This window comes from Zea mays, chromosome 8 (genome assembly GCF_902167145.1).
Source record: "Zea mays cultivar B73 chromosome 8, Zm-B73-REFERENCE-NAM-5.0, whole genome shotgun sequence".
Classification (NCBI taxonomy): domain Eukaryota; kingdom Viridiplantae; phylum Streptophyta; class Magnoliopsida; order Poales; family Poaceae; genus Zea; species Zea mays.
In genome coordinates, this window is record NC_050103.1 from 159301495 (window position 1) to 159373583 (window position 72089).

The following is a 72089-nucleotide window of genomic DNA, read 5'->3' on the forward strand; positions in this document are numbered from 1 at the left end:
CTTGCAACTGTCAAAAGAACAAATATGGTCAACGATTGAACATCAAACAACACAATACACGAGAAAAGGAAGACATGGAAAATATGTAGTTCTACACGCCTATTGTTGATGCACCATCAGTATTGCATGAATCAACTTGTGCTGATGCTAGTATGTCACCCAAAGTTGCAATCTGCTTGTTCTTCATCTGCTCTACATTGTCCTATACCCCATGTACCCCTTGCTGCCACATCCTAATTTGCACCTCGATCACCCTCTGCTCCTCATATCTAAAACTCCCAACTCCAACCAAAATAGGTGAGCTTGGTATCTAGGTGCATCAACAGAAAAAATGGAGTCCGTATCTAGATGGCAAGAGATAAAATGGGCTCCTTAATTTCAAACATAAGGGTAGAAAAATTTATATATACTGACCAGGGACAGGAGGAAGATGCGACCAATTTGCAAACTGGTTGTCATTTAAGCAAAAGGTAAAATGGATTTAGGCTGTGGTGGGTAACCAATCCTGTTTAATTTGGTCCAGTACAAAAAAAGCAACAGATTACCGTCACATCATAATCCACAATCTGGTCATCAAAATCAGTGACGCTAAAAGGTTTTCATACAGGCTGTGGATGGGTGACCAATCCTCGTCGACCAGGACTCCATTCCTTCCTTGCACATTATGGATTGCAGAAATCCGCTGCTCATCAGATGGTGATAACCCAACCATTTCAGAAATCAAGGAAGCAAGTTTGGAGTTGATGAGAAGCAAAGAAAATAAACCACCATCTGTAGCCTATGAAGAAACTAATGCCAGATGTGAACCATAAATACAGGCGCAACAAACACAATGTAAAAGAGGTAGCAGTTATGCTGCTTATAGGACACACATAGCACAACTAAAGTAAACAAGTGGGCGACAAATGATTTATGTCAATGATCTGCATCTTCTCTTCAAACAAAAAGAATACACTATGATTTGAGGTTATTTAAGTATTATTATTTTCTTTTTTGTTTGCTTAACTACAAATATTGTACTTTTTGAAAAAAAATATGGTACAACAAATTGCATGGTTCTGTTTGTATAGAAAATGAAATAAACATGTGTACCTATGAAGAAACTAATGCCAGATGTGACCAAATCATAGTGTATTCTTTTTGTTTGAAGAAACTAATGCTCCAGATAGTAAGAAGAAAAACAGTGGACAGATGAAAATGGAATCTTACATTGATAAAATGGAGTAACCAAATGCATATAAGAAGCACGGGCAGATCTACACACATACTGAATTTTTTTAACACTACATGGCGTACTGATAGTAAGAAGAAAACAAGAGATAGATGAACATGGAATCTTACATTGCCCTAAGCTCGATGCAGTTCTTGATCTTTACAGGGATTGGGTCATGCAAGCTGTTCTACAGAGCTCTGAAAAGGGAGGAATGCACATCCATGAGTAGGCAGCAGCATAAATACAAGATTCATCTCATACAGCCCATTCCGACTCCCGATCCGCGTGAGCGTGACTTAGGCAGAGAGAGAGAGAGAGAGGTCAGCCGCGACTGGAGGCGATAGAAAATATGTACTATTGATTTATACATGAAATCAGTGGATATCCAGAATTTTATTATGGGGTATACCAACTAAAATTTACAATTTACATGTACAACAGTCTAGCATTAGTAGCATCGTGACTCACTGGGTCGCATCGGTCGACAAATCTAAGCGACTGAATGTTGGATTGTTGATTTTATAATTGCATTGTCTGTTTAGCAGGCCATTTCAAGACTTCGATAGGTCCTGAGGCTATAGACTTAAACGCAAAAAAAATTAAGTTACAAGATAATTAGCACAATACTTTTTTCATGTTGAACAGTTTTAGATATTATTTTTGTTCTTTCTATGAATATATTTGTATATATATACCGTATACGCTGGATACGTGGGTATGCCAGGGCATTCCTGACATACCCCCTAGCTAAGCCACTGCATGAAACACTACTATTCTCTTTTCAATGTTGGAGAGTGACACTGGCACATCCAGCTCAAACACAGGTTGAGAGTGTTCTAGTACAGTGTGGAAGGTTTGAGCGAAAAAAATGCAAGCAAATAAGAAAGATGTCTAGACCCCTCTCTCTGTCTCTGTCATTGTTAGCGTTCTTGACGCTAGATACAAGAAGTTATGGGTGAGGCAAAAGTTCTAGACGATTTTGTCAAGGTCCTCTCTCTCTCTCTCCCATGGTTTGGACAAGTAAAGTAGAAACTTAAGTGAAATTACAGGTGAATGGAATCTGAGCGAGGCCTTTGTGGTCTAAAATCAAACGAGAAAATGGGGGGGATATGAAGAACCCTCTAGTCCTGCAAATACTGTATTTCCTATGTAAATAGGAAACTGTGCAGTATAATGGATGATCTACCCGTTTTCCTTCAACAGGAGGGGCAGAGGGCCTCTGTGAGCAAGTTAAGATCATCTTGGTGCATTGAGAATCTCAAATCACACCATGGATTGTGGGACTGACCAGAATCAAAATTCATAAGTAATTTAACAATCTGTTGACGTTATCAGTCGTAATTCGTAACTAACAATCTGATGGTAAAACAAGATGTTGTGATTGAGCCAGACACCTCAGATGCGTTCTAAAGCACAAGTGAAATCAATCAATGCAAACGAAATATGGTTTACCTTGTGTGTTGCACGGGTGTAGCTGATGTGAAGGAGCCGGAGATGCAGATCAGGAAGCCGACCGACATGAAGCACGTGGCGCACATCGGCTGGGACAACGCCTCCATCACCGCGCCCAGCTGGGTAGCCGCTTCCGTTCCAGTTCCACCACCGACCACGCCATTCCCGTGCTCTGCGTCGCGTCCGAATGTCCGAACTCCAACTAACAGCTGTGGTTGGGCGTGTGCTGCAGATGGACGAATTCAAGTCTTCACCAACTACAGGACCGCCTGCAGGACCCGAAGCCGCCGCGCCGCCGCCAGCATCAAGCATGGTGAGGATGAAGCAGGCACGGTGGTTGACGTCGGTGACCTGAGCGACGACGAGGTTTCGGAGGCCGAGGCGTGCCACGCGCGTGGAGTTGAGCGGGTGGTGGGCCTCCATCGCGTGCTGCAGAACGGTGACTCCGACGGCGTTGTCCACAGGCGGGGAGCGGAGGCGGCCGCAGAGGCAGAGGCGGAGGGGCTTCGTGCATACGGCGCACATGGGACGACGTTGCCCCGGCTGCTGGTGAGGAACATCGCTCTGGCTCGCCGCGGTGGAGTTGTGCGGCGGGGGAGACGCGACCGCGGCCGTGGGCGTCCCGGGCGTGGATGGGGACGGGGACGCAGACGGGGACGGGGACGCCGTGGGGGTCTCGCTCCCAGACCTCACTGCCGTCGTGGGGGTCTCGCTCCCGGACCTCACTGCCGCCGGCCTAGGCCCCGCAACCGACGCCGGAGACGGGGACGAGGGCGCGGTGGAGTTGTGCGGCGGGGGTAGGCGGCAGGGCGGATCCAGGGAGTCCATGGCGGGGAACCGCGGCGCCAGGGCGGGGTACGGTGGATCCGCGGCGCTGCGAATGGAGGAATGGTGGGGGAGGCACGAGCGGTGAGGGGCCGGCGGCGGCTCGTGCGGATGGGGGATGGGGGACGGGAGGCAGGGCGACGGTTGCGGAGGGACTGGGGCGCACCACGCGGGTGTGGGCAGCGGGAGACGACGGACGATCCAGATCAAAGCAGAACAACGGTCGAGATTGACGGCAGAACGGATGGGGGCAGGCTACCCTTACGTTCTTAATAAGTAGTCTATATATATATATATATATATATATATATATATATATATATATATATATATATATATATATATATATATATATATATATATATATATATATATATATATATATACGGCGCTGCTAAAATGCACCTGGGTGCATTCTCTATATTGAATGCACCCAGGCGTAAGTCCTGTTTCGCGCGCCTCCCCGCCGCCGTCGCGCGCATCCCTATCCCCGCGCCGCCGCCGTCTCCTCCTTCCTCCGATCCTCTAAACCTAGATCCCACCGCCGCCGAGCGCCTCCCTGTCCCCGCGCCGCCGCGCGCCTCTCTGTCTGCGTGCCTCCCTGTCCCCCGCATTAGGTGGGATTGCAAGCCCGCATTATGTGTGATTGCAACTGTTGTATAATTTTACTCAAATATCTGTTAAAAAATATAAACAAAATGATTGCAACCGATGGTGTGTTGTAATTGCAACTGCTGGTGTAGTGTGGATGCAACTGCTGAGTTGCTCTTATGTGATTGCAAGTACTGAATAACTCTGAGAAATTTTGTTAAAAAATATGATTGCAACTGCTGGTCTGCTGTAATTGCAACTTCTGGTCTGGTGTGATTGTAACTTCTATATAACTATGTCCAAAAATCTGTTAAACAAACGAGATTGCAACTACTGGTCTGGTGTAATTACAACTGTGGGTCTGTTGTGATTGCAACTTCTATATAACTATGTCCAAAAATATGTTAAACAAACAATAATTGCAACTGCTGTCTGGTGTAATTGCAACTTCTGATCTGGTGTGATTGCAACTTCTATATAACTATGTCCAAAAATCTGTTAAACAAACAATGATTGCAACTGCTGTCTGGTGTAATTGCAACTGCTGGTCTGGTTGTGATTGCAACTCCTATATAACTATGTCCAAAAATCTGTTAAACAAAACAATGATTGCAACTGTGTCTGGTGTAATTGCAACTGCTGGTCTGGTGTGATTGCAACTTCTATATAACTATGTCCAAAAATCTGTTAAAACAAAACAATGATTGCAACTGTTGTCTGGTATAATTGCAACTGCAAGTCTGGTGTGATTGCAACTTATGTGAGGAGGTTGAGCCGTTCGCGGAGAAAGAGGGGCGGGGGCGGGAAAATGAAAAGGTTCTGTCCGGAGCGTGCGGGAGGGACGAAACCGGCCTGGGTGGGACGGTTGGCTCGGACCTGGCACATAGGTTCGGCCTGGGTGCATTCTCTATATTGAATACACCCAGGTGTAATATATATATATATATATATATATATATATATATATATATATATATATATATATATATATATATATATATATATATATATATATATATATATATATATATATATATATATATATATCGTAACCATTGAGCTATGATATAACCGGTTCAACTGGAGCTACTCTCCCCTATACTAAAATGTGAGTACGAAATTATAAGGTATTGTAATATTGTAATAAAAAGCGCTACAAAAGATGCCATTCACAACCACCAACCTAAATATGGTAATTACGAAGGGTTATATATAAACATCCATTTGATTTATATACTAAATAACATATTCTATAATTACTTAGATAGTATATCTTAGGATGATAGGGGGAGTGGATAACAAGACAAGTTTGGCTAGTCACGATTGGAGCGATTATATTCCAAGCTAAATGTCTGGTTTTTCTTAGGAAAGAAAAGGAAAACGAAGAATCAAATCAAAGATGAAAGATATATCAGCCTATTATCAGGTACTCCCGGGAAGTGAATATTAGGAATCCTGGAGTGAATCGAACTGAAGTCCGATGCAAGTGCCGCGCGTAATATTGCCTGATCCTGCAACGAAACGGAAAGGAATGTGACTCGTAAATGTATGCGCCATTAGCGTACGCGTACGGCGTACCTAATGCAAATGTTCCGGTGTCTTCTCGGGGGGGCGGAGGAGCTAGCTTCGATCTCGATCTTCATCTGCAGTGACTGTCTAAAGCAACCACAGATGCATTAGAAGGCGCTGGTCAAGCCTAGGACGAGACAAGTTATCTGGATAAACCGCTACTAGCTAGCGCTAGGGCTAATCCAATCATTGTCACAAACAAATATTATCGCCGCGCGTCTTAAAATAGCTGAATTATTTGGAGGGTCGGAGTCGGACAGGCAGATCGAAATGCGGCACCGTTGCATTGGTTTCATCTTCATGCAGCGTCCATCGCGCCCGATAGAACTAGATAGATAGATAGATAGCTACTGGTACTATATAAACACCCCACCGTTCAGGTCACGGCGAGGGCAGCTAGCTTTTGCTTCCAACCAGCGGCAGCTAGGCCGCAGGCGCGGCATGGCAAGGATGCCAGGGGCAGATCAGGCGGAGAGCTGGGCACTGCCGAGCATCGGCCGCCGCGGCGGCGGCGTTTCGGGCGACCTCCTCCCGGCGTTCGGCGAGCTCTCCCCTACCGGCGGGTATTAGAATAGGAACCATACCCTAACCAGGGTTGGGAGTGATATTAATAGAGTGAGTAACTGGGCCAGACCCATTACACAGGGGTATAACGGTCATTACAAGGGGAATAACACAAACCCTAGACGGGTAGTCTAACACCCCCCGCAGTCACAACTCTATCATGTACAGATGTTGAGACTGATTCGAAAGTCTAAAAAGACACTCGACGGTAACCTCTTGGTGAAGATGTCGGCAAACTGAAGCGTGGTGGGGACGCTGAGAACGCGGACGTCACCGGCAGCGACACGCTCGCGGACGAAGTGCAGGTCGATCTCCACATGCTTCGTGCGCTGATGCTGCACGGGGTTGGTGGAGAGGTAGATCGCGCTGACGTTGTCGCAGTAGACGAGGGTGGCGCGCAGGAGGGGACTGTGAAGCTCGTGGAGGAGCTGGCGCAGCCAGGAGGCCTCGGCCACGCCGTTGGCCACGGCACGGTACTTGGCCTCAGCGCTGGAGCGAGAGACGACGGGCTGCCTCTTGGCGGCCCAAGAGACGAGGTTGGCGCCCAGGAAGACGGCGTAGCCGGAGGTGGACCGGCGCGTGTCGGGACAGCCAGCCCAGTCAGCGTCGGTGTAGACCACGAGCTCCGACGTCGGGGATGGGCGGAGTAGGAGGCCGTAGTCGAGGGAGCCGCGGAGGTAGCGTAGAATCCGCTTGAGCGCAGTGAGATGGGGCTCCCGCGGAGTGTGCATATGCAGGCACACCTGCTGGACGGCGTAGGCGATGTCGGGCCTGGAGAACGTGAGGTACTGGAGCGCGCCGGTGAGGCTCCGGTATGCCGTCGCGTCGGCGACCGGAGGCCCGTCGTCCTCAGAGAGCTTCGCCTGAGTGTCGACAGGCGTGGAGCAGGGCTTGCAGTCAGACTTGCCAGCCCGCTCCAGGATGTCGATGGCGTACTGCGCTGATGGAGGAAGAGACCCTGAGGCCGACGTTCGGCGGTGATGCCGAGGAAGTGGTGGAGGGGCCCCAGGTCCTTCATCGCGAACTCCCGCTGAAGGGCGACGATCGTGCGGTGTAGGAGGTCGGCGGTGGATGCCGTGAGCACAATGTCGTCGACGTAGAGCAGGAGGTAGACGGTGTCGTCGCCGCGCCGGTAGATGAACAGGGACGTGTCCGACTTGGCCTCGACGAAGCCGACGGAGGCCAGGTAGGAGGCGAAGCGACTGTACCAAGCCCGTGGCGCCTGCTTGAGGCCGTACAGGGACCGGTTCAGCCGGCAAACCAGGTCCGGACGGTCAGCGTCGACGAAGCCGGTGGGCTGGCTGCAGTAGACAGTCTCCGTCAGAGTGCCATGGAGGAAGGCATTCTTGACATCGAGCTGATGGATCGCCCAGTCGCGGGAGAGGGCGAGGGAGAGGACGACGCGAACAGTGGCGAACTTGACGACAGGGCTGAAGGTCTCGTCGTAGTCCACTCCGGGGCGCTGGGTGAAGCCCCGAAGGACCCAACGGGCCTTGTAGCGGTCGAGGGAGCCGTCCGAGGTCAGCTTGTGGCGAAATAGCCACTTGCCGGTGACCACGTTGGTGCCTGGTGGACGCGGCACCAGGTCCCAGGTGTGGTTGGCCAAGAGGGCCGCGTACTCCTCCTCCATAGCGCGACGCCAATGTGGGTCGGCGAGGGCAGTGCGAACGGAGGAGGGTACCGGGGAAGCGTCGGGTGGAGTGCTAGTCGTAGCGGCTGCCAGGATGAGCCGGTCGACGGGGCGGAGAACGCCAGCAGCGCGCCGAGTCACCATCGGGTGGACGTGCCCGGGGTCGCGATGGATGGCGACCGGGTGGTATACGGACGACTCGGAGTGAGCCGCCGGAACGTTGGGAGCAGCTGGTGGGGCCGGCTCACGGCGGTGATAGACGACGGCGGGATCGACGAATCGGGCCGCGCTCGTCGACGGGCCCGAGTCGGGGGGCGCCGAGGTAGTGGCGTGGCCGCGGCGATGGTAGACGAGGGCGGGGTTGGCGAATCGAACCGGAGTCGACGGGGCCGCGCGTGGCGCAGGGGGGTCGACGGGGCCGCGCGAGGCGCAGGCAGGATCGACGGGGCCGCGCGTGGCGCAGGCGGGGTCGACGGGGCCGCGCGTGGCTGAAAGTGCATTCATCCCTTTTGTGAGTTTTGGTGATTTGGATAACAACACATTTAAAGGTCTAACGAGTTTGCTAAGTGTTGAACAGGAAATTCAGTATGATGAACATACTTGAATAGTGTATAATGATCAGTGAACAAAGGTTCAACACGAGGTTAAATAACCAATGAGACAATGCAAATGGATATAATATGATCTCTATATTGGTTTGAATATATGGACAAGACCTGAGAAATCACTACATACATATGACCAGAATAGAGGACAAAGTGATTTAGAGGATTGGTCAAGCCAAAGAGAATAAGATATGAGGAATCGTGAATTGGCTTGACCATATTACTGTCAGTCCATATATGCTTCTATGAGAATCAAACTAGAGCTTGATTGATCTTGACAATTATATCTAGAAGACATTCAAGCAAGGTTCACAATATTGAAGAAATGATTCTCTCAATGGATGCTCAATTTGATGTGACTCAAGAATGGCTTGATAGGGTGAAGATAGCAAGGAAAGGGCTTCGAGGAACTAAGCGAAGGTGAAGGTCAAGCGACGGCTTGTAGACCGAGGTACCATGGCTAAGGTGAAGAAGAGAGTACTTGCACTAAGTCGATGAACTAATCAACTATGAAGAGTTATAACATGTTGATGCATCAGTAAGGTGACTTGAAGCCATGATTTGAACTCATATAAGGTGATATGGTACAAGTCACTGGGTTTGATTTGAGTTTGCTTCAAAAGGTGAGACAAAGATGTTTGTGATCCTTATGAAGCAATGCCATGGAGAAATCACACATGAGACACCAATGACTCAAGGAGTTTACTTCATTATATTTTATTTAACTTGAGTATAGGAATCGTCGTACTATAAAGGGGGATCCAAAAAGAAGGTTGGTGTTTGCCAAAGCTCAAACCTCTCTATTCAAAAGCTATTTTTGAAAAGCAAAAATCTCTTTAACGTTCTATGGTTGACCGTGGTTAGGGTTGAGAAACCTAGAGTGTTCTTGCTGAAAAGCAGCTGAACTTCTTCAACTGCAGCTGAGCTTTCTAGCTGAACTTGACTTTAGCTGAGTTGAGCTTCTTCAGCTGCAGCTGAGCTTTTCAGCTGAGCTGAACTTCAGCTGAGTTGAGCTTTCTCAACTTCAGCTGAACTCAACTTCAGCTGTGAACCTCTTTGACCATACACCAGCTGAACTTGCCTCCGGGCAGTTGAGCTGGGGTTTTCTCTCCTAAACTCACTGGTCAAGACCGGTTGAACTGGTCCTGAGGGGCAGTTCAGCTGGTCTCTGACCCCTCTGACCTCTGATCTGCAGTCTGCCAGTCAGACTGGCAAACAGGTCGCCAGGAGCTGTCAGGGGCGGTTCAACCGCCCCCCTGGGCGGTTCAACCGGTTTTGGTCAACTTTGACCAGTCTGCGGTCAGTCTGCGCGTCAGTCTGCCAGTCAGACTGGTAGACAGGCTGCCAGGCCTGCCAGGGGCGGTTCAACCGCCCTAGGGGGCGGTTCAACCGGTCTCAGGCAGAAAAATCTGCCCAACGGCTAGTTTTTGAGCTCCACCTATATATACTACCTCCTACCTCTCTCCCCAAAGCAGTGAGCACGATTTGAACTCCATTTCTAACCCAAGAAACACCTCCCTCTCTCTCTCACACATCTCTTGCCTCTCCCATTTCAAATCTTTGGAGAGAAATCTTTGAGTGAGCTTGAGAGCTGCGGTTTTGTGCTTCATCTCTAAATCTCTCTTGCTCTTCTTCTTCATTCGAGCTTTGGTACTACATCGAGTTCTTTGTGGATTCATTACTCTTAGAGCTTCTAGCTCCTAGACGACTAGGTGTCTCTTGTGAGTCTCCAAATCTTGTGGAAGACCACAAGAAAGTTTGTATTACCCGCTCGTTTGAGCAAAGATTATTGTGTGGGCTTGACCTTTGTGGTCGGCAAAGGGAGGATTAGGGTTGAAAGAGACCCGGCTCTTTGTGGGCGCCTCAACGAGGAAGTAGGGCACCTTTTGTGGTGTGACCGAACCTCGAGATAAATCTTGTGTCTCTTGTGTTCTTGCTCATTGTGTTTGTTCATGTTCTTCGTTCTCTCACCATTCCGTGGAAGATTGTTTATAATTTTTGGTGTGTGGATTTTGAGAAGTGCCCTTCTCTGATCTACTACTTTGAACCCTGTGGATCATTTAGAACATCTCATTTCCAAAGTTAACTGGGTGAATTTCGAGATCAATTCAGTTTTACCCAGTTTGCTTCTAGTTTTTGTTGAAAAAGTTTTAACTTGCCTATTCACCCCCCCTCTAGGCAACTTTCAATTGGTATCGGAGCCTAATCCTCGTTCTAACGCTTAACCGCGTGAGGAAAGATCATGTCGGGGGGACTAAGAAACGAAAGTGCTTCTAAGCTTGAAAAAGTTGAGGTTGCCTCGACTTTATCTTTTGGTGGAGATGTTGATCCTAGGGCAATAGATCTTGCCATGAAAATCGCCGAAAGGATGTTCCTCAAAATGAAGGAAGATGAGGCGAAGAACAAGATTGAAGAAGAAGAAAATGATCGATGGAGACCAAACGACGAATCCACCTCTTCACAAGGTTCGTCTTTCAAATCCACTTCTCATATGTGCTTTATTGCTAATGGGAGTGACAGTGAAAGCGAAAGTGAGGATGAGGAGGAGCAAGAAAGTGATAGTGAATATGAGGATGATCTTCAACAATTCTTCGCTCAGCTAAGCAAGAAACATCGGATGAGCTTGCTTAAACTCATGAAAAGAGCGGAAGAACAAAAAGAAATGCTTCATAAGCAAGAAGACTTCCTCATCAGAAAAATTGAAGACTTAGAGAAGTTGACCAAAGAGCATGAGAAGCTAAAGTGCTCTCATGATGATTTGGTCCAAAGGTATGAAGACATTTCAATTGAGCAAATTAAAGCTGTTAATCATTCATCATATATTGCTCAATTAGAAAATAAAAATGCTATGTTCAAGAACACGATAGAAAGGCTAAATATTGAAAATCTAGCTTTGCAAGAAAAACATGATATGCTTGTGTGCTCTCATAATAAATTTATGGATTCACATATCATGTTAGAAATGGCTCATGAGGTTGTGTTAACTAATTTGAAATCATACCAACCTCACATGTGCACATGTGTTGAAATTGAAACTATATTACCATGTGCTAACAAATGTTGCTCTCAAGAAAGCCAATCTTCCATTGAGCTAGACATTTCAGGAATTAGTGATATTTCTATCACACAAGAAAATAAAGAGCTCAAGGAAGAAGTTGGAATGCTAAGAAGGAGCTTAACTCGTTTGAAGGGAAAGTGTCATGCTCAACCTTCTCAAGATAACCATGATAATGTGGTGAAAAAGCTTGAGAAGGGGACAACCGTAGCATGCACAAAACCCCTTCAAAAGAATACCAAGCTTTCCAAGAAGGACATGAGCAAAATCCATGGTGAGAAAATTAATGCTCATATGATTTGCTCTAACAATGTACCTATGTGCTTCAACAAAGAAAGATCAAAGAGAAGCGATAGGAGATGCTATGGATGCAAGGAGAAGGGCCATGAAATTGATTCATGCCCCCACATGAAGAATCAAGACCTTGCACGATCAAGAAAGATGACCATCAAAAAGGATGAAAGCAAAAGGCAAAAGCATTGCAAGGACAAGCATCGCATTTGCTACAATTGCCGTGAAAAAGGTCATCTATTCAAGGTTTGTCCAAAGGGTAAAACTCCTAAGCCTAACTTGTCAATACATTCAAATATGCTTAGGAGACCCAAATTTGACTCTTGTGCTAGAAAGGTGATGAGTTCACCACATTCTAGGACCAAGGCTATTTGGGTGCCTAAGTCCTTATTGGCTAACCTTGATGGACCTATCATGAGATGGGTACCAAAATGTACTTAATAAGTTTTGTAGGTACCCAGAGATGATATGAAGCTTTGGGGTGCTTGAGCGGTTTAACTCAATTCTTACCTCAAGCTATCAATCTTACATTGTCTATCCTTTAAGATTGACCCAAAGATGAATTGTGTTGTTATATCACTAACTTCATATTCATCTCTAGCAAGAACTTGTGTTGTAGGGAATAAGGATTAATCTTTGTGGGAATCAAGCAAAAGGCCTACAACCAAGTGATATCCAAAGGATGGTAACAATTAATTCTTAAGTGCACATTGCTTTTAATTGGTATATTCCTTTGTGTCTTTTGTATCCACATAGGAAAAATGAAGCACTTGAGAATGAACTTAAAAGATTTTACCTTGCTTTGGAAAGGATCTAATTATATGGTAGATTGCAAGTTCATATTTTTATATTGTGACAATCTACATGCTTTAAATTGATTGTATGTATCTTGTGGCATATTTCAAGTTAATCATCATATTATTGCCATGACCTAGACATAAAGAGTATTATCCCATGTTCTTAAATGAATAGAGTGCTAAGTAAGAAATTCAAATTCTTAAAGCACTTATCAAAAGGGGAATTCTCTATATGACTAAAGTTGTGAGACTAATGTTCTTATCTGAGTGATTTATGTAGTTTCACAACATGAGAATGTGTTTCTAAAATAGAGTGTGTCATTCAATCTATGCGTACATTTTAAAATTTGAAATGAGGTTTATTGTGGAAAATTATTTTAAAATTTTCATTCCAAGTTCAACTGGTCTGACCAGCTGAACTTTCTAGCTCAGCTGGGGAGACCAGCTGAACTTCTGAGTTGAACTTCAGTTCGGCTGGTATTCACCAGGAAACCCCCTGGCTGAAACCGGTTGAACTGGTGTCCAGGACCGGTTGAACCGGTCTGGCACAGTTTGACCGGCCAGTCTGACCATTTTTCAGACTGCGTCAGCCCTTTTTCAGACGCCTTTTTCAGTCTGCAACAGCACCTTTTCAGCAACTTTTGCAGCACCTTTTCAGCAACTTTTGCAGCACCTTTTTAGTAACTTTTGCAGCACTTTTTCAGTCATTTTTTTTGTCGCGTCAGGTCACCTTTTCAGAACGCGTCAATTGCTTTTTCACTTTTTCTGCAGTACCTTTTCAGCTTTATTTTTGCAGACTTTTACTGTTTCATTTGGTATATGACCAATTATAGTTCCTTTCAAGTGGCATTCTTTCAATTGGTAATAATCTATTTTATGAAGAAAAAAATGTCAATATGAAAGTTAAATTCTTTTTGGCTTAAATTTGTAAATTGGTGCATATTATTAATTCACTCATCCATGTGCATTAATTTAAAAGGAATTTAATTTATACCTTTACGCCTGATAAATGATGATTTGTTTGCCATTCATATATAGATATCATCATTCATTAAATACTTCCTTGTACTACTAATACCTCTTTTCAAAGTGTTTTATCGACTAGTTTTAAAAGGAAAAGAGAAAACAAAGAAGGAAGTCTCCACAAATGATGAAAAGAAGAATACTAAGGTGACACCACCACAGATAGTAAGATCTGTCAAATTGGTATAACAAAAGGTACATTCTATGTGGTGGTAAGTATTCTTAGGCATAAGTTAATTCATTGCAAATTTGTCATGCTTTGACCATGATATGTAATTTACTCCTCATAAGACTCTTAACTGAATTAAAAGTGCATGTGGCAAGTCATTCAAATACTTGATGCACATATATAGTGAGAGAACATTATATATCTTGTGTCATAGAGAATAAGTTTCACTTGAGTAAGCTATACTAAGACAATCCAAAATGGTAAATATGTATCTCATTCATATGGATTGTAATCTTTGTTTTCTAAATAGCTACTCTTGATGCAGTTTAAAATTCCCTTATCGTTAATTCTAAAAGTGCATAAGAATCTTTTTGTTGATATTCATCACACACATATGCACTAACATGGATATGTTCTTAAACTGTAAAAGGTACAATTAGTGATCCATACTCTCTAAATTTTGGAAACCCATATTTTGATATCTTAGAAATCTACTTCAATCGGTATCCATATGCTTCACATTGAATTGGATCACTAAGTTGTAAATTATATGCATAACTTGTCTTTATGATATGAATGCTTGTGCGACTAACCTTGATAAGCTAGGTGCACCCAATGTCAAGGTAGGTTCATCATCAAGAAGGCAACACAACGATGTATTAATAAAAGGAGAAAAGGCTCCTATTCTTAACTCTAGTTTTTATCTATGTGATTAAATATTGACTTGAAACCATGTAAGATGGTTGTCAAGTATATGTGGGGGCCTACACAAAGAGAAAGGCCACAATAAGGATTGTGTGGGTACTCAAGGCTCTTACTACTAATCTCAAAGGACCCAATTCAAATTGGGTACCAAGATATGAGGCTTAAACTTGTTTTGCAGGATCACTCCTTCAATGGATCAAGTTGGGTGCTCGATAATGAATGTATAAATCATCTTTGGAGATAGTAGCAAGGGTGGTAACAACTGAATCTTAAGTGCAAATTATTTTCAAATCTTATCTCTTTTGTGACTTGTGTAGCCACTAAGGGAAAAGAAGCACTTGAGGATATACATCAGTTGTTGATTATGAAATAAAGGTCTAATTGGAAGTTGAATGAATATTATCATATGGTGAACAATCCAAAAATATGTGACGTATTCTCTATCTAGTTAATTTGGATTTGATTCTTCTTTATTAGACACTCACCATAACATGGATTAAGTCAACCCTTTAGACTTCATTGAATAACCATGCATATTATCCATGTCATTCAAAATATATTGTGCATGAGGGTTCAAGGAAATTTAGTCCATATTATGAGGTTTCTCTATTTTAGCAACTCGCTTGCCTCCCACATATAAAAGGGTTGCTAAATAAGAAACTAGTGCTTGTGCTACTAATGCCATCTCTTATGTTGAGTTTATCCATAGAAAATCTATGTTAAGAGATGGTGCTTGTTTTACATTGGATAAATCACAAGCTTAAAGGATACTATTCAACTAAAGTAAGATGAAGTTGATAAGAGGCCAAGGTATGAAAACTTCCTCTCCTTCAGTTGTTTTAGTTTTCTATCCTTAGTGGGATGTACCATAGTATAGGTTAATTTCCTTGCAATATAAAATGTTACATAGTGCATATAACTTTGACATCAACTATATGTGTGCACTAATTTAAAGGAATTTAATCTATCTTTTTGGGTTTCAAGAATGATGATTCATTTTCCATCCACATATAAGGATTATCATTTGTGAAACCCTCCCTTGTGTTTCTAATGCTCTCTTTTCTAAGTGTTTAAATAAGGTCCTTCCAAGAGCTTTCAAGATGGATTCAAAATCTACAAAAATTGAATGAAGTTCAAGACCACTTGGTTGAATGAAATCACAAAGAGAAAAGAGATCACAGTGAATCAAGAAGGGAGTTATATTTTTTTGTCAACCAAATAATGAAGATGTAGTGACATATTTATATGATATCCTTCATTATGAGGTTGAGGTTCATATTAGCATGCTTTACCCTCCAAGATTTCAATTGATATACTTTTAGTTCTTAAACTTTTAATTGGTTTAATTTTCATCATCTATGTAAAGCATGTTATGTTGAACCAAGATATAGTGCAAACATCTCCTTTAACCTCGCATTGTTAATGTGCATAAGTGTACTTTGTGTACTCTTGCATGCACAAATTGAGGGGGAGTTTAGCCTATATCTTGTGAGGCTAATGATTTCTTCAAGTTCATGTTTTGTAGTCTCACACCTTGGAGAACATCAAATGAGGATGAGTGGTTCCAAGGAAATGATCAAATATTTACCACATGTCACCCCATGGATTAGTTCTATTGGGGAATGATATGTGTTCTCTAGCATAAATTCAATTGTTTCATATATATTATGCCTTGACCAAGATATATGATGAACTCCTCTAAGAATCTTAATTGAATCAAGTGCATGTTACAAGTAATTCGAGTACTTGATGCATACATTTAGGGGGAGCTCATTCTATATCTTGTGTCCTTAAAGACTAACATTTTCTTTTAGTGAATTTGTGTAGTTCTTTGAAGAGAATGAGTTTCTCTTGATCGTTTAAAGAGGATAAGTTTCTCTTTGAAATGTCAAGCCTATCAAAAGCTAAGATAGAAATTCATGATTATAATGAAGACCATATGGCATGGAACAAAGTCTCAAATTAGAAAGGAATCTTCAAGCAAAGACAATCGCTTCCACTGCAAAATTTGATGGGTATCAAAGATTCTTTGCTCCAATAAATGTATCTTCTATACATTTCATAAGAGAATGAGTTTCTCTTGTATATGCTACTCCAATGTCATCTAAAATTGGTAAACATGTATCATATTCTTTTGGATTGCAAATGTCTAAAGTAGCATAGCTTATAAATTCTCCTGTTTAGAACTTAATTGATTAAATAGTGCACATATTTCTTATGTTGCATGATTATGTTCAATTGATACTCCTTTTATGCCAATGGTACTTTAAGTTACAAATAAGTACTCTCAACAGATATCAATTGAATTCATATATATGTGTGCCCTAAAAAACTTGAGGAGAACTTAGTGTAATATGCTATTAGTGATCTGCTTATCTATCAAATTGTATCAATTGGTGTTTTTTTAATTGATATTTTTCATACATGATCACTAGTTGTATAATCCATACTTGTGCAATTTTCATGCTGCCTCTTGTTATGATAAGAAAATGCTAGGTGACATCTAGACTCCAGGTATCAAGATTTATCTTTCAATTAGTATGACAATATTCATTTGATATCTTGGACCTATGTCATAATTATGCCGACAAGAGATTGCAAAATGAACTCTAAATACAACACAAGTCTGGAAACCCCTTGAAAAGGTAAAACGCAAAGGTACATCACTTGTGACACTTATCCATTACCTTTGTGCCATCTAAGGATCCCATTCATGATAGTGTGTTCACATCTCGCTTAATCATAATTTCTATCCTTTATATTCTTTGTATCCTTTTTGGAGATTTATGACAAAGGGGGAGAAATTGTGCATTAAAGCTTACCTTTAGTCTTATGTAACTAAGTGTTAGAAGACTTTTAAAAAGGGGAGAAATAATTAACAAAAAAGGGAAGTCATAAGAAAAACATAAGATGAAGAAAGTTGATAAGTGCATTCCATGTCATGAACATCACGTTTATTTTATGACACACTGCACCCTATGAATAGTATGATATAAGTTGTCTATACTTTGACCTAAATATGTGCTTTTGGCATTTGAGTACAAAAGTGTTATTTTCTGAAATGCACATATTTAGGGGGAGGAAACTATATCATAGGATTTAAAATCTTATTTATCAAATCTTATGTAAGCTTTAAATGTGTTGTCATCAATCACCAAAAAGGGGGAGATTGAAAGTGCATTCATCCCTTTTGTGAGTTTTGGTGATTTGGATAACAACACATTTAAAGGTCTAACGAGTTTGCTAAGTGTTGAACAGGAAATTCAGTATGATGAACATACTTGAATAGTGTATAATGATCAGTGAACAAAGGTTCAACACGAGGTTAAATAACCAATGAGACAATGCAAATGGATATAATATGATCTCTATATTGGTTTGAATATATGGACAAGACCTGAGAAATCACTACATACATATGACCAGAATAGAGGACAAAGTGATTTAGAGGATTGGTCAAGCCAAAGAGAATAAGATATGAGGAATCGTGAATTGGCTTGACCATATTACTATCAGTCCATATATGCTTCTATGAGAATCAAACTAGAGCTTGATTGATCTTGACAATTATATCTAGAAGACATTCAAGCAAGGTTCACAATATTGAAGAAATGATTCTCTCAATGGATGCTCAATTTGATGTGACTCAAGAATGGCTTGATAGGGTGAAGATAGCAAGGAAAGGGCTTCGAGGAACTAAGCGAAGGTGAAGGTCAAGCGACGGCTTGTAGACCGAGGTACCATGGCTAAGGTGAAGAAGAGAGTACTTGCACTAAGTCGATGAACTAATCAACTATGAAGAGTTATAACATGTTGATGCATCAGTAAGGTGACTTGAAGCCATGATTTGAACTCATATAAGGTGATATGGTACAAGTCACTGGGTTTGATTTGAGTTTGCTTCAAAAGGTGAGACAAAGATGTTTGTGATCCTTATGAAGCAATGCCATGGAGAAATCACACATGAGACACCAATGACTCAAGGAGTTTACTTCATTATATTTTATTTAACTTGAGTATAGGAATCGTCGTACTATAAAGGGGGATCCAAAAAGAAGGTTGGTGTTTGCCAAAGCTCAAACCTCTCTATTCAAAAGCTATTTTTGAAAAGCAAAAATCTCTTTAACGTTCTATGGTTGACCGTGGTTAGGGTTGAGAAACCTAGAGTGTTCTTGCTGAAAAGCAGCTGAACTTCTTCAACTGCAGCTGAGCTTTCCAGCTGAACTTGACTTCAGCTGAGTTGAGCTTCTTCAGCTGCAGCTGAGCTTTTCAGCTGAGCTGAACTTCAGCTGAGTTGAGATTTCTCAACTTCAGCTGAACTCAACTTCAGCTGTGAACCTCTTTGACCATACACCAGCTGAACTTGCCTCCGGGCAGTTGAGCTGGGGTTTTCTCTCCTAAAGTCACTGGTCAAGACCGGTTGAACTGGTCCTGAGGGGCAGTTCAGCTGGTCTCTGACCCCTCTGACCTCTGATCTGCAGTCTGCCAGTCAGACTGGCAAACAGGTCGCCAGGAGCTGTCAGGGGCGGTTCAACCGCCCCCCTAGGCGGTTCAACCGGTTTTGGTCAACTTTGACCAGTCTGCGGTCAGTCTGCGCGTCAGTCTGCCAGTCAGACTGGCAGACAGGCTGCCAGGCCTGCCAGGGGCGGTTCAACCGGTCTCAGGCAGAAAAATCTGCCCAACGGCTAGTTTTTGAGCTCCACCTATATATACTACCTCCTACCTCTCTCCCCAAAGCAGTGAGCACGATTTGAACTCCATTTCTAACCCAAGAAACACCTCCCTCTCTCTCTCACACATCTCTTGCCTCTCCCATTTCAAATCTTTGGAGAGAAATCTTTGAGTGAGCTTGAGAGCTGCGGTTTTGTGCTTCATCTCTAAATCTCTCTTGCTCTTCTTCTTCATTCGAGCTTTGGTACTACATCGAGTTCTTTGTGGATTCATTACTCTTGGAGCTTCTAGCTCCTAGACGACTAGGTGTCTCTTGTGAGTCTCCAAATCTTGTGGAAGACCACAAGAAAGTTTGTATTACCCGCTCGTTTGAGCAAAGATTATTGTGTGGGCTTGACCTTTGTGGTCGGCAAAGGGAGGATTAGGGTTGAAAGAGACCCGGCTCTTTGTGGGCGCCTCAACGAGGAAGTAGGGCACCTTTTGTGGTGTGACCGAACCTCGGGATAAATCTTGTGTCTCTTGTGTTCTTGCTCATTGTGTTTGTTCATGTTCTTCGTTCTCTCACCATTCCGTGGAAGATTGTTTATAATTTTTGGTGTGTGGATTTTGAGAAGTGCCCTTCTCTGATCTACTACTTTGAACCCTGTGGATCATTTAGAACATCTCATTTCCAAAGTTAACTGGGTGAATTTCGAGATCAATTCAGTTTTACCCAGTTTGCTTCTAGTTTTTGTTGAAAAAGTTTTAACTTGCCTACTCACCCCCCCTCTAGGCAACTTTCAGTGGCGCAGGCGGGGTCGACGGGGCCGCGCGTGGCGCAGGCAGGATCGACGGGGCCGCGCGTGGCGCAGGCGGGGTCGACGGGGCCGCGCGTGGCGCAGGCGGGGTCGACGGGGCCGCGCGTGGCGCGGAAGAGGTCGTGGGGGCCGCACGAGGAGCAGGTAACGGCGCAAGACAGGGAGCCGAAGGTGGGGGGGAATCGGATCGGACTCGAGGAGGGAGTCAAGATCGGTGGGTGGGGTGGAGCCAGCAAGGGGAAACACATCTTCGTCAAAGATGACATGACGAGAGATGATGATGCGGTGGGAGGTGAGGTCCAGACACCGGTACCCCTTGTGGTCAGGGGAGTAGCCAAGGAATAGACAGCGGGTGGAGCGAGGAGAAAGCTTATGTGGAGCGGTAGCGGAAGTGTTAGGGTAGCAGGCACAGCCGAACACGCGAAGGTGGTCATAGGAAGGGGTTGTGTCGTATAGGGCGAAGTGGGGGGGTAGGGTGGCGTACCGCCTTCGAGGGAAGACGGTTGAGGAGGTGGGTGGCAGTGTGCAGGGCCTCTGCCCAGTAGCTGGCAGGGAGAGATGCCTGGAAGAGGAGGCAGCGGAGCATATTAGTGGTGGTGTGGATCATGCGTTCGGCTCGGCCGTTCTGTGCAGAAGTGTAGGGGCACGAGAGACGCAACTGGACGCCATGAGTGAGGAAGAAGGAGCGAGAGGCGTTGTTATCAAACTCGCGGCCATTGTCACACTGCAGAGCACGGACCGGGCGACGAAACTGAGTGGATACCCAGGTGAAGAAGTGTGTGAGGGTGGTGAATGTGTCCGACTTCAACCGAAGCGGGAAGGTCCAGAGAAAATGGGAAAAATCATCCAAATCACCAAATAATATTTATAGCCAGAAAGACTGAGTATAGGGGAGGTCCAAAGATCACAATGAACCAGGTCAAAAGCCTGCTCAGCCCGAGAAGAAGAAGTAGTAAATGGGAGACGAGTATGTCGGCCTAACTGACAAGCATGACAGAGACCCTCAAAATGTCCCCTACTACATGAAAGATCTAGACTACTGGTAATCTTGGTCATGACGTCGGGTCCAGGATGGCCGAGACGTCGATGCCATGTGGTGGAGGAGGTGGTGGAGACCAGGGCAGGAGGTGGAGACACGCCGGCGGTGGAGGGCTGGAGCGTGTAGAGAGGCCCCGAGCTGTCACAGCGGGCGAGAAGGGTCCTGGTGGCCAGATCCTTCACAGAAAAACCAGAGGGGTCAAACTCAATGGAACAGGAGTTGTCAGTGGTGAATCGACGAACAGAAAGAAGATTGTGAGTGATGTGGGGAGCTACGAGAACATCGTTGAGGTAAAACGGCCCAGGGAGAACCGAGGCACCTACTGAGGTGACTGGCAGAGTGGAACCGTTTCCAACGACGATCGAGGATGGGTGAGAGGGGAAGGGGGGATGAGAGCGAGAGAGCGTGCCTGCCGTGGGAGTGGTGTGGTACGAGGCACCGGAGTCGATCACCCAGTCGGAGGGGGGTGGGGTCATCGCCATGGTGCTGAAGGCAGCAGCGAGGGAGGCGCTGTCCCAACCACCGGCCGGCGGGGACCAAGGCGTCGAGGTGTGGGTCCCCGGGGGCAGGAGCGCGGGCGGAGCCTGGGGCACGACGGGAACACCATAAGGAGGTGCGCCGTAGTGAGGTGTAGTCAGGAGGGCTGGCGCCGGAGGACGGGGGGTACTCGGTGCCTGGCCCGGCCACATGGCGATGGTCCTGGTCCAGGGGTTGTAGAATGACGGCCACGCGTGGCCGCCACCCCGGCCGGAGGGACCGCCACGAGAGGAGCCGCCGCTCCCATGGCCGCCCTTGCGGGAGCGACGACCCCCGTCGGTCGTGGAAGTCGGACGAGGGGCCGCCGGGACGGCAGGTGGGGGCGGGTGGGAGCCCCGGTCGACGGAGGACGGGTGGCCTGGCCCCCTGAAGGCGGCTGACCACTGGTAGGAGCGCTGTAGAGGGTCGAGGCAGGGGTGGGTGCCTCATTCGCCATGGTGAGCTCCTCGAGGAGAAGCTCGTTCCGCACGGCGTGGAAGGTGGGGAAGGGCACGCTCCTCTTGATGAGAGCCTTCAGGTGGCCGTAGCGGGGGTTGAGGCCACGCAGGAGGTTCAGCACCAGGGTACGATCGGCAACTGGCTCGCCGAGATCGCGGAGAGAGTCAGCCAGGCCCTTCATCTGGCGGCAGTATTCTCCCACGGAGAGGTCCCCCTGAGAGAACAGGTGGAACTGGGCGTCGAGGTGGAGCGCCCGCGCATCCCGATTCCCGAGGAACTGGTCCTCGAGAGCGAGCCACGCCTGGCGTGCAGTGTCCGCCTGATCGCGGATGATGTCCTGCAGCTCAACGGTGATGGTGCCGTGGAGCCACGAGAGGACAACGCTGTCCATGAGGCACCAGGAGCGAGGCGGAGGAGCGTCGTGGTCGACGAGGACGTGATCGTCGAGGACGAACCGCCGCAGCGTGAGAAGGACCTGTCCTCGCCACCGGGGGTAGTGGGAAGATGCCGGATCCAACACCACGGACACGAGGGCCCGGATGTTGTGCAGGCCGGCGGCTTGAGCGTGGAGAGCAGCGATGAGGTCGGCGTCGAGGTCGGAGGCGTGGGGGTCCGCTGGGGGCTCCGCATCGGCGAGTGGCGGACGGCCGAGGAGGCGCTGCATGGTGGCCATCTGGGTGGTCAGAGCGGCGCCCAGGGCACGCTCACGCTCCAGGGCGAGGGAGGCAGCGCGCTCGCGCTCCCGCGAGGCCGTCACAGCGGCCTGGATCGTGGCGAGGGTGCCGACGAGCGGGGAGTCGGTGGAGGGCGCGACTCGGTGACTCCAGGTCGGTGAAGCGAAGGCGGGAAAGCCCGGTGGGGAGCTGCGACGCAGGGGCAGCGGGGAGGAGGCGTGGATCGGACCAAGGCCGGCGATGTAGGGGCCCCCCCATGGGTGAGCTCGCTGCTGGGTGCAGCAGGGGCGATGGGGGGGTGTGCCAGGGCCGGTGATGTCCCCGACGGTGAATCCGGCCATGGTGGCGGCAGGTGCGTCCATCGGGCGGCGCGGCGAATCGGGGAGGGCGCGGCGGCGTCCTGCGTCGACCGGGCGAGGCCGCGGCTGTGGCCGGCCAGAGGGCGGCGGTGGGCTCTGCGTCCGGGCGCGGTCCGGCAGGCAGCACGGTGGCCTGGGCAGGAAGCACCCGAGCGGCGGCGGCCTGGCGCGGGCGCGGCAGGGTCCTGGCTGCCTGGGCGGGGTCGCGGCCGGAGAGAGGGAGCAAGGGGCCGGCGGCGGCTGCGCAGGGGCAGGCGCGCGCGGAACCGGCGGCGCAGCAGGGAGGGAGGGGGAGGAGAGGCCGGCGCAGGGAGCTCCGGTGGCTGGGGAAGAAGGCCCTGGCGGCGGCGGGGCTGGGGGCAGGGGGCCGGCGGCGGCTGGGCAGGGGGCCGGCAGCGGCAGGGCAGGGAGAAGCCCCTAGCGGCTGGGCAGGGAGAGGACCTAAACATAAACCAAAGCTGATACCATATTAGAATAGGAACCATACCCTAACCAGGGTTGGGAGTGATATTAATAGAGTGAGTAACTGGGCCAGACCCATTACACATGGGGTATAACGGTCATTACAAGGGGAATAACACAAACCCTAGACGGGTAGTCTAACAGCGGGAACAGCAACACCATCAACCCTTACGACTGCCGCTACAGGTGCGGCCGACGACGCTTGGCCGGTTGCTGCTACGCACGCACGCATATATAATTAGGGCTTGTTCGGTTCTACCCCAATCCATATGGATTGAGGGGGATTGAGGGGGTTTCAATCCTTAGTAAGTCAAAATCTTCTCCAATCCATATCAATCCCCTTCAATCCATATGGATTGAAAATAACCGAACAAGCCTTTACAGGGTGCGCTGACGCCTGCCGCCGGGGTGGGAATATCTGTATCTGTATCAGGTGGTGGCAGGGGTTCCTGATCGGGCCGGTGCTCTACTCGGCGTGGTCGTCGCCGTTCGAGCTGGCCCTCGACAGGGCGGCCACCACGCCGGTTGTCGTCGCGAGCCTGGTCATGGACGCGTTCTTCGCCGCCGATATCGCCGTCTCCTTCTTCGTCGCTTACTTCGACAGATCCGCCAATCTCTTCGTCGACGACCGCAGGAAGATAGCCACCAGGTAACTAGTTAGCTGATCGGCCATATCGTCAATAATCTTACGCATGCCGCCGCCCGAAAATCTGTACACAAAATAAAGATCGCGTCATCAGGTACCTCAAGCGGCCGTCGTTCGCGATGGACGTGGCCTCGACGATCCCGTTCAACGTGATCTACCAGCTGGTGAGCGGCAGGAGCACTGGGTGGTTCAGGTACCTCAACCTTCTCCGCCTGTGGAGACTGCAGCGCGTCAGCAAGCTCTTTGCGAGGTACGTACGCGCGCCACGCCATGCATGCCTCGCTCGATCTCCATGCCATGCATATGCGTGCAGTTATACTCCTTCCTGTTCCTGCAGGTTGGAGAAGGACATACGATTCGACTATTTCTACACCAGGCTCATCAAGCTCTGCGGCGTGAGTACTGCGGCTACTAATATATGGCATTATTGCCATCGTGTTTCGTTTACACAGAGTTTAATGTCTCTGGCCGGCGCTCTTGTTTCCATGCAGGTGACGTTGCTGGCGCTGCACTCCTCGGCGTGCATCTTCCTGTGGATGGCGTTCCAGGTTCCACCACGGCGACAGGGAGCACACCTGGCTCGGCAGCCAGGTGCGCGACTTCGCGGACGGCAGCGTCTGGGTCAACTACACCTACGCCGTGTACTGGTCCATCACCACGCTCGCCACCGTCGGGTACGGCGACCTGCACGCCGTGAACCCCGGCGAGATGGTGTTCGCCACCTGCTACATGCTCTTCAACATCAGCCTCACCTCCTACATCATCGGCAACACCACCAACCTCGTCGTCCACGCCGCAACCAACACATTCAAGATGGTATGTCGATCGTCGATCGATCATAAGGACCAACACTCCTGATGCATATGCTTCTTCCTTCCTTAATTGTATCGATCTGGCGGACCGCAGAGGGACATGGTGCGGCGGGTCTCGACGTTCGGGAGCGTCAACCGGCTGCCGCCGGAGCTGAGGGAGCAGATGATGGCGAGCGCGCAGCTCAGGTTCAGCACAGCGGAGGTGATCCAGCAGCAGCTGCTGTCCGACCTGCCCACGGCGCTCCGGTCCCGGGTCGCGCACCACCTCTTCAGGGACGCGGTCCAGCGCTGCTACCTGTTTCAGGGAGTCTCCAACGACCTCGTCGTGCGGCTGGTTTCGGAGATGAGGGCAGAGTATTTCCCACCCCAGGCGGACATCATCCTCCAGAAGGTGACCACCACCGCCTGCTACATCATCGTCTCCGGCTCAGCGGTGAGCACTGCACTGTCTTCTCTCTACAACCTTATATATCCTTGCTCCAACACTCTTCATCCCGATCCTGCTGCTTGCTTGTTGCTTCAGGACGTGTTGACAACAGCTGACGATGGAACAGAGAAGGCAAGCCATTCAAACACCACGCAATAACGTGAAATTGCAGTGGCGTTCTTGATTCTTTTTTTGATCAGCTGTGTTTGCTGCCGTCTTTCAGCTTGTGATGAAGATAGGGCCGCATGGCATGGCAGGGGAAATGGGCGTCATTCTGGGCGTCCCGCAGCCGTTCTCCGTTCGTAGCAGGAGGCTCACGCAGGCCTTGTGCATCAGCAACAGCCATCTCCTGGGGATACTCCGTTCCAACACCGCAGATGCCAACACCGTATGCGCCAATTTTGTTAAGCAACTCAAATCTCTCAAGGAACTGCAGGTTGCAGAGGATGCGCCGTTTTTCGAGGAGACATTTTCCAAAACAAACATGGTAAGTACAAGTACCGTGGGGCTACAAAAAAATCGAAACTTGCAATGTGAACTCTGAAACTTGGTGTGTGACAACGTGTCTTGTTTGTCCAGGATGAGCTTCAGATCGGCTCCATCTTTCAGCAGCTGCTTAACGACGGCGACGCTGCCAGGAGGATTCCAAGGCAGAATCAGAAAGCCAGCTTCGGCACCGAGCAACACGAAGAGACCGCTCCCTGCATGTTGCCGCGTCGACAAGGCGGACTACGAGTGGTCATTCATGATCGCTTTCCCAGCGATGGCGCGGAGAAGAACCGGGGCCTTGCAGCGGGAAAGCTTATCCTCCTTCCGGATTCGCTGCAAGAGCTGATGAAAGTAGCCGAGGTGAAGTTTGGGAAGGCAGCGAGGAGGGTGCTCACCGTCGAGGGCGCCGAGGTCGACGACGTTGCGGTGCTGAGGGATGGTGACCACCTGGTGTTGTGTTCCTAGGACTAACCACTAGCAAGTAGTACAAGCACGGCCGATTCGCTTCACCTAACGATGGCAATGGATACACGAAACTCGATACTAGATGGCTAAAACCATATAGATACTGAAGTCATATAATTCGTATGATGACACATCAATCTGTCGACCAAATATCATCTAACTACATACTACGACGATAACACAACTGTGCCGGCAGGATTTGACAGACATAATAAAGCCTTCTATGGTGCTAATGATGACACACTTGCCTGAAGAACAAGAGCAATCCTTGCAGATGTTTTCAAGCTATAAAGATGTGCAATAACGTCTGAACAGGTATGTCCTTAAAAATGTATACGATATTTACTGAGTATTTTAGATTGTATTACTGAGTAGTTCAGATTGTATTACTGATTATTACTGAATATTATTGAGTGCTACTGAGCACTTTCAATTGTATTAATGAGTATTACGAAGTATTTATTGATTAGTTCAGGTTATACTACCGAGTATTACTGATTATTGTTTCGAATTGTATTACAGATTATTACTAAGTATTATTGGGCACTTTCGATTGTATTACTGAGTATTATTGAGTATTTACTGATTAGTTCGAGTTGTATTACTAATTACTTCACACTTTATTTAGTATTTCAAAACACAGGCCATGCAGATCGCTAAGAAGATGATACAAGAAGCACTGGTAGTGGTTGAAGTTGTACCACACGACGTTGTTCTGCATGACGACATACCAAGCACAGTGCATCAAACTGAATAACTGATCATGTAGCACCAGAAGCAGAAGTTGTTGTCGTCTCAGTGTCCGCACCACCATTGCGGACGACAAAAGGCAGCTAGAAGAAACTATTACTGGCTCACGAAAATGTTCCACCCCCACAACTCTGAAAAATATGGCAACCATCAAGCGCATGCATGTAGTTCCTATTTTTGTACAGATTCAAAAAATATGGCAGATCATAGAAGTTTCCATTGCGTGCGCGCAAATTTTGAATGATATTCTCGTTCCCACTGCACGCAAAATTAGATGACAGAAATCACGCAAAAGCATAAATCCTTATAGAACGTTGCATAAATATCTACACAATGCATCAAAAATGATGAAAAATCCTAATATGGACTCAATCAATAGCCCCTTGTGCATAATCAAAGATTGGACGAGACGGCGCTGGAGGATGCCGCTGAGGCCACCGGATCAGAGAATGTCATTGCCGGAGGACGCCCCCTGAAGCCACGGATCAAAGGTTATCGAAGGAGGACGTCCGAGACACGCCGGATCGGAGGAGTTCGTCGCCAGAGGACACACGACCGCAAACTCTCGCGGCCCATGCCTTGCGAGATCACCGCTGCCACCGAAACCACTCGCGCCTCACGTGGCCACCGTCCCGGAGATGGCCACGCCTCGTACGACCACCGGAGCAACCCACGTACCCACGCCTGGCCGTCGCCGTCGAAGCCTCTCGCGCCTCGTATGGCCGCCGCCGCTGCCACCACCACCAAAGCTGATCACGCCACCGCCATCACCAATGGTGCCTTTGCGTGACTGCCACCGTTGTCAAAAAGCCTAATCTGTGGTAGTCTTGGTCGGCTTTTATAGACAATTCGTGCCTAGTTAGGTGGTGTGGGTGCGGCTCAACCAAAAGTATGTTGTGCCAAGGTTCCACTGGTTATTTAGAAGCCCAGGGCTCTCTCTCTTATTTAAAAATATTATTGTGTTTAAATAGATTTCTTATTTAAAGGCTTAAATACATGAAAACCGTAAGACATCTAACTGTAATTTTTTTATAGTACACACATTTAAAAACACAAAATGCGGAGCTTTTTTTAAGCACAGCTGCTACCTCGAAAGGCGCCGGGAATCTCAGTTAAGAGCTAGTTTAGAAACTCCATTTTTTCAATGGATTTCTATTTTCTCGAGGAAAAACGAACTAATTTCACTTGAGAAAATAGAAATCTCTTATCAAAATGGGGTTTCCAAACTAGCCTTAAATGCAGCAGTTATAACTAAGAGCGACCAAATGATATTATTATCTTGAAAACACACGTCGGTAAGCAAATAGCTATGTACAGTAACCAAAATAGCAGTAATCTTTTGCTTAGCATTGCGGAGTAAAAAAAAAGAAACACATATGAGAATTATACAATAATACTAATATCAGCAGCTACGGAGTTAATCATAACCACATGTCTATCATGTGGATTCATCTATCGACATGATAACCCCAATTTTGTTCCTGAAACAACAAAGCAAATCAGTCATCACCATGTTCCAACTTGCAACATGAAATTTACAAGACAACAAAATCAGCACATTACAGGGAACTAATGGTGTGTTTGGTTTGTGGAGTCACTCTATACTTCATGAGATGATCCATCATAAGTTCATTCCATCAATTTTGGTGGAATCAACTCACTCCTCATGTATATACTAATTATTAGCTTATGAGGAATGAGGTGATGATGGATCAACTCATTCTATTCCACAAACCAAATAAAAAAATGAGGAGTGAGAAGAAGATGGATCACTTCATTCCTCAAACCAAACACACTATAACTACTTGGACAACCACAACTAGAAAAATATTCGAGGTCCTAACAAAATGAATGTAGATTTTCATGACAATATTTTCTAGCATATATACTACATAAAAAACCAAAGAAAATTTATTGGACTGATTTCATACCACAAGAAATCCATGAACCATTTGGTGGAAATCCAGAGGTTACATCTCCCATCAGCTCGTAAATGCAAACACAATCAAACCCAGGAAAAGCCAAATGGCGGCAGCCATCTCAACCAATTGTATGTCAACCACTTAGAACAGATATTTCGACTTTTGGATAACGGAAAAGTAAGATGCAACTACCATATAAAGTCATGACTCACAAGTGTTTGTCAACTTGAACTCTAAAGCTTGATACAGAACATATAATGTTTGGGAGACGCCCATGCCCTCGCAAAGTAACCAAAAGATTCATGAACACAACCCATTTCTTAATGGCAGGTGAAATATTTTAACAAGTTTATGGTAGCAATACAATATATCAACCAAAAGCCGAATTACTAAGCAAAATTTTGTTTCAGCATAATTGACAGCTCAGTCACAGCACAGCACAAAATAGAGATTGTGGCTCCTCTGCACTCAAACATTTCTGATTCTCAACATAAGTTCAAGCAGACATCTCCAATGTTCAGCATTATAGTACAATAGCTTATGACTACCTTGCAACTGAACCCTTTGCTCCAAATTATAGGTCATTTTATCTTCGTCCTAAGTCAAACTTCTCTAGTTTTGACCAAGTTTTCTAAAAAATATTTCTAACATCTACAGGTTCAAGTAAATGCACTATCAAGACATTTCGTGGAGAATTTAATGTATATGACGACTTGGATAGTACTTGTTTCATATGTGACACATGATGACATTTCAACTTGTAATCTTTTGAGAAGGTAAGCAAATTATACATTAACTTGATTTAACCAAAGAAAGCATATATACCGGTAGACTTGAGAACTTTCAGATAAGTGTAACAAGCTTGTAATACATGACTCATGGTTGTTCTAGCACATAACTGAGCCCTATTGAACCTATCAACCAAAAGCATCACTAAAAGTTGAAGTGGCAGTGTGGCACAACAATATCTATGAGGCCATAATTTGCATACTCCAGTAAAAAAATGTAGATCATGAATACTTCAGTAATAGCAATATTGATCGAATTTAGCATATGTCGACGTCAAGTGGCACAAGATTTTAATCTCATAAAATGCTAATCACAGATTTAAGAGACTAATAGACTATCATTTGCATCTTGGTCAAATATTTGAAGCATTCTAGTTGTGCATTCTACTAATTTCCCTTGTCAATTCTAACATCAACCATGTGATTTGTTCTGCTACAATTTCCTTTTTGAGAGAACTTAAACATAAAATACAATGACAAAACATGCTGAATCCCAACATTACTCTAAATGCCAACTTATTGTATGCAGACATGGAATGATAGGAGTACTTATATAAGGACCAAGATCCTTCACGAATTGCCCCTCCAGACAGAAATAAAAGGATGATGTAGCTTTAGTTTACTCGAATTAACATTCCAGACACATAAAAGAATGATTCAGCTTTAGTTTACTCAAGCATCAAAATGTAATGATAAACATAAAGGTTACAGTAAAAATGGCCTGACGTTTTGCTTTAGCAAAAAAATGACATTTAGCATAAGCTGGAGCTGCTGAGATAAGTAAACCAACCTCATTTTGTAAGCATCTAGGCTATATGCTAAGGAGAAGCATCCATAGCACCATTGTTTTGCTCATCACCACCCTCCAATCTCTTACCATCGCCAACATCCCCATCTTCGTCCACATCATGTTCATCCCCATCCTCATTACTAAGGCGACCAATCTCCGCTTGCGCCTTCTCCAATATCTCCCTCCACTTTGCATCTAGGTCCCTTTGCAAATCCCTCCTCATTTGCTCCACCTTCACCATGTGCTGCCTCTTGCTACTCTCCATCCTCGCAAAAGCCTCCTCAAACTTCTGAATTGACTCTGTGAGGGCCATGAAACCATTCCGCTTCCCTTGAACAGCACTATTTTTCTGCGGTCCAAGTTCACCCAACTTCGCACCTGACCCTGAAACCCTGGGACCTACGACGTCTCCGGCACCACCAAGAAGACGCTCAGGAGCTTTCATCCCCCACTGAAAGCGCCGCGCTGGCTGCCTGTCGCGGCGGCGCTTTGCGACCAGAGGCAGCAACTGGAGAGGCAGCGGAGGGGGACGGGCAGGCGGAGGCAGGGTCGGCAGCGGAGGCGGGGTCGGGCACAGAATTGCCACCATCTTGTCGTAATAAACCCATTTGGAAGGGGAGGGACCGGAGCGGCGCGCGGCACGGCGCGCTCTCTCCCTCTCCTTCTTAAACTTCTTCCTAAGCGTGTCCACTCGGTTGCGGCACTGCGCATCAGAGAAATACCCCGCGGGACGGCCCACGGCGGCGCACACGAGGCGGGCGACCTCGAGCCACTCGTCGGCGCGGATGATGCTGCGCCCCGCGCGGACGAAGCTGTCGCCCCAGGCGTCGAGGAGAGCCAAGGTGGAGCGCTCCGTCCAGTTGGGCCAGGAGCGCTTGTGCTTGTCGGGGAGCGGTTCCTCAGGGAGTTCGTAGGGCGCGAGTCGCGGGGCGAACTCGAAACCGAGAGCGTACCGGTCGGTGCGGCGGCGCTTGGTGCGCGGGGAGGAAGGCGACGGGGAGGCGCCTGATGAGGAAGCAGAGGATGGGGAAGGGGAGGTCGACGGCGAAGAGGGCGCGGCGGCGGTCGCGTCGTCGCTCATGGGCGTGGCTAGGGTTTCAGGTTCGTGGTTGGTGGAGTGGTTCGGCGAGGTGGGTTGGCCGGGACAGGTAGGAATCCGGCGAGTTTGGGTAGCCCGTTCCTCCGTGGGGCTCACCGCGAGTCCGTGACACTGTAGCCAATGTACTGCAACTGCATACGGAGAAACAGATAGATGCCAATTGAAAGTATACAACGGACCATTTTTCTTTTAGTTTTTAGGTGTTCAGATAAAGGGAGAGCTACAATTATTGTATAAACTTTTTTTCAGGGGAAAAAGGATCTACCAAATCATATCGTCCATGATCACATAGTTGTAAAGCTCAGTCACACTAAGCATCACATTCCAATCACCCATAACGTGCTAACAGCACGGCCAAAGCCATAAAAACATAGCATAATTATCTCCAACAACTTATTGTCTTATATCTAATTTCAAATTCAAACTTCACTTTATATATATAGAGTAGTCTACAGTGCAAAACAGTGTTTTGCGTGACTATATACACTCTGTTGGTCGTAGCCTAATAGGGACTTACCATGATAGTGTGTCAACTAAAGAGGGAAATTCGAATCCTTGCACTGAAGATGTTAAATACACTAGGGGGCCATACAAATACAAGGTGATTAGGATAACACTTTTTCATATATATGTATCGTTAAGTATCGATACAAGTTAATTCGTACAATGCTCAGCCATGTTGTTAACATACATTAATCAATGTTGTTAAGCATTTTACCCCACTTCATAATAATCATGTTGAAAGCTACCTTGTGAGTTTTGGTGTTTTGGATGACAACATAATTAAAGGTCTAACCAGCGTGTTAAGTGTTGAACATGTGCTAAGTGAAAAGCCTGAAAAGTTCAACACATAGAGACATGTGTGATGGTCCACATAGGCTGAGTTACTGTGGATTGTGGAAATCACAAGAAGACATTGACTAAGTGAGACTCGATGTGCATGACTTGGAGACAACTGATTGAACTAAGGACGAAGGCAAGAAGGACTTCAAGGAACCAAGAGCAAGGGAGAAGGTCAAGAAGACCGAGGTACCTTGTAAGGAAAATGGACCCCGGGCCATTTAACTCAATAGATTTTGGTGTTTGATGATCAACATAACATGTGTACTAATGTATTTCCCAAGTGTTTGTGTGATGTAGTTCACAGGATGCGAAGTGAATTGGACTGAGGCTCTGAGGATGCAACACCTTAAAGAAGACATTATAAGACCCATAGAAGACATTACAAAGTCAATTGAAGACACTTTATACATACTAAGAGTCCAACACATCAAGAAGTAGAAGTGAGATACAAAGCTACAAAATAAAAGTGAAGTTGACAAAATTGAGAGGAAGGGATGACTGAATTGAAAGTGTTTCACAAAATCAAATCTACTCAAACTGACATGGCTTCAGCTCTGAGATGTATATAATTTTATAAGCTTTCCAAAAAGTCCAAGATCATCAAAATCGGAGTTCGGAGCTAAAAGTTATGCCCACAATACGAAGTCGGAATTGCTGAAAAAACTATAGCAGCATATGGGATGTCCAGTGCACACCGGACTGTCCGGTGTGCCAAATTTGCTCAAACTGATATTGCTTCAACTTTGGGATGTACAGAATTTCATAAGCTTTCCAAAAAGTACAAGATTATCGAAATCAGAGTTTAGAGCTAAAAGTTATGGCCAAAATACGACAAGCGAGCATGGCTGTCCGGTGCACAACGGACCGTTCGGCGCGCCATTGTTCGGTGCGCCATCTTCAGAAGCTCCAACGGCTATATTCAAAGGCTAGTACATGTGGCATGTTCAGTGCGCCGCAAAAAGCTGCAGAACTGCTTTCCGACGGCTATATTTGAGTTGGGGCCTATATATACTTCACCCAACCGACCATTTGGAGGTGTGGAAGTCCAAGAGACATACCAAGGCACATAGTTCACATTTCCAAGAGCTCATACACCCAAGTGCTTAATAGAATCACTTGGTGATTAGCATAGGTGCTTTGCGAAGTGCTTAGGTTAGTTAGACCGCTCTAGCACTTGCTCTAGGTGAGTCCTAGTTAGTTGAGTGAGTTTAGATAAACCACAAAACCCCTCGGCTCTTGCGCGAGCCATTGTAATTGTACCGAGTGGGGGGGTGAGAGTCTTGCGAGAACGTGACAACCGTGTTTGTGTCACGGCCGCCACCGTGTACCGGAGGGAACGAGGGACACGACGGTTTTAGTCGGAAGCTCGATAGTGGAGACGACGGGGAGCATCCGAGAGGAGCCGGAAGCGGAGCACCACTTGCGCGTGGAGAAGGCTCGCGACTCTCTACGGAGTTACTCGATCGAGGTGCTTGGCCCTCGCGTGGGCTTCCCTTAGCATAGGGGCACCAACGAGGATTAGGACCTTGCGTGGTTCCGGATACCTCGGTAAAAATATCGGCGTCATCCACGAGAGTCTGCATCTCTACCTTGCTCTTTAAGCTTCTGCATTTATATTAAGCATTTAAGTTTCAATCTTGTCTTGATACTTATATAGTGTAGATTGAAACTTAGCCATTGCGGTAGAGATAGCAACACTTAAACAAAACCTAGTATGCACATTCTAGTTTGATTATTTACATAGGTTTTGCTCTAGGGATTTATTTGTGGCCTAGTTTAGTGAAAGTTTTAGAAGTCCTAATTCACCCCCCTTAGGCATCACCCGTTTCCTTCATACCTAAAGCTAATGGTAAAGAAGATGGTCTTGCAAGAAGTCAAGGTTGGTAAAGCTCAGAAGAGTCTTGATGCATTGAAGACCATGCTATATGGATGTGACTTGCAACCATTGATTTAATTCATACGTTTTAATGGTTCAAGTCATAAGGCTTAAGATCCTAGCTCAACCAGTAGGACATCGTCACAAGAAAGTGGAGAAGTATCAAAGTTAGAACCTGGAAGGGACCCAAAAGAGCTAAGTACATTTTAACTTGTATTTTGAGTCATTCCTATGTTTGGGGACGTTCATGTTGACATTGTATGGTGTTGGAGCTCAAGGATGCCAAATATGATCAAGTTAAGCCAACTTGAGGATTCGGAGTCCAAATCCGAGCTCAAATAGGCCAAAAAGGGCAAAATGGTGAAAAAGGTTTAAGTGTGCAAGGTTTTATGTACTTGAATATGTTACGTACACCTTTTACTATGTATTTGGCACTTTGGTTCTCTTTAACTTAGTTTTTAGAGAAAGTGTCAATCTAGGCCCTATTTGAAGAGAAACACAAATATGGAGAAGGAGATGAGAAAGAAGTGAGTTTCTAAGACTTATTCAATTGGATTATATTCTAGTTATATTTGTCTAAGTCACAACAAAGCCCTCCAAAAAGTCCAAGCGAATTGGAGAAGATTTGGAGAAGAAATGAACTCACTGCAGCCTATTTGGGCGCACCTGACCGTTACAGTAAAGGTCTGTTGGCGCAACAGACTGGCTAACAAGTGGGTCAGCCTGGAGCTTTAGGTAGGCCTGGTGCACCAGACCATATCCGTGTACACCGGAACACCTGTATGGAGAAACAGATCGCTCTTGGGATTTTATTTATAAAACCATCGGGATGTGAACAATGTTGGTTCGGTGGTGCACCAGACCGTCCTATAATGGCTACTGAAAGGGAAATAGGGTCAAACCTTTTCCTAAATGATTTTGGTGGTTGAAATGCCCAACACAAATAATTGAACTAACTAGTTTGCTCTAGATTATATGTTCTACAGGTGCTAAAGGTTCAACACAAACCAATAAAAAGATCAAAGTTAGGGTTCAAAAGAAAGGAGCAAAAGAAACCGAAGAGAACCCTGGTCTGGCGCACCGGACTGTCCGGTGTGCCACCGGACAGTGTCCGATGCACCAGGGACCGTACAGGCTGAACTCTTCACCTTCGGGTTTCTGGAGAGCCGCTCCGCTATAATTCATCGGGTTGTCCGGTGTGCCACCGGAGCAACAGCTAGCGGGCGCAACAGTCGCCTGCAACGTGAACAGTGCGCGGACAGTTCGCGCAGAGTCAGAGCAGCGCCAGAAGGCGCACTGGACAGTGAACAGTGCATGTCCGGTGCGGCACCGGACTGTCCGGTGCCCCAAGTTGTCAGAAGCTCCAACGGTCGAAACCGTCAGAACCCTAACGGTTGGGTGGCGTGGCTTGCGCACCGGACTATGTCCGGTGGCACATCGGACTATCCGGTGCGCCCATCGACAAACAGCCTTCCCAATGGTTGGTTTGGTGGTTGGGGCTATAAATACCCCCCAACCACTACCACTCCAAGCATCCAAGTTTTTCAGACATCTCATTCAATACAAGAGCTAGTGCAATCAATACAAGACACAATTCAATAGAATCAAAGCCTCTCCAAGTCCCAAATCCACTCTAAACAAATAGTGACTAGAGAGAGTTTTGCTCGTGTTGTTTGAGCTCTTGTTCTTGGATCACTTTCTTCTTCCCCATTCTTGTTCTCAAGACACTTAAGCAAGAGACACCAAATTGTGGTGGTCCTTGTGAGGAGTCTAAGTGACCCGTTTGATTAAGGAGAAAGCTCACTCGGTCTAGGTGACCGTTTGAGAGAGGGAAAGGGTTGAAAGAGACCCGGTCTTTATGACTACCTCAACGGGGACTAAGTTTGCAAGAACCGAACCCCGGTAAAACAAATCACCGTGTCACTCGTTTTATTTCTTGGTTGATTTGTTTTCACCCTCTCTTTCAGACTCGATTTTATTTCTAACGCTAACCCCTGCTTGTAGGTGTGCTTTAAGATTATAAATTTCAGTTTCCGCCTATCCACCCCCTCTAGGCGACTTTCAATTGGTATCAGAGCCCGGTACTTCATTAGAGTCTAAACAACTCGAAGTGATGTCAGGAGGATTTGCCAAGAGGGAGATGGAAACGGCCACAAGCCACGAGAAGGCTCCATCAAAGGAGTCCGGCGCCAAAGGAAGGGAGGAATCACTTCCCCGCATCAATTCGCATCGGAGTGGCGACAAGAAGAAAAGATGAAGAAAGTGGTCTACTATGAGACCGATTCTTCGTCGCCCTCCACCTCCGGCTCCGACGCTCCATCCGTCACTTCTAAGCACCATCAACACAAGAAGTTTAGTAAGATCCCCCTACACTATCCTCGCATTTCTAAACACACTCCTTTACTTTCTGTCCCTTTAGGCAAACCACCGGTTTTTGACGGTGAAGATTATTGTATGTGGAGTGACAAAATGAGGCATCATCTAACCTCACTCCACACTAGCATTTGGGACATTGTTGAGTTTGAAGCGCAGGTAGCATCCGTGGGGGATGAAGGATATGATTCGGACGAGGTCGCCCAAATCCGGCATTTTGACTCCCAAGCCACCACTATACCCTCGCCTCTCCATGTCGAGAGGAGTATAATAAGATGCAAGGGCTAAAAAGTGCCAAATAGATTTGGGACATGCTGAAGACCGCACACGAAGGAGATGAGGTGACCAAGATCACCAAGCGGGAGACGATCGAGGGGGAGCTCGGTCAATTCATCCTCAACCAAGGAGAGGAGCCACAAGCAATGTACAACCGGCTCAACCAAGTGCGCAACCTCGGGAGCACCAAATGGGATGACCATGAAATGGTCAAGGTTATTCTAAGATCACTTGTCTTTCGTAATCCTACACAAGTTCAATTAATTCGTGGTGATCCTAGATATAAGCTAATGTCTTTCGAAGAGGTTATAGGAAAGTTTGTGAGCTTTGAGTTGATGACCAAAGGCTCCAAACAAATCGTCGAGCAAGGCGCCACCACCACACCCGAGGTGCAACCCATCGCATTCAAAGCGACGGAAGAAAAGAAAGAATAGTCTACATTAAGTAGGCTCCCCATCGACGCCTCCAAGCTCGACAACGAGGAAATGGCGCTCATCATCATGAGCTTCGGCCAAATCCTCAAGCAAAGGAGGGGGAAGGATTACAAACCCCGCTCCAAGAAAGTATGCTACAAATGTGGTAAGTCCGGTCATTTTATTGCTAAATGTCCATTATGTAGTGTTAGTGACAGGGGCGACGACAAGAAGGGAAAGAGGAAGGAAAATAAAAGATACTACAAGAAGAAGGGCGGCGATGCCCATGTGTGCCGGAAATGGGACTCCGATGAGAGCTCCACCGACTCCTCCTCCGACGAGGACGCCGCCAACATCGCCGTCAACAAGGGCCTCCTCTTCTCCAACGTCGGCCACAAGTGCCTCATGGCAAAGGACAGCTAAAAGAAGAAGGTAAAATCTAGAGCCTCCACTAAATATACGACATCTGGTGATGAGGGTAGCTCTAGTGATGATGAAGATGATTTGCTTACTCTTTTTGCCAACTTAAACATGCAACAAAAAGAAAAATTGAATGAATTGATAGGTGTTATTCATGAGAAGGATGAACTCTTGGATAACCAAGAAGAATTCCTTATCAAGGAAAACAAAAGGCATGTTAAGGTAAAAAATGCTTATGCTCAGGAAATAGAGAAATGTGAAAAATTAACTAGTGAGCTTAGCATTTGCCATGACACTATCTCCAACCTTAGAATTGAAAATGCTAATTTGATGACTAAGGTTGAAAAGAGAAATGTTTGTGATGATTCAATTTCTAATCTTAAGAATGATAATGCTAGTTTAATTGCTAAGATTGACAAATTGAATGAATCAATTTCTAGCCTTAAGATTGAGAATGATAAATTAATTGCTAAGGCTAAGGATTTAAATGTTTGCAATGATTATATTTCCTTTCTTAGAAATGAGAATGCTACTTTATATGCTAAGATAGAGGAATTAAGATCTTGCAAACCCTCTACTTCTACTGTTGAACATATTTCTATTTGCACTAGATGTAGAGATGTTAACGTTGATGCTATCCATGATCACCTAGCTTTAATTAAACAACAAAATGATCACATAGCTCAACTTACTGCTCAAATCAATGAGCATGAAATTGAAAATGAAAAATTTAAATTTGCTAGAAGCATGCTCTATAATGGGAGACGCCCTGGCATTAAGGATGTCATTGGCTTCCAACGGGAAGACAATGTCAAGCTTAATGCCCCAAGAAATTGTCTAATTTTGTTAAGGGTAAGGCTCCCATGACTCAGGATAACGAGAGCTATATTTTATATCCTGCTGGTTATCCCGAGCATAAAATTAGGAGAATTCATACTAGGAAACCTCATAATGTTTCACATCATGCTTTTATGTATAAAAATGAAGCTTCTAGCTCTAGGCAATCAACCCATGTTAAATTGCCTAAAAAGAAATCTCCTACTGCATCAAATGATTCTAATGTTTCATTTAAGACTTTTGATGCTTCTTATGTTTTAACTAACAAATCAGGCAAAGTAGTTGCCAAATATGTTAGGGGCAAACACAAGGGCTCCAAGACTTGTGTTTGGGTACCCAAGGTGCTTGTTTCTAATGTGAAAGGACCCAAGACCATTTGGGTACCTAAGAACAAGGCCTAAACTTGTTTTGCAGGTTTATGCATCCAGGGGTTCAAGTTGGATCATTGATAGCGGATGCACAAACCACATGACAGGGGAGAAAAGGATGTTCTCCTCCTACGAGAAAAATGATGATCCCCAAAGAGCTATCACATTCGGGGATGGAAATCAAGGTTTGGTCAAAGGACTTGGTAAAATTGCTATATCTCCTGACCATTCCATTTCCAATGTTTTTCTTGTAGATTCTTTAGATTATAACTTGCTTTCAGTTTCTCAATTATGCAAAATGGGTTACAACTATCTTTTTACGGATATAGGTGTTACTGTCTTTAGAAGAAGTGATGATTCAGTAGCATTTAAGGGAGTATTAGAGGGTCAGCTATACTTAGTTGATTTTAATAGAGCTGAACTCGATACTTGCTTAATTGCTAAGACTAATATGGGTTGGCTCTAGCATCGTCGACTAGCCCATGTTGGGATGAAGAATTTTCACAAGCTTCTAAAGGGAGAACACATTTTGGGACTAACCAATGTTCATTTTGAGAAAGACAGGGTTTGTAGCACATTTCAAGCAGGGAAGCAAGTTGGTACACACCATCCACACAAGAACATCATGACGACTGACAGGCCGCTTGAGCTACTCCACATGGATTTATTTGGCCCGATAGCTTACATATGCATCAGTGGGAGTAAGTATTGTCTTGTAATTATGGATGATTATTCTCGCTTCACTTGGGTGTTCTTTTTACAGAAAAATCTCAAACCCAAGAGACCTTAAAGGGATTATTGAGACGAGCTCAAAATGAGTCCGGATTAAGGATCAAGAAAATAAGAAGCGACAACGGGACGGAGTTCAAGAACTCTCAAATAGAAGGCTTTCTTGAGGATGAGGGCATCAAGCATGAGTTCTCTTCTCCCTACACACCACAACATTTTGTGTTTTTCAGATCTGCTTAAACGAGACAAACCTATAAAGGTGGCGATCAACTTTAAGAGTTGGTCCACAACTTGAGACATATCATCAGAGTGGGGCTGAAGCAGCCCGATATACGCAGCGAAGCAAATCAGCGGTCCAACAGCCACAGGCAAGGTTGGGAACAGTCGTAACTCTTACACGATCTCCTTTTTCTGAAAAACAACAAATAAGCAAGGGTGAGTACAAACGTACTCAGCAGCCCACCTTCACCCGCGGAATGGGGAAATCAGATATAATGCATGGAATATGTGGAGCTCAGGATATTTTGCAGAAACAACAATATTTTATGCAGGGTTGTTTTGTAAAACATTTTGTGTTTTTCAAAGCGCATCCTCTCCAAAAGGAGCAGAAAGTTTTTCAATATAGAACAAAATCCCCTGGACTAAACCATACAGTTATCTCAGCAGTTTCCCACTGGTTTTCATTTTCAAAAACAGCTACTGGACTTCCCGTCCACCATAGCTCACGGCTCAACCGCTAGACCTTTTAAAAACCACTTTTCTCAAAAGCACCTTTTTTAGGAAAACAAAACACTAATTGTCATACCACACCAGACTCGTCCATTCCTGTGGACACAGACTATTCGAATAGGTTTGAACTCTACGCAGAGGGGTACACTTTACCCACTAGTCTGGCTCTGCGATCTCATGGCCAATGAGATCTGAATCCGAATCTCTTTCTTTCCTCGCACGTCCTAACCTTAACGGTTATACCAGAAGGAGTCAGGCCACCGCCATGTCCAAACCGGACAAAACATTCCCCCTCCTTATCCTCCCGGTGCTCCCCAGCCTTCATAACCCTAGGGTTGGACCGTACGAGTTCAGATTGAGTGACTGCCCATACAGTCTCGAGTGGTTGTACTTATCATGAGTACATGTAGTGAAGGATGACAAACCGGTCCTTATATGAGGGGACAATCCTTCTACTCACACCTAAACTAGCTGAGTCATCACCTTAGGCCCTCCCCTAAACCAGGGAGTCCCTGATCATCCCTACTCAAAGGTGTTAAGGGTGAAAACCCTTCATCATACACATTTTGAAAAGTATTTTCTTTTGAAAACTCACACCTTTTCTCAAATCATTTGTAACAAATATTGTCGGCGTTTCGGACCCGCAAGGACCGTCAACCGACCAGTAAATTTGTTGCTGCGTGTCCCTGCCCAGATGGGTTGATGCAAGATGGAACACAAGAGGGAAAATGAGGCTTATGTTATCTCGCACCGGGGTGCTCGTAGTAGGGGTTACAAGCATCGCGAGAGAGCGAGGGCGAGAGCGAGAGAGAGAGAGAGTCCCTGCGTTGGTCCGTCTTTGTCTGTCTCGTCTGCCCCGCCTCCCACTATGTCCAAGTCTCTCCACGTATGTCCACCTGAACGTGTGTCAACGTGAACGTATCTCCTCTTGAACGTGTCTTAGGAAGGCCCTGAACATCCCCTTTTATAGATACAAGAAGATGCCCAGCTGTATAATGGGGTGTAGCTATGTGCTAACTTGGCTGGCGGGGAAGTGCCTTGAGCCCTGTACACAAGCTAACGTGGCCGTCAGTGAAGTGCCTTGAGCCCTGTAGAAGCACAGCTGTCGGGTGGCATGGATCCTGCTGACGTTTCCTTGCTTCCGTAGGGGGTTGAGAGCAATCCGACGTCATGGGCGCACGCGGGGAACCATCATTACCTGTTACCGGAGTAACCTTAGATGGGACACCGGTCTTGTTCCTTTGTAGCCTGAGGCAGCTAGCTAGGAGTAGGGTAATGATGTATCCCCTGTAGCGTAGTCGGTCCGAGGCCCAGGTCGGGCGAGGCGGAGACTTCCCCTAAGGCCGAGGCTGAGGTCGGGCGAAGCGGAGACCTTCTCCCGAGGCTGAGGCTGAGGCCGAGGCCTGGGGTCGGGCGAGGCAGAGATCTTCTCCCGAGGCCGAGGCTGAGGCCGAGGCCTGAGGTCGGGCGAGGCGGAGCTCCCTGTTGCGCCCGAGGCCAAACTCGTGAGAGATCGTGACTCGGTTTTACCCTAGTGGTTGGCACAGTTGCCGGAGCGGGGCGAACAACGCTGTTTTCCTGTCAGATCGGTCAGTAAAGGGGCGAAGTGACTGCAGTCACTCCGACCTTGCCGACTGAGGCACGCATGTCAGGATAAGGTGTCAGGCGATCCCCGCATTAAATGCGCATGCGATACGGTCGGCTGGTAAGGCGATTTGGCCAAGGTCGCTGCATGACAAAGTCTGCCCGAGCTAGGCCTCGGGCGAGCCGAGGGTGCATCTGCTGACTGAGGGGACCCTCGGGCGAGGCGTGAATCCGTCCGGGACTACTGTTCTCGCCCGAGGTTGGGCTCGGATGAGGTCGCGTCCCTTGGTAGACGAGGCCCTGACTTGAACCGCGCTTTATCAGCCGTGTATGGTTTGTTCTGAAGATGTTTCCCAACCGGATTAAGGAGCATTGGGGGTACCCCTAATTATGGTACCCGACAGTAGCCCTCGAGCCTCAAAGGGAGTGCGGGCACTCGCTTGGAGGTTCTGTTGGATTTTTGCGAGGGGACCTAGCCCTTCTCGGTTATATTTTATTCCGGTGGGTGCGCGCGAGCGCACCCGCCGGGTGTAGCCCCCGAGGCCTCAGAGGAGTGGTTTGACTCCTCTGAGGTCTTAATTCTTTTTGCGATGCCTCGGACAGCCTTGTTGTTTCCTCATGCGGCCTGGTCGTAGCCCGGGTGTATGGTCAGGCTCCGAGTTTTCACGCTGGTTTGTTGATGTGGTCAACGGTTCGGCCGTAGCCTGGTGCGAGAGCAGCCCCCGAGCCTCTGCACGGAGCGAGAGGACGATCAAGGACCGTCTAGACTTTTATGGTACGCCCCTGCGTCGCCTTTCCGCAAGGAGGAAGGGGGGAAAGCGCCATGTTACCCTCGAGGGGCACCGAACATGGTGTTTCCAGTGAGCTGCTAACGGGTGATCCGAGTGGATGCCTGAGCCCCGTTCGATAAGGGTCGGCTAGTGGCCCAGAGGCGCGCTCCAAAAGTACATGCAGGTGATTTGCCGGACCCGGACCCATTCGATAGGGTCCGAGGGCTCGATGCCTCCCTCTAGTGGGATTCTGTTACAAAATTGTTCCCGCCGGTCTCGGAAATGTCCTAGGGTACCTCGGGAGCGTAGCCCGAGCCTCGGCCATGTAACGGACATACCCAGGGTCATCCCTGACTCTGCATGCTCTGGGGCGGCTGTCGAACCCTTCCGAGGGGCCAGCCTTCGAACCCCTGATCAGTAAAGGGCACGGAGCCCGAGTGCTCTGGGGCGGTTGTCGAACCTCGGAGGGCGCAACCTTCGAACCCCTGATCAGTAGGAGGGCTCGGTGCCCTTTTCCTTTGCTGGGAAGGATCCTTTTCGGAATATCCTCTTTCCCGGTCCCTGTGGCAAGAGAGAGAGAGAGGAAAAGGAAAAGGATATGAATTTAAATAAGGCGGCGCACCTTTTTTGACGCGGTCATCATGACGGAGGTGAAATGGCGCCCGCTTCTCCTGCCGGAGGTGTCGCTTGCCCTGCCAAGGAGTTAATGCGATGGGACGGGCGATTCGCGGGGCGTCTGTTGCGCGTGCGCGAGCCGTTCGAGGAACAGAAAGGCCGTTTCACCTTCGAGTTTGAATTTCGCGACGGGTTCGGGCGAAGCTTTGGGTGGATCTCGCCCGGGCCTTTATATACCCGAAAGAGGGGCCGGTGGTGGTTCTTTACCCTGCCATTTGCGCTTGCCTTCTGCTTTGGTTTCCGCAACCTAAGAGAGTAGCCAGAGAAAAGGAAACCACGCACCTCATCCCTTCCGCCTCCACCACCTCCGTTCGGCGATGGCTGACAAGGTGACCGTCATTCCGCCGCGCGACCCGTGGCCTTTCTCCACCGTCGCTGTGGAGGATTTAGAGACCCTCGTTGCCGATGGTCTGCTCCGTCCCCTCTCCGATGGGCCGCAACCGGAGCGGATGGCCCCCGCGAGCGAGGCTGACCCGACTCCGCCGCCGGGGTATGTGGTCAGTTTCGTCCCCTTCCATGAGCGGGGTTTTGGAGTGCCAGCGAGCCGCTTCATGCGGGCGCTCCTGCACCACTACGGGGTGGAGCTGCATAACTTCAACCCCAACTCTATCGCGCAAGCGGCCATCTTTGCGGTGGTTTGCGAGGGTTTTTTGGGGATTGACCCTCACTGGGACCTGTGGACCCATCTCTTTTCTGCGGAGTTCTTCGCCGCGATGACGGAGGTGAAGAAGGTCCATATGGCAGTGCGGGCCGGTGGCTGCACCCTCTAGCTGAGGTCGAGGCACGCGCAGCAGTACATCCCTGCCTCCCTTGCATCTTCGAACAAGGGGTGGCAGAACCGGTGGTTTTATCTCCGGAACGACGGCGGGATGCTTCCGCCGTTTTCTCAACGAGTGGTGACCAACGCCGACACTAACTGGTGTTGGGGGGCCACGCGCAAGAACCAGGAGAAGCTCCAACCTATTCTACAGGCCTTGCAGAAGTTACGAGATGCTGGCCTTACCGCTGTGGGGGTCGTCGCCGCTATCCATCGTCGGAGGGTGCTCCCTTTAGCTGAGCGGCGGTTGCGGCTCGCGGAGATGAGGCCGGGGGTCGATTCAGAGGACTCGTGGATGTCCTCGACCTCCCTCTCCGCCGACGACCTCCTCAAGCGAGTAACAAGTATGGTAGAGAGGTCGGATGCCGGCGCCCTTAGCCAGCCTGCGATGCATCCCGACCGTGGGTATGTGTCCCTGGTAAGTGTCCGATCCTCCTTCTGTTTTGCGCCGAGTTCTCTACGCCTTTGATTCTTACTGTTGGGATTTTTGTTCGTCCCTAGGGGTTGAGGATTTATAAACCCGTCAGGCCACCGGTTTCAGAGGACGCGGTGGACCGAGCCGCGCGGAGGCTTGCCACAGAGAAGGAGAAGGAGAAGAAGGACGTGGAAAAGGCTCGAGCTCACGAGAGGATGCTAGCTCGGGAAGCTTTGGAGAAGCGTCGTTGGAGGCAGGTGAGGGATGGGATCCCGAGGGAGTCGTCGCCGGAGACGCCTGACGATGATGATGATGATGATGATGACGACGACGAAGACGACGACATGGCGGCCCGACTTGGCCTCAGCCTGGAACCGAGGCTAGGCTAGGGGTCGCCGAGCCAACCTCCAAGTGGGATGGCACCATCAGTGCCTGGGGCCAGGACACCAAGGTCCCAATCCGAGGAGCGGAGGCAGGCCGAGGGGGTACTTGACCCCTTGGCCGAGACAGTTGTTGTGACTCCGGGGGGTCAGGCCGATCCGCCTGTCCCCCAAGAGCAGGTGCGCGCGCTGGCTGCGCAGGAGGTAGGTCCCTCGGCCGTCAAGACGACGCCTGGGCAGGCCGCTCCCTCGGTGCCTCGGGCATCCGAGGCGGAAATGGTGCCGAAGCCGGCGGCGGGGCAACCCTCGGCAGTGCCTGCGAGGACAGGGGCCCGAGGGGCCTCCCCACAGGCACGATTGGCTTTGCCCCGGAGCGGGTAAGTATCTGAGGATACCTCTATTTTGGTTCTTTCATTGTGTGTCTTGAACTTGTCGTCTCTCTCTTTCAGCAAGCGAAGGCAGGGCTTGGCTGGTCTGGCCCCCACGAAGGCTCTTAAGACGAAGCCGGCCTCGACGGCCGGTGCTGCGGCGCGCCACGCCGGTTGGTTGGCCTCCGCACAAGGTGCTCTCTAGCGGGGAGCCCAGGCGGCGCGAGTTTCCATAGGGCAAGCCTCCCAGGCTGACCCCCATGTTGGAGCGGCCATCACGCCGGGGGAGGCTGCTAATGTGGCCGCGGCCCCGGGCCCGGCTGACTTGTTGCTGGTGTCGGCGTCGACTCCTGCCGGGGTCGTCGCTGATTCGCCCGTGAAGCCACCCGTCACCGTCGACGTCGGGATGGTTGAGGCGCCGCCGCCCGTGGTCATCTCCGACCTCTCCGTTCTCGGCCAAGAGGAGGGGGCGGCCGTCGTTGCCGAGGTCGGTGATCAGGGGCCTGCCACTTTTGCCGAGGAGGGGCCCAGTACGTCGACGGCGGTGGTGCCCGATGCATCTACTGCAGGGGGACCCGACGCCTTGGTCGAGGGGCGCGTAGAGCCGTGGCCCGTCTTGGAGAGCAGCGGCCTTATCCCCGTGCAGCTCAACCCCAATGAGTGGGGTGGGCAGCCGCTCCTGTTCTGGAGCCACGCCACCTCAGATTCGGAACCCTTCCTCTCCCTCAACGATGAGCTGGAGGAGAGGTTCCGGGATAGTTTCCGTGAGTATACCGAGGCGGCGATGAGGTCGCTTCGGTCGACGATGGAGATCCTTTCCAGGGACGTTCCCAGGGTCTTCCAGGTAAGGATTTAGATGTATACCTTGCGTGACCAGGGTATTCTTCATAATATCCTGTTTTTCCCTCCTTAGGAACTTGCGGACGTGAGCACCGCCAAGTCGCTATTCATCCACCGTGAGAGCGACGTCTGGGATTCGCTGCGGTCCCAGCGAGCCGTGCTTACCGAGGCCAATGAGCGCCTCGCCCAGCGGAGCGCCGAGGTGGCGGATCTTCGGCTGCTCTGCAATGAGCTGAAGTCGGAGGCGGTGTCGGCACGAGCGGAGGCTTTGTCGGCCCGGGAGCAGGTGGCTTCCCAGGTCGAGGAGATGCGGCAGCGGCAGATGGAGCTTGGCCAGGCTATCGGCGAGCGGGACCAATCTCGGAGCCAAGCTGCCGAGGCCGTGAGCCGGGCTGAGGCCCTTAGGGGTCAGCTGACTGAGGCTACAGAGCGGTTAGCCGAGGCGTCCGCTCGGGCCGGGACCCTTGCGGAGAGCCTGGCCGAGGCCGTCGGGTCCGCCCAGTCCGCCCAAGCCGAAGCCTCGCAGCAGCGTGCCCGGGCCGAAGGTATGCCTTGTCCGCTTTGCGACTTTGTTTTTGTCTCCACTCTTCTTCTTTCGTCTGAAGGAAGTTATCCTGCTATCTGTAGGGTTCGAGACGGCTCTTGACGAGGCCGTCAAGAACTGCAAGGCGCTTGCCGAGGCGACCGAGCAGAAGGAGGCCGAGTGTGTGGCCATATCGGAGGCTATCTCGGCTTTCTGCTAGGCCTTTGACCTCGACGACGTCCCCTCGGGTAGCTCCCCCCAGAGTCATCTGCGGGCCTTGGGCGGCCATGTGCGCAACAGACTCCGCGGGGCGCTGCACCATGGCGTCAGGCGGGCCTTCGCCGTTCTCGCTTCCCACTACGACGTGGATCTGGAGCGGGTTAGCGAGGGGTACTGCTTACCCGACGATGAGGAGGCTGCCTTAGCCGAGGTCCAGAGGCTTGACGCAGCTGTCGAGGGCCCAAGTGCGGCGCTGGCTTCCTCCTTTGAGGTGGAGGTCCTTCCGCCCGTGTCGCCGCCTGGGGCCGGGCCAGATTCTGCCGAGGGTGTAAATGACGCCGAGCGTGCTGCTCCTCCCCCTGCCGATGTCTGAGCCTGCAAGAACAGTTTCTAAGCATGTGTATGTTTTTCGCGGCCGCTGAGGCCTAAACATTTAATCGTCGGATTATAAAGCTGCGTTTTCTTTCCTCTCGTTTCGTGTGTTAAGACTTGTTCGGTAGCAGAATCCCTTGTCCGAGCGTGAGTCACTTTTCGTGGAAGGTGATGAGTGAGGTATCCGTATCCCGGAGGCGTAGGAGTCCCTCGGCTCGGTCAGCCTTGCCGCTTACGTGGTCCCTCGTCGTTTTTTGGATTCTGTTATCGACGCAGTCGAAATGGCACGAAAGTCATTCTGGCAGAAAAGTTTCCGAGCGTTAGGACTTGTTCGATAGCAGAATCGCTTATCCGAGCGTGAGCTACTTTTCGCAGAAGGTGATGAGTGAGGTATCCGTATCCCCGAGGCGTAGGAGTCCCTCGGCTCGGTCGGCCTTGCTGTTCAAGGTCTCTCTCGCTCGTCTTTAGGATTCTGTTATCGACGCAGTCGAAAAGCACGAAAGACGTTCTGGCAAAAGACTTTTCCGAGGAAAATTTTTGACGCAGAGGGGGTTCCCCCCTTCTAGCACCCGAGGGAGGGTCGGGCTTTACCGAGGCAAGGCTGATCCTTCCTTGACGGTTAGACTTTATTTATGCATGTAAAGAAAGCGAGATACATGAACAACTTGAAACATTTTAAGGGTAAAAGCGACGTAGCTGTTGGATGTTCCAAGCGTTGTTGTAGACCTCGCCTTGATCGTTGGCCAACTTGTATGTCCCGGGCTTCAAAATCTTGGCGATGATGAAGGGCCCTTCCCAGGGAGGAGTAAGCTTGTGGCGCCCTCGGGCGTCTTGTCGCAGCCGAAGTACCATGTCTCCCACTTGGAAGCCTTGGGGCCAAACCCTTCGGGCGTGCTAGCGTCGCAGGGATTGCTGATATCGCGCCAAGTGTAGTAAGGCCACGTCTCGAGCCTCTTCCAGCTGGTCCAACGAATCTTCTCGGTTGGTCTGGTTGCTTTGGTCGTCGTAAGACTTTGTCCTCGGGGAACCGTATTCTAAGTCCGTGGGTAGGATGGCCTCGGCCCCATAGACTAGAAAGAACGGCGAGAAACCCGTTGCTCGGCTCGGCGTCGTCCTCAGACTCCAAACCACCGAGGGTAGCCCTTTCACCCACCGCTTGCCGGACTTATTGAGGTCGTTGTAGATCCTCGGCTTTAGTCCCTGCAAAATCATACCGTTGGCGCGCTCCACCTGCCCATTTGTCATTGGGTGAGCTACGGTGGCCTAGTCCACACGGATGTGGTGGTCTTCGCAGAAGTCCAGGAACTTCTTCCCAGTGAACTGCGTGCCATTATGAGAGCACCTAGAGGGGGGGGTGAATAGGTGATCCTGTAAAATTCCAACTTATAGCCACAAAAACTTGTTAAGCGTTAGCACAGTTAATGCCAAGTGGCTAGAGCGAAGATCTTGCACAATATGATAATCACAAGAAGTTCAACACAGAGAAGACACAGTGATTTATCCCGTGGTTCGGCCAAGTACAAAACTTGCCTACTCCACGTTGTGGCGTCCCAACGGACGAGAGTTGCACTCAACTCCTCTCAAGTGATCCAATGATCAACTTGAATACCACAGTGTTATGCTTTTCTTTTCTTATCGCGTTCGCGAGGAATCTCCACAACTTGGAGTCTCTCACCCTTACACTTGAAGTTCACAAAGAAGCACGGAGTAAGGGAGAGAAGCAACGCACACAAATCCACAGCAAAATGCGCACACACACGACCAAGAATCGAGCTCAAAAGACTATCTCAACTTTCTCACTAGAACAGAGCTCGAATCACTTAGAATGACAAACGAATGCGTAAAGACTGAGTGTGGATGATCAAGAATGCTCTAAGGTTGCTTGGGTCACTCCTCCATGCGCCTAGGGGTCCCTTTTATAGCCCCAAGGCAGCTAGGAGCCGTTGAGAGCAAATCTGGAAGGCCATCCTTGCCTTCTGTCGTCGGGTGCACCAGACAGTCCGGTGCACACCGGACACTGTCTGATGCCCGATTTCTTTCCATAAACAGCGCTGTCGACCGTTGTCGACTGTTGCAGATCTGGGAGCCGTTGGCGCACCGGACATGTCCGGTGCACACCGGACAGTCCGGTGCCCCTTCCGACCGTTGGCTCGGCCACGTGTCTCGCGCAGATCGCGCGGCCGACCGTTGACCCGGCCGACCGTTGGCTCACCGGACAGTCCGGTGCACACCGGACAGTCCGGTGAATTTTAGTCGTACGCCGTCGGCGAATTCCCGAGAGCGGCCAGTTTGCCCGAGTCAGTCTGGCGCACCGGACACTGTCCGGTGCACCACCGGACAGTCCGGTGCTCCAGACCGAACTGAGTCTTGGCTGTACACAGCCACGTCTTTTTCCATCTCTTTTCTTTTCTTCTCCTTTCTGTTTCTAACACTTAGACAAGTATATTAGTACACAAAACCAATGTACTAAGGCTTAGAAACATACCTTTACTTGTGATTTGCACTTTGTTCATCCATGGGCATAGATTCTCATTTAAGCACTTGTGTTTGCACTCAATCACCAAAATACTTAGAAATGGCCCAAGGGCACATTTCCCTTTCAATCTCCCCCTTTTTGGTGATTTATGCCAACACAACATAAAGCAACTAGAACAAGTGCACAATCACTTCAAATAAAACTCAAATTTATTTTGATTCAATTTTGGCATATATGGATCATCCTTTGCCACCACTTGGTTTGTTTTTGCAAATCAACCTCAAATCTCTATCTCTAAGTCAAATACACATGTTGAAGCATAAAGAGAGTCATTCCAAAAGAGATTGATCAAAGATTTCAAAAACTCCCCCTTTTTCCCATAATCACTACTTCTCCCCACAAGAAGCCAACTTTTGACAAAAGAGACAATAAAAGAGTTTTGACAAACCAAGAGCTCTACTCTACTATTTTCAAATTTCTCAAGTGGTAGCTGATCCATTTATTGCTTTGGCCTTTATTTTCTCCCCCTTTGGCATCAAACACCAAAACGGGATCAATCTTGGCCCTTTAACCCCATTGCCTCACCAAAATCTTCAATTAAGAGCAAATGGAAATAAGAGTTCATGAGATGAACTTGGAATAAGTTACCCTCTCATCGGAGTGCAGTGGAAGTCTTTCATGGTCCAAGTCCACCTTTTCCCTTTCAATTCTTCTTCGAGACTAAATCCAGCAAACTCAAGCATATGGTTAGTCTCAAAGGGTCAAGTTGTAACACATCTCCCCCTGAACATGTGCATCACTTTGCAACGGACTTGTGAGGTCCAGGGAGTGTTTGTACAACTTGAGCACCACAATAAGCAACAAAATGCAGAATGAACATGATCAAAGGCATAAACACATGTATGCTACAATTCAATCCAAGTTCCGCGAATCTAAGACATTTAGCTCACTACGCAACCTGCAAAAGGTCTTCTCATCTAGAGGCTTGGTAAAGATATCGGCTAGCTGGTTCTCGGTGCTAACATGAAACACTTCGATATCCCTCTTTTGCTGGTGGTCTCTCAAAAAGTGATGCCGGATGTCTATGTGCTTTGTGCGGCTGTGTTCAACAGGATTTTCCGCCATGCGGATAGCACTCTCATTATCACATAGGAGTGGGACTTTGCTCAGATTGTAGCCAAAGTCCCTGAGGGTTTGCCTCATCCAAAGTAGTTGCGCACAACACTGTCCTGCGGCAACATACTCGGCCTCAGCGGTGGATAGGGCAACGGAGGTTTGTTTCTTAGAATGCCATGACACCAGGGACCTTCCTAAGAATTGGCACGTCCCCGATGTACTCTTCCTATCGACCTTACATCCAGCATAATCGGAGTCTGAATATCCAATCAAGTCAAAGGTAGACCCCTTTGGATACCAGAGCCCGAAACAGGGCGTAGCAACTAAATATCTAAGTATTCGCTTCACCGCCACTAAGTGACACTCCTTAGGATCGGATTGAAATCTTGCACACATGCATACGCTAAGCATAATATCCGGTCTACTAGCACATAAGTAAAGTAATGACCCTATCATTGACCGGTATGCTTTTTGATCAACGGACTTACCTCCTTTGTTGAGGTCGGTGTGTCCGTCGGTCCCCATCGGAGTCTTTGCGGGCTTGGCGTCCTTCATCCCAAACCGCTTCAGCAGATCTTGCGTGTACTTCGTTTGAGAGATGAAGGTGCCGTCCTTGAGTTGCTTCACTTGGAACCCAAGGAAGTAGTTCAACTCGCCCATCATCGACATCTCGAATTTCTGCGTCATCACCCTGCTAAACTCTTCACAAGACTTTTGGTTAGTAGAACCAAATATTATGTCATCGACATAAATTTGGCACACAAACAAATCACCATCACATGTCTTTGTAAAAAGAGTTGGATCAGCTTTCCCAACCTTGAAAGCATTAGCAATTAAGAAATCTCTAAGGCATTCATACCATGCTCTTGGGGCTTGCTTAAGTCCATAGAGCGCCTTAGAGAGCTTACACACGTGGTCGGGGTACCGTTCATCCTCGAAGCCAGGGGGTTGCTCCACGTACACCTCCTCCTTGATTGGCCCGTTGAGGAAAGCGCTCTTCACATCCATTTGGTACAACCTGAAAGAATGGTGAGCGGCATATGCTAGCAAGATACGAATTGATTCTAGCCTAGCCACAGGAGCAAACGTCTCCTCAAAGTCCAAACCTGCGACTTGGGCATAACCTTTTGCCACAAGTCGAGCCTTGTTCCTTGTCACCACCCCGTGCTCGTCCTGTTTGTTGCGGAACACCCACTTGGTTCCCACAACATTTTGCTTAGGACGAGGCACCAGCGTCCAAACTTCATTTCTCTTGAAGTTGTTGAGCTCCTCTTGCATGGCCAACACCCAGTCCGGATCTAGCAAGGCCTCCTCTACCCTGAAAGGCTCAATAGAAGAGACAAAGGAGTAATGCTCACAAAAATTAACTAATCGAGATCGAGTAGTTACTCCCTTGCTAATGTCACCCAGAATTTGGTCGACGGGATGATCCCTTTGAATCATCGCTCGAACTTGGGTTGGAGGTGCCGGTTGCGCTTCTTCCTCCATCACATGATCATCTTGTGCTCCCCCTTGATCACACACCTCCTTTTGATGAACCTGTTCATCGTCTTGAGTTGGGGGATGCACTGTTGCTGAGGAAGAAGGTTGATCTCGTTCATCTTGTTCCTGTGGCCGCACTTCTCCAATCGCCATGGTTCGTATAGCGGCCGTCGGAACATCTTCTTCATCTACATCATCACAATCAACAACTTGCTCTCGTGGAGAGCCATTAGTCTCATCAAATACAACGTCGCTAGAGACTTCAACCAAACCCGATGATTTGTTGAAGACTCTATACGCCTTTGTATTTGAGTCATAACCTAATAAAAACCCTTCTACAGCTTTGGGAGCAAACTTAGAATTTCTACCCTTCTTCACTAGAATGTAGCACTTGCTCCCAAATACACGAAAGTAAGATACATTGGGTTTGTTACCGGTTAGTAGCTCATACGACGTCTTCTTGAGGAGGCGATGAAGGTAGACCCTGTTGATGGCGTGGCAAGCCGTGTTCACGGCTTCCGTCCAAAAGCACTCGGGGGTCTTGAACTCTCCTAGCATCGTCCTCGCCATATCGATGAGCGTCCTGTTCTTCCTCTCTACCACACCATTTTGCTGTGGTGTGTAGGGAGCGGAGAACTCGTGCTTAATCCCTTCCTCTTCAAGGAACTCCTCCACTTGAAGGTTCTTGAACTCGGACCCGTTGTCGCTCCTTATCTTTTTCACTTTGAGCTCAAAGTCATTTTGAGCTCTCCTGAGGAAGCGCTTGAGGGTCCCTTGGGTTTCAGACTTATCCTGCAAAAAGAACACCCAAGTGAAGCGGGAAAAGTCATCAACAATAACTAGACCATACTTACTTCCTCCTATACTCAGATAGGCGACGGGTCCGAAGAGGTCCATATGCAGCAGCTCCAGGGGCCTTGATGTGGTCATCACATTCTTGCTGTGATGTGCTCCTCCCACCTGTTTACCTGCTTGACATGCTGCACAAGGTCTATCTTTTTCGAATTGCACGTTAGTCAAACCTATCACGTGTTCTCCCTTAAGAAGCTTGTGAAGGTTCTTCATCCCCACATGTGCTAAGCGGCGATGCCACAGCCAGCCCATGCTAGTCTTAGCAATTAAGCATGCATCTAGACCTGCCTCTTCTTTTGCAAAATCAACTAAGTAAAGTTTGCCGTCTAATACACCCTTAAAAGCTAGTGAACCATCACTTCTTCTAAAGACAGACACATCTACATTTGTAAATAGACAGTTATATCCCATATTGCATAATTGACTAACCGATAGCAAATTATATCCAAGAGACTCTACTAAAAACACATTAGAGATAGAGTGCTCATTAGAAATTGCAATTTTACCTAACCCTTTTACCTTGCCCTGATTCCCATCACCGAATATAATTGAATCTTGGGAATCCTTATTCTTGACGTAGGAGGTGAACATCTTCTTCTCCCCCGTCATATGGTTTGTGCATCCGCTGTCGATAATCCAGCTTGAACCCCCGGATGCATAAACCTGCAAGGCAAATTTAGGCTTGGGACTTAGGTACCCAACTCTTGTTGGGTCCTACAAGGTTAGTCACAATATCCTTAGGGACCCAAATGCAAGTTTTGTCTCCCTTGCATTTTGCCCCTAACTTCCTAGCAACTATTTTCCTATCCTTTCTACAAATAGCAAAGGAAGCATTCGAAGCATGATATATTGTAGAAGGCTCATTAACTTTCCTAGGAATATTAACAACATTTTTCTTAGGCATATTATGAACAACATCCCTTCTACCAACATTTCTATTATGCACATATGAAGAACTAGAAGCAAACATGGCATGAGAGTCAAAATCATCATAAGCATTATAACTCCTATAAGCGTTTCTAGTTTGTCTCCTATCAGGATACATAAAAGCATGGTTCTTTTGCACACTACTAGCCATAGGGGCCTTCCCTTTCTCCTTGGCGGGAATGGGAGCCTTATGGCTTGTTAAGTTCTTGGCTTCCCTCTTGAAGCCAAGCCCATCCTTATTTGAGGGATGTCTTCCAATTGTATAGGCATCCCTTGCAAATTTTAACTTGTCAAATTCACTTTTGCTAGTCTTAAGTTGGGCATTAAGACTAGCCAATTCATCATTAAGTTTTGAAATTGAGACTAGGTGTTCACTACAAGCATCAGTGTCAAAATCTTTACACCTAGTGCAAATCACAACATGCTCTACACAAGATGTTGATTTACTAGATCTTTCTAGTTTAGCATTTAAATCATCATTTATGCTCTACACAACATGCTCTACACCTCACAAGAAAGCATTTCATTTCTCTTAATCTCTAATGCAAGTGATTTTTGTGCTTCTACAAATTTGTCATGTTCTTCATACAACAAATCCTCTTGCTTTTCTAAAAGCCTATTCTTATCATTCAAGGCATCGATTAATTCATTAATTTTATCTATCTTAGATTTATCTAAGCCCTTGAATAAGCATGAATAGTCTATGTCATCATCATCACTAGACTCATTATCACTAGAAGAAGCATAAGTGGAGTCTCGAGTACTCACCTTCTTCTCCCTTGCCATAAGGCATGTGTGACGCTCGTTGGGGAAGAGGGATGACTTGTTGAAGGCAGTGGCGGCGAGTCCTTCATTGTCGGAGTCGGAGGAGGAGCAATCCGAGTCCCACTCCTTTCCAATATGTGCCTCGCCCTTTGCCTTCTTGTAATGCTTCTTCTTTTCCCTCTTGCTCCCGTGTTCCTGGTCACTATCATTGTCGGGACAGTTAGCAATAAAATGACCAAGCTTACCGCATTTGAAGCATGATCGTTTTCCCTTGGTCTTAGTCTTGCTTGGCTGCCCCTTGCGACCCTTTAGTGTCGTCTTGAATCTTTTGATGATGAGGGCCATCTCTTCATCATTAAGACCGGCCGCCTCAATTTGCGCCACCTTGCTGGGTAGCGCCTCCTTGCTCCTTGTTGCCTTGAGAGCAATGGGTTGAGGCTCATGGATTGGGCCATTCAACGCGTCGTCCACGTACCTCGCCTCCTTGATCATCATTCGCCCGCTCACAAATTTTCCAAGAATTTCTTCGGGCGACATCTTGATGTACCTAGGATTTTCACGAATATTGTTCACCAAGTGAGGATCAAGAACGGTAAATGACCTTAGCATTAGGCGGACGACGTCGTGATCCGTCCATCGCGTGCTTCCGTAGCTCCTTATTTTGTTGATAAGGATCTTGAGCCGGTTGTATGTTTGTGTCGGCTCCTCGCCCCTTATCATCGCGAATCGTCCGAGCTCGCCCTCCACCAACTCCATCTTGGTGAGTAAGGTGACATCATTTCCCTCATGAGAGATCTTTAGGGTGTCCCAAATCTGCTTGGCATTGTCCAAGCCGCTCACCTTGTGATACTCGTCACTGCACAAAGAGGCTAGCAACACAGTAGTAGCTTGTGCATTTTATGGATCTGTTCATTAATAAACGAAGGGCTATCCGAGCTATCAAATTTCATTCCACTTTCCACAATCTCCCAAATGCTTGGATGGAGAGAAAATAGGTGAGTACGCATTTTGTGACTCCAAAATCCGTAGTCCTCTCCATCAAAGTGAGGAGGCTTGCCAAGTGGAATGGGGAGCAAATGAGCATTTGAGCTATGCGGAATGCGCGAATAATCAAAAGAAAAGTTTGAGTTAACCGTCTTTTGTTTGTCATAGTCGTTGTCGTCGTTGTCCTTTTGGGAAGAGGAAGATTCGTCGCTGTCGTCGTAGTAGACGATCTCCTTGATGCGCCTTGTCTTCTTCGTCTTCCCTTCCTTCCGTCTATGGCCCGAGCCGGAGTCGGTAGGCTTGTCATCTTTGGGCTCGTTGACGAAGGACTCCTTCTCCTTATCGTTGATCACGATTCCCTTCCCCTTAGGATCCATCTCTTCGGGCGGTTAGTCCCTTTCTTGAAGAGAACGGCTTTGATACCAATTGAGAGCACCTAGAGGGGGGGGGGGTGAATAGGTGATCCTGTAAAATTCCAACTTATAGCCACAAAAACTTGTTAAGCGTTAGCACAGTTAATGCCAAGTGGCTAGAGCGAAGATCTTGCACAATATGATAATCACAAGAAGTTCAACACAGAGAAGACACAGTGATTTATCCCGTGGTTCGGCCAAGTACAAAACTTGCCTACTCCACGTTGTGGCGTCCCAACGGACGAGAGTTGCACTCAACTCCTCTCAAGTGATCCAATGATCAACTTGAATACCACAGTGTTATGCTTTTCTTTTCTTATCACGTTCGCGAGGAATCTCCACAACTTGGAGTCTCTCACCCTTACACTTGAAGTTCACAAAGAAGCACGGAGTAAGGGAGAGAAGCAACACACACAAATCCACAGCAAAATGCGCACACACACGACCAAGAATCGAGCTCAAAAGACTATCTCAACTTTCTCACTAGAACAGAGCTCGAATCACTTAGAATGACAAACGAATGCGCAAAGACTGAGTGTGGATGATCAAGAATGCTCTAAGGTTGCTTGGGTCACTCCTCCATGCGCCTAGGGGTCCCTTTTATAGCCCCAAGGCAGCTAGGAGCCGTTGAGAGCAAATCTGGAAGGCCATCCTTGCCTTCTGTCGTCGGGTGCACCGGACAGTCCGGTGCACACCGGACACTGTCCGGTGCCCGATTTCTTTCCATAAATAGCGCTGCCGACCGTTGTCGACTGTTGCAGATCTGGGAGCCGTTGGCGCACCGGACAGTCCGGTGCCCCCTTCCGACCGTTGGCTCGGCCACGTGTCTCGCGCAGATCGCGCGGCCGACCGTTGGCCCGGCCGACCGTTGGCTCACCGGACAGTCCGGTGAATTTTAGTCGTACGCCGTCGGCGAATTCCCGAGAGCGGCCAGTTTGCCCGAGTCAGTCTGGCGCACCGGACACTGTCCGGTGCACCACCGGACAGTCCGGTGCTCCAGACCGAACTGAGTCTTGGCTGTACACAGCCACGTCTTTTTCCATCTCTTTTCTTTTCTTCTCCTTTCTGTTTCTAACACTTAGACAAGTATATTAGTACACAAAACCAATGTACTAAGGCTTAGAAACATACCTTTACTTGTAATTTGCACTTTGTTCATCCATGGGCATAGATTCTCATTTAAGCACTTGTGTTTGCACTCAATCACCAAAATACTTAGAAATGGCCCAAGGGCACATTTCCCTTTCACATTATCGGTGATGATGGAGTTCGGGACCCCAAAGCGATGGATGATATTTGTGAAGGACGCCACCGCCTGCTCGGACCCGATGCTGGTTAGGGGTCGGACCTCGATCCACTTGGAGAATTTGTCGATGGCGACCAGCAGGTGCTTGAAGCCCCCGGGTGCCTTCTGCAAGGGACCAACGAGGTCCAGACCCCATACGGCAAACGACCAAGTGATGGGTATTGTTTGCAGGGTCTGAGCGGGTAGGTGCGTCTGTCTCACGTAGAATTGACACCCTCGGCAAGAGCGTACAATCCTAGTGGCATCGGCCACTGCGGTCGGCCAGTAGAAACCTTGTCGGAAAGCGTTTCCGACGAGGGTCCGAGGTGCTGCATGGTGCCCGCAAGACCCCCGAGTGTATTTCTTGTAACAACTCTTGTCCTTGGGCGACAGATATGAATCGTTGGAGAATGCCTGAGGGGCTGCGGTGGTACAACTCGTTTTCATCACCCAGTAAAACAGACGACTTGGCGCGCCGGGCCAGTCGCCGAGCTTCGGCCTTGTCGAGGGGCAGCTCTCCTCGGAGGAGATATTGCAGGTACGGGGTCTGCCAGTTTTGGCTTGGCGCAACCCCATTCCGCTCTCCCTCGGCGGCCGAGGGTACCTCGGGCTGGGCCGAGGTCTCGTCGGGCTCGGGTGCGTCGTCGAGTTTCACGGATGGTTGATATATGTCCCTGGAGAAGACGTCCGGGGGAACCGTCGTTCGCCCCGAGGCTATTTTATCCAGCTCATCCGCGGTCTCGTTGTACCGTCGAGCAACATGGTTGAGTTCCAGCTCGTGGAACTTATCCTCCAAGCGCCAAACTTCGTCACAGTAGGCCTCCATTTTTTGATCGCGGCAGTGGGAGTTCTTTATGACTTGGTCAATGGCGAGCTGCGAGTTGCCTCGAGCGTCGAGGCGCCGAACCCCTAGCTCGACGGCGATGCGCAACCCATTAACCAAAGCCTCGTACTCGGCCACGTTGTTTGACACCGGAAAATGGAGGCGCAGCACGTAGCGTACATGTTTCCTGAGGGGTGAGATGAAGAGCAAGCCAGCACCTGCTCCTGTTTTCATCAGCGACCCATCGAAGTACATGGTCCAGAGTTCGGCCTGGATTGGAGCTGTCGGCAATTGGGTGTCGACCCATTCAGCCAGGAAGTCTGCCAAGACTTAGGATTTTATGGCCTTCCGAGGGGCAAATGAAATTGCCTCGCCCATGAGTTCCATTGCCCATTTTGCTATCCTACCCGAGGCCTCTCGACACTGGATGATCTCCCCCAGGGGGAAGGATGACACTACAGTCACTGGATGAGACTCGAAGTAGTGTCGCAACTTTCGCCGCGTCAGAATTACTGCGTACAGTAGCTTCTGGATTTGTGGGTAGCGGATCTTGGTCTCGGATAACACCTCACTGATGAAGTAGACCGGCCTCTGGATGAGCAGTGCATGCCCCTCTTCTCGTCTCTCGACTACGATCGCGGCGCTAACCACCTGAGTGGTTGCGGCTACGTAGATCAAGAGGGCTTCTCCCGCAGCGGCATCCCTCGGTATGCCTGGCATGTCCGAGGGACTCCACGCAAAAATTTCGGCATTTGCGCGGAGAAAGTCGACGAGCACTGCTTCCTATTTGGGGTCGAGCTCGGAGCTGATCCTGACTTTCTTGCCGGCGTCGTTGCTGGGGTCGAGGGCGACGGTCTTAACCGCCTCGGCTGGTTCGAAGTTGTCGACGTGGCGCTTCGCATCAGGTACCTCTTTGGAGAGGCAATCCAGGTCGGCGATGAGGGCCTTGGATTCGGTGATGGCCTCAGCATACTCCACGCATTCCACATTGCACTCGTAACAATGGCGGTTCGTGGATACGACGGTGATGATTCCCTTGGGGCCCGGCATCTTGAGCTTGAGGTATGTGTAGTTGGGGACGGCCATGAACTTGGCGTAGCATGGTCTTCCCAGCACCGCGTGATAGGTTCCTCAGAACCCGACCACCTCAAACGTGAGGGTTTCCCTGCGAAAGTTGGAGGGAGTTCCGAAGCAGACGGGCAAATCAAGTTGCCCAAGGGGCAGGACGCGCTTACCGGGGACGATCCCATGAAAGGGTGCTGCACCGGCCCAGATCGTGGACAGATCTATCCCCAAGAGCCCTAGGGTCTCGGCGTAGATGATGTTGAGGCTGCTGCCTCCGTCCATGAGGACCTTGGTGAGCCTAGCGTTGCCGATGACGGGGTCGACGACGAGCGGGTACCTTCCTGGGCTCGGCACATAGTCGGGGTGGTCGCCTTGGTCGAAGGTGATGGGCTTGTCAGACTAGTCCAGGAATACTGGCGCCGCTACCTTTACCGAGCAGACCTCCCGGTGCTCCTGCTTGCGGTGCCGAGCCGAGGCGTTCGCCACCTGTCCGTCGTAGATCATGAAGCAGTCGCGGACCTCCGGGAACTCCTCTTCCTTGTTGCCCCCTTCTTGTTGTTGCCTTGGTCCTTGCCACCTTCTACCGAGGTTCCCGCCTTGATGAAGTAACGCCGGAGCATGTCGCACTCCTCAAGGGTGTGCTTGACGGGACCCCTGTGATAGGGGCACGACTCCTTGAGCATCTTGTCAAACGGGTTGACTCCTCCGGGAGGCTTCTGAGGATTCATGTGCTCAGCAGCAGCGACGAGATCCACGTCAACGGCATCGCTCTTTGCTTGCGCCTTCCTCTTGGCCTTCTTTTTCGAGCCACGCTGGACGGACGCCTCGGGGGCATCTTCCTTCTGTCTTCCCTGAGGCTGCTTGTCCTTCCGGAAGATGGCTTAAACCGCCTCCTGACCAGAGGCGAACTTGGTGGCGATGTCCATCAATTCACTTGCCTTGGTGGGAGTCTTGCGCCCCAGTTTGCTCACCAGGTCCCGGCACGTGGTGCCGGCGAGGAACGCCCCGATGACATCCGAGTCGGTGATGTTGGGCAACTCAGTGCGCTGCTTTGAAAACCATCGGATGTATTCTCGCAGGGATTCCCCTGGCTGCTGGTGGCAGCTTCGGAGGTCCCATGAGTTCCCAGGGTGCACGTACGTACCTTGGAAGTTTCCCGTGAAGGCCTTGACCAGGTCGTCCCAGTCGGAGATCTGCGTAGGAGGCAGATGCTCCAGCCATGCTTGGGCAGCGTCGGAGAGGAAAAGGGGGAGGTTGCAGATGATGAGGTTGTCGTCATTCGTCCCTCCCAACTGGCGTGCCAGTCGGTAATCCGCAAGGCACAACTCTGGCCTTGTCTCCCCTGAGTACTTGGTGATGGTAGTCGGGGCTCGGAACCGGGCCGGGAACGGCGCCCGTCGTATGGCCCGGCTGAAGACCCTCGGACCTGGCGGTTCGGGCGAGGGGCTCCAGTCCTCCTCACTGTCGTAGCATCCTCCGCGCCTGGGGTGGTAGCCTCGGTGCACCTTCTCTTCAAGGCGGGCTCGACGGTCGCGGCGGTGCTGCTCGTCGCCGAGGCGATTCGGGGCTACGGGTGTCCCATCTTGCGTGCGCCCGGTGCGGACCGAGGTCTCCCGCATGAGTCGGGAGGACGTTGCGCGATGCTCCGAGGGGCACCCTTGCCTTCGGGAGGCAGAGCTCTTGGCTCGTCGGTCCGCTGCGTTTTCCAGGAGACCCTTGAGTTCGCCCTGGATACGCCGCCCCTCGGTGGTGGATGGCTCTGGCATTGCTCGGAGTAGCATCGCCGCCGCATCTAGATTCTGGCCGACCCCGCTGGAGGCCAGAGGCAGCTCTGCCCTAGCATTGTCGACGATGTGGTGCTGGGCGTCTCGGGCCTGATGACGCGCTCCTCCAGCTAGTGCTCGGCCTGCCCACTCCTGCTCGATGTTTTGTCGGAGCTGCACAAGCCGCCCCGCTTCTTCGTCGGGCTTGGCCTGCATCTCGCGGAATTGCTCGAGCTGTGTGTTCTGACCCCCCCGCAGGGACTGGGACCACAGCTAGCTCCCGCGGGATGTCAACGCGAGACGCAGGCACAGGGGCGTTGCCATCTTGCGGCATGCCGATGTGGTTGTCTTTGCCGTGATCCACCTGATCGATGTGGAAACACTCGCGACTTGGGTCGCAACCCTCGTCGCCGAGGCTGTGGCCATCGTCAGAGCAGCCGGAGAGGCAGTAGTCACACGCGGACATGAAGTCCCGCATGGCACTGGGATCACTGAGTCCGGAGAAATCCCAACCGAAGTCGGAGTCGTCGTCTTCCTCGAAACCCGCGGGTCCGGAGGTTGAGACGGCCGTCAGTCGGTCCCAAGTTGACCACATATGATACCCTGGAAGGTCAGGGTATGCCCTAGCGAAAGCGCTCACCGAAGCGGGGTCGCTTGGTGGATCGAAGCTGAATCTAAAAGGGACAGGGTGGAAAACGAACGATACCTCTTGGTCGATGGACGGTGGCGAAGTCGTGTCGGGGACAGACTGCACCATTATTTCGGGTACGAGGCTAACGCCTAGCAAGTCCTTTGCGAGGGTGCTGGCATCATCAGTCCGCTCGGGGTTGGCGCGTTGCGGGGAAGCGACACCCGTCGTTGTCTCAGGTGCGAGGACAAACCCGACATGGCCCCCACAGGGGTGCCGTCGTCGTTGACTCGCTCTGGCTCGACAGCCGACGAGGTGCCGCCTCCTGCATGGCCACAGTTGCCCCGTCTCCTCCTCGCCCGGCGAGGAGGGTGGCGGGGCAAACCCGGGTGTTCCTCTTCTGCCACGGTGGAAACCCGTCGTCGAGTTCGCCGCTGCCGGGCGGGCCGACGACCGTTGTTGCTGTCGCACTACGAGGGGAGAAGTTCCATGTCATAGCTGCCATCAAGGGGCATGAACTCGAGACTCCCGAAGCGGAGCACCATCCCCGGTTGAAGAGGCTGCTGGAGGCTACCCATCTGGAACTCAACGGGAAAGTGTTCGTTAACTCGCAGCGAGCCCCTACCTGGCGCGCCAACTGTCGGCGTTTCGGACCCGCGAGGACCGTCAACCGACCAGTAAATTTGTTGATGCGTGTCCCTGCCCAGATGGGTTGATGCAAGATAGAACATAAGAGGGAAAATGAGGCTTATGTTATCTCGCACTGGGGTGCTCGTAGTAGGGGTTACAAGCGTCGCGAGAGAGCGTGGGCGAGAGCGAGAGAGAGAGTCCCTGCGTGCGTCCGTCTTTGTCTGTCTCGTCTGCCCCGCCTCCCACTATGTCCAAGTCTCTCCACGTATGTCCACCTGAACATGTGTCAACGTGAACGTATCTCCTCTTGAACGTGTCTTAGGAAGGCCCTGGACATCCTCTTTTATAGATACAAGGAGATGCCCAGCTATACAATGGGGTGTAGCTATGTGCTAACGTGGCTGGCGGGGAAGTGCCTTGAGCCCTGTACACGAGCTAACATGGCCGTAGGAGAAGTGCCTTGAGCCCTGTAGAAGCACAGCTGTCGGGCGGCATGGATCCTGCTGACGTTTCCTTGCTTCCGTAGGGGGTTGAGAGCAATCCGACGTCATGGGCGCACGCAGGGAACCATCATTACCTGTTACCGGAGTAACCTTAGATGGGACACCGGTCTTGTTCCTTCGTAGCCTGAGGCAACTAGCTAGGAGTAGGGTAATGATGTATCCCCTGTAGCGTTGTCGGTCCGAGGCCCAGGTCGGGCGAGGCGGAGACCTTCTCCTGAGGCCGAGGCTGAGGTCGAGGCCTGGGGTCAGGCGAGGCGGAGACCTTCTCCCGAGGCTGAGGCCTGAGGTCGGGCGAGGCAGAGCTCCTTGTTGCGCCCGAGGCCGAACTCGTGGGAGATCGTGACTCAGTTTTACTCCTCGGAGGAGGTCTACCAAATCTGACACTTCAACTCCCAAGCCACTACTATACTCCTTGACTCTCTAAGTCGAGAGGAGTATAATAAGGTGCAAGGGTTGAAGAGTGCCAAAGAGATTTGGGACGTGCTCAAGACCGCACACGAAAGAGATGAGGTGACCAAGATCACCAAGCGGGAAACGATCTAGGGGGAGCTCGGTCGATTCATGCTCAACCAAGGGGAGGAGCCACAAGCCATGTACAACCGGCTCAAGACCTTGGTGAATCAAGTGCGCAACCTCGGGAGCACAAAATGGGATGACCATGAAATGGTCAAAGTTATTCTAAGATCACTCGTTTTTCTTAATCCTACACAAGTTCAATTTATCCGTGGTGATCCTAGATATAAGCTAATGTCTTCCGAGGAGGTTATAGGAAAGTTTGTGAGCTTTGAATTGATGATCAAGGGCTCCAAACAAATCATCGAGCAAGGAGCCACCTCCACACTCGAGGTGCAACCCGTCGCAGTCAAAGCGACGAAGGAGAAGAAAGAAGAGTCTACGTCAAGTAGGCTCCCCATCGATGCCTCCAAGCTCGACAACGAGGAAATGGCACTCATCATCAAGAGCTTCCGCCAAATCCTCAAGCAAAGGAGGGGAAAGATTACAAGCCCTACTCCAAGAAAGTTTGCTACAAGTGTGGTAAGCCCGGTCATTTTATTGCAAAATGTCCTATGTCAAGTGATAGTGACAGGGGCGACGACAAGAAGGGAAGAAGGAAAGAAAAGAAGTACTACAAGAAGAAGGGCGGCGATGCCCACGTGTGTCGGGAATGGGACTCCGATGAGAGCTCCACCGAGTCCTCCTCCGACGAGGACGCCGCAAACATCGCCATCAACAAGGGCCTCCTCTTCCCCAACGTCGACCACAAGTGCCTCATGGCAAAGGACGGCAAAAAGAAGGTAAAATCTAGAGCCTCCACTAAATATGCAACATCTAGTGATGAGGATAGCTCTAGTGATGATGAGGATGATTTGCTTACACTTATTGCCAACCTTAACATGCAACAAAAGGAGAAGTTAAATGAATTGATTAGTGCTATTCATGAGAAGGATGAACTTTTGGGTAGCCAAGAGGACTTCCTTATTAAGGAAAATAAAAAATATGTGAAGGTTAAAAATGCTTATGCTCAGGAAATAGAGAAATGTGAAAATTAACTAGTGAACTTAGCATTTACCATGACACTATCTCCAACCTTAGAATTGAAAATGCTAAGTTGATTGCTAAGGTTGAGAAAATAAATGTTTGTGATGATTCTCTTGTCAACCTCAAGAATTATAATGCTAGTTTGATTGCTAAGATTGACAAGTTGAATGAATCAATTAATAGCCTTAAGATTGAGAATAATAAATTAATTGCTAAGGCTAAGGAATTAGATGTTTGCAATGTCTTTATTTCCAATCTTAGAAATGAGAATGCTATTTTACATGCTAAGATTGATGAATTAAATGCGTGCAAACCCTCTACATCTACTGTTGATCATGTTTCCATTTGTAATAGATGTAGAGACATTAATGTTGATGCTATCCATAATCACCTAGCTTTAATTAAACAACAAAATGATCACATAGCTCAACTTATTGCTAAAATTAATGAGCATGAGATAGAAAATGAAAAATTTAAATTTGCTAGAAGCATGCTCTATAGTGGGAGACGCCCTGGCATTAAGGATGGCATTGGCTTCCAACAGGGAGGCAATGTTAAACTTAATGCCCCTAAGAAATTGTCTAACTTTGTTAAGGGTAAAGCTCCCATGGTTCAGGATAACGAGGGCTATATTTTGTATCCTGTTGGTTATCCCAAACATAAGATTAGGAGAATTCATTCTAAGAAGTCTCACTCTAGCTCTCATCATGCTTTTATGTATAAGAGTGAGGCATCTAGTTGAAGCGTCCCGGTCCTCTGGGACTCAAATGTGATACAATTACTAGTCCTAGGAGGCTAGTAAACACATTTATACATCAGATGATTCCATATCTGCTTAAACGAGACAAACCTATAAAGGTGGCGATCAACTTTAAGAGTTGGTCCACAACTCGGGACATATCATCAGAGTGGGGCTGAAGCAGCCCGATATACGCAGCAAAGCAAATCAGCGGTCCAACAGCCACAGGCAAGGTTGGGAACAGTCGTAACTCTTACCCGATCTCCTTTTTCTGAAAACAACAAATAAGCAAGGGTGGGTACAAACGTACTGAGCAGCCCACCTTCACCCGCGGAATGGGGAAATCAGATATAATGCATGGAATATGTGGAGCTCAGGATATTTTGCAGAAACAACAATATTTTATGCAGGGTTGTTTTGTAAAACATTTTGTATTTTTCAAAGCGCATCCTCTCCAAAAGGAGCAGGAAGTTTTTCAGTATAGAACAAAATCCCCTGGACTAAACCATCCAGGTATCTCAGCAGTTTCCCACTGGTTTTCATTTTCAAAAACAGCTACTGGACTTCCCGTCCACCATAGCTCACGGCTCAACCGCTGGACCTTTTAAAAACCACTTTTTTCAAAAGCACCTTTTTTTAGGAAAACAAAACACTAATTGTCATACCACACCAGACTCATCCATTCCTGTGGACACAGACTATTCGAATAGGTTTGAACTCTGCGCAGAGGGGTACACTTTACCCACTAGTCCGGCTCTACGATCTCATGGCCAATGAGATCCGAATCCGAATCTCTTTCTTTCCTCGCACGTCCTAACCTTAATGGTTATACCGGAAGGAGTCAGGCCACCGCCATGTCCAAACCGGACAAAATATTCCCCCTCCTTATCCTCCCGGTGCTCCCCAGCCTTCATAACCCTGGGGTTGGACCGTACGAGTTCAGATTGAGTGACTGACCATACAGTCTCGAGTGGTTGTACTTATCATGAGTACAGGTAGCGAAGGATGACAAACCGGTCCTTATATGAGGGGGCAATCCTTCTGCTCACACCTAAACCAGCTGAGCCATCACCTTAGGCCCTCCCCTAAACCAGGGAGTCCCTGATCATCCCTACTCAAAGGTGATAAGGGTGAAAACCCTTCATCATACACATTTTGAAAAGCATTTTCTTTTGAAAACTCACACCTTTTCTCAAATCATTTGTAACAAATATTGTCGGCGTTTCGGACCCGCGAGGACCGTCAACCGACCAGTAAATTTGTTGCTGCGTGTCCCTGCCCAGATGGGTTGATGCAAGATGGAACACAAGAGGGAAAATGAGGCTTATGTTATCTCGCACCGGGGTGCTCGTAGTAGGGGTTACAAGCGTCGCGAGAGAGCGAGGGCGAGAGCGAGAGAGAGAGTCCCTGCGTGCGTCCGTCTTTGTTTGTCTCGTCTGCCCCGCCTCCCACTATGTCCAAGTCACTCCACATATGTCCACCTGAATGTGTGTCAACGTGAACGTATCTCCTCTTGAACGTGTCTTAGGAAGGCCCTGGACATCCCCTTTTATAGATACAAGGAGATGCCCAGCTGTTCAATGGGGTGTAGCTATGTGCTAACATGGCTGGCGGGGAAGTGCCTTGAGCCCTGTACACGAGCTAATGTGGCCGTCGGAGAAGTGCCTTGAGCCCTGTAGAAGCACAACTGTCGGGCGGCATGGATCCTGCTGACGTTTTCTTGCTTCCGTAGGGGGTTGAGAGCAATCCGACGTCATGGGCGCACACGGGGAACCATCATTACCTGTTACCGGACTAACCTTAGATGGGACACCGGTCTTGTTCCTTCGTAGCCTAAGGTAGCTAGCTAGGAGTAGGGTAATGATGTATCCCCTGTAGCGTAGTCGGTCTGAGACCCAGGTCGGGCGAGGCGGAGACTTCCCCTGAGGCCGAGACTGAGGTCGGGTGAGGCGGAGACCTTCTCATGAGGCCGAGGCTAAGGCCGAGGCCTGAGGTCGGGCGAGGCGGAGCTCCCTGTTGCGCCCGAGGCAAAACTCGTGGGAGATCGTGACTCAGTTTTACCCTGGTGGTTGGCACAGTTGCTGGAGCGGGGCGAACAGTGCTGTTTTCCTGACAGATCGGTCAGTAAAGGGGCAAAGTGACTGCGGTCACTCCGACCTTGCCGACTGAGGCACGCGTGTCAGGATAAGGTGTTAGGCGATCCCCACATTAAATGCTCATGCGATACGGTCGGCTGGTAAGGCAATTTGGCCAAGGTCGCTGCACGACAAAGTCTGCCCGAGCTGGGCCTCGAGCGAGCCGAGGGTGCGTCTGCTGACTGAGGGGACCCTCGGTCGAGGCGTGAATCCGTCCGAGACTACTGTTCCCGCCCGAGGCTGGGCTCGGATGAGGTCGCATCCCTTGGTAGACGAGGCCCTGACTTGAACCGCACTTTATCAGCCGTGTATGGTTTGTTCTGAAGATGTTTCCCAGCCGGATTAAGGAGCATTGGGGGTACCCCTAATTACGGTACCCGACAAATATATCAAGGATTGATTGTGGCAAGCGGCTGGGTGGCCATAATAACTTGTCTCAAAATCATATCATGCATAAAATAACAGGCTGAGGGTTGTGGTTGAAAAATCATAGGTAATTTATGCATCAAAGGGATCAGTGAGCTTGACGTGCTTATCCGATGAAGGGGGAAGGAGAGCTCGCGGAACTGGCTTCTGGCTCCACCGCCTAGCGTAGACTTGCAGATCTGGCCTCCACGAGACGACACGAATGCTTCGATAACTATGCAACATGAACAAGCAAACATACAAACCAGCAAGTATACCAACAAATATTTAGTATAGTGGTCAGAATAGTGATATATGGATGGGTAGAGTCTTGAGTAGAATCTGTGTCATGTGGTGTTGTGATATTACTGGTGGTGGAGCGGAGGTGTGAGAGCACCTAGAGGGGGGGGTGAATAGGTGATCCTGTAAAACTTAAACTTATAGCCACAAAAACTTGTTAAGTGTTAGCACAGTTCTTGCCAAGTGGCTAGAGAGGAGTCAAAACACAATAACCACAAGAAAGCAATCACAGAGATGACACGGTGGTTATCCCGTGGTTCGGCCAAGTACAAAACTTGCCTACTCCACGTTGTGGCGTCCCAACGGACGAGAGTTGCACTCAACTCCTCTCAAGTGATCCAATGATCAACTTGAATACCACGGTGTTCTTCTTTTCTTTGCTCTTTTCCCGTTTGCGAGGAATCTCCACAACTTGGAGTCTCTCGCCCTTACAATAGAGTTTCACAAAGAAGCACGGAGTAAGGGAGGGAAGCAACACACACAAACCCACAGCGAAACGCGCACACACACGGCCAAGATTCGAGCTCAAAGACTATCTCACAGTTTCTCACAAGAACAGAGCTCGAATCACTTAGAATCACAAACGGATGCGCAAGAACTTAGTGTGGATGATCAACAATGATCAAGAGTTGCTTGGTTGCCTCCTCCATGCGCCAAGGGGTCCCTTTTATAGCCCCAAGGCAGCTAGGAGCCGTTGGGAACAAATCTGGAAGGCCATCTTTGCCTTCTGTCTCGTGGCGCACCGGACAGTCCGGTGCACACCGGACACTGTCCGGTGCCCGATTTGTTTCCATAAAAAGCTCATCCGACCGTTGCTTTCTGATGCAGATCTGCGCACAGTTGGCGCACCGGACATGTCCGGTGCACACCGGACAGTCCGGTGTACCTTTCCGACCGTTGGCTCGGCCACGTGTCGCGCGCCGATCGCGCGGTCGACCGTTGGCCCGGCCGACCGTTGGCTCACCGGACAGTCCGGTGCACACCGGACAGTCCGGTGAATTTTAGCCGAAGTCGCCGGAGAAAAACCCGAGAGCGGCTGGTTTGCCCCGCGCTGGTCTGGCGCACCGGACACTGTCCGGTGCACACCGGACAGTCCGGTGCCCCAGCCCGAAACAGCCTTTGGCTGTACACAGCCACTCTTCCACTTCTTTTCTTTTCTGCTTCTTCCTGTTTCTAACACTTAGACAAGATATTAGTACACAAAACCAATGTACTAAGGCTTAGAAACATACCTTTACTTGTGATTTGCACTTTGTTCAACCATGGGCACATTTTCACATTTAAGCACTTGTGTTTGCACTCAATCACCAAAATACTTAGAAATGGCCCAAAGGCATATTTCCCTTTCAATCTCCCCCTTTTTGGTGATTTATGCCAACACAACATAAGGCAAATAGAACAAGTGCAAAATCACTTCAAATAAAAACTAACTTTGAGTTTTATCCAATTTTGGCATATATGGATCATCTTTTGCCACCACTTGGTTTGTTTTTGTAAATCAAACTCAAATCTCTATCTCTAAATCAAACACACATGTTGAAGCATAAAGAGAATCATTCCAAAAGAGATTGATCAAAGATTTCAAAAACTCCCCCTATTTCCCATAATCAATACTTCTCCCCACAAGAAACCAACTTTTCACAAAAGAGACAATAAGCGAGTTTTGCCAAAACAAAAGCTCTACCCTACTACTTTCAAATCTTTCAAGTGGTAGCTGATCCATTTATTGCTTTGGCCTTTATTTTCTCCCCCTTTGGCATCAAGCACCAAAACGGGATCAATCTTGGCCCTTTAACCCCATTGCCTCACCAAAAATCTCCAATTAAGAGCAAATGACAATAGGAGTTCATGAGATGAACTTGGAATTAGTTACCCTCTCATCGGAGTGCAGTGGAAGTCTTTCATTGGTCCAAGTCCACCTTTCCCTTTCAATTCTCCTTCGAGACTAAATCAAGCAAACTCAAACACATAGTTAGTCTCAAAGGGTCAAGTTGTAACACATCTCCCCCTACACATGTGCATCACCTTGCAACGGACTTGTGAGGTCCAGGGAGTGTTTGTACAACTTGAGCACCACAATAAACAACAAAATGCAGAATGAACATGATCAAAGGCATAAACACATGTATGCTACAATTCAATCCAAGTTCCGCGAATCTAAGACATTTAGCTCACTACGCAGCCTGCAAAAGGTCTTCTCATCTAGAGGCTTGGTAAAGATATCGGCTAGCTGGTTCTCGGTGCTAACATGAAACACTTCGATATCCCCCTTTTGCTGGTGGTCTCTCAAAAAGTGATGCCGGATGTCTATGTGCTTTGTGCGGCTGTGTTCAACAGGATTTTCCGCCATGCGGATAGCACTCTCATTATCACATAGGAGTGGGACTTTGCTCAGATTGTAGCCAAAGTCCCTGAGGGTTTGCCTCATCCAAAGTAGTTGCGCGCAACACTGTCCTGCGGCAACATACTCGGCCTCAGCGGTGGATAGGGCAACGGAGGTTTGTTTCTTAGAGTTCCATGACACTAGGGACCTTCCTAAGAATTGGCACGTCCCCGATGTACTCTTCCTATCGACCTTACATCCAGCATAGTCGGAATCTGAGTATCCAACCAAGTCAAAGGTAGACCCCTTTGGATACCAGAGTCCGAAGCAAGGCGTAGCAACTAAATATCTAAGGATTCGCTTCACCGCCACTAAGTGACATTCCTTAGGGTCGGATTGAAATCTAGCACACATGCATACGCTAAGCATAATATCCGGTCTACTAGCACATAAGTAAAGTAATGACCCTATCATTGACCGGTATGCTTTTTGATCAACGGACTTACCTCCTTTGTTGAGGTCGGTGTGTCCGTCGGTTCCCATCGGCGTCTTTGCGGGCTTGGCGTCCTTCATCCCAAACCGCTTTAGCAAATCTTGCGTGTACTTCGTTTGGGAGATGAAGGTGCCGTCCTTGAGTTGCTTCACTTGGAACCCAAGGAAGTAGTTCAACTCGCCCATCATCGACATCTCGAATTTCTGCGTCATCACCCTGCTAAACTCTTCACAAGACTTTTGGTTAGTAGAACCAAATATTATGTCATCGACATAAATTTGGCACACAAACAAATCACCATCACATGTCTTTGTAAAAAGAGTTGGATCGGCTTTCCCAACCTTGAAAGCATTAGCTATTAGAAAGTCTCTAAGGCATTCATACCATGCTCTTGGGGCTTGCTTAAGTCCATAGAGCGCCTTAGAGAGCTTACACACGTGGTCGGGATACCGTTCATCCTCGAATCCAGGGGGTTGCTCTACGTACACCTCCTCCTTGATTGGCCCGTTGAGGAAAGCGCTCTTCACATCCATTTGGTACAACCTGAAAGAATGGTGAGCGGCATATGCTAGCAAGATACGAATGGACTCTAGCCTAGCCACAGGAGCAAAAGTCTCCTCAAAGTCCAAACCCGCGACTTGGGCATAACCTTTTGCCACAAGTCGAGCCTTGTTCCTTGTCACCACTCCGTGCTCGTCTTGTTTGTTGCGGAACACCCACTTGGTTCCCACAACATTTTGCTTCGGACGAGGCACCAGCGTCCAAACTTCATTTCTCTTGAAGTTGTTGAGCTCCTCCTGCATGGCCAACACCCAGTCCGGATCTAGCAAGGCCTCCTCTACCCTGAAAGGCTCAATAGAAGAGACAAAGGAGTAATGCTCACAAAAATTAACTAATCGAGAATGAGTAGTTACTCCCTTGCTAATGTCACCCAGAATTTGGTCGACGGGATGATCCCTTTG

At 48.7% G+C, this 72089-nt stretch overlaps 1 protein-coding gene, 1 long non-coding RNA gene and 1 pseudogene across 2 annotated transcripts in view; 1 reads left to right on the forward strand and 2 right to left on the reverse strand.

Moving 5' to 3' along the window:
• The window catches only part of LOC103636235 (uncharacterized), a 3909-nt gene extending 3907 nt beyond the window's left edge, over positions 1-2 (reverse strand). Inside the window, exon 1 of the long non-coding RNA XR_004852178.1 lies at positions 1-2. This exon is cut by the window's left edge and continues 106 nt beyond it. This is a non-coding gene — a long non-coding RNA (uncharacterized lncRNA).
• A 22982-nt stretch (positions 3-22984) lies between these two features.
• LOC103636234 (potassium channel KAT4-like) lies at positions 22985-27046 on the forward strand (annotated as a pseudogene).
• A 1262-nt stretch (positions 27047-28308) lies between these two features.
• Positions 28309-31752, reverse strand: LOC100273362 (uncharacterized). Its single transcript, NM_001147801.1, is given in 2 exon segments — positions 28309-28536; positions 30556-31752. A coding segment is annotated over 1 exon segment (1053 nt). The 5' UTR covers positions 31637-31752; the 3' UTR covers positions 28309-28536; positions 30556-30583.
• Positions 31753-72089: the final 40337 nt, after the last annotated feature.